Source organism: Triticum urartu, chromosome 7, assembly GCF_003073215.2.
Source record: "Triticum urartu cultivar G1812 chromosome 7, Tu2.1, whole genome shotgun sequence".
Classification (NCBI taxonomy): Eukaryota; Viridiplantae; Streptophyta; class Magnoliopsida; order Poales; family Poaceae; genus Triticum; species Triticum urartu.
The window spans coordinates 51,118,104-51,190,192 of NC_053028.1; the positions used below are offsets into that span (position 1 = coordinate 51,118,104).

Consider the following 72,089-nt stretch of genomic DNA (forward strand, 5'->3'; position numbering starts at 1 on the left):
TTTTAAATAGTTTAAATTTGAATTTTTAAAAATTTGTGTGAATCACTAGTTTATGAACCGGGACCAATGGTGGTGGGCCAGGAGCGAGGCCCATTGGTCCCGGTTCGTCCCACCAACCGGGACCAAAAGGTCCAGACGAACCGGGACCAATGGCCCACGTGGCCCGGCCGGCCCCCTGGGCTCACGAACCGGGACCAATGCCCACATTGGTCCCGGTTCTACACTGAACCGGGACTAATGGGCTGAGCCGGCCTGGACCATAGCCCTGTTTTCTACTAGTGATGCTCCAATATGATCGTGATGAGTAATGATAAATTGCACTGTATATACATAACCTTGGAGAGTTCATGTTTGATTTTGGTTTGGAACGGAAAACGATAAGATAGGAGGGGGGATCGGCTCACGGAAAGCTATCACAAATCACGTTTTTGTGTACTGGTTTCACAAAACACTATGTACCGTGTGAGGAGGAATAATCACCCGAAGGAGAACATGGGAATAACTGTCATCAGATTGAACCAGTATGTAAGATTTTTGTAAAACTGGTATGTATTTGAATATTTTGGCTAGATTGCGTAGTATTCAATATTCCGATAAACTAGATAAATCATGGCAAAAACACCAAATAGTATATGGAGAAACAAAACAGTCAGTCGTGATTCTGTAGTTCTTGTCTTTTTCTGGAGTCGCTATATTTAGGATTTCGCTACTAATCGAACATCTGAGTTTTTAGCATGGCAAAACAAACACTCGAGATGGCAAATTATGTTGCGCGAGGATGACAGTTTCATTTAACAAGCATGACAAATCCTTGGCAAGTTCAGTTCTTTGTCAGGGATTGCCATGCTTTAGTAAAGAAAGTTGTCATCCTGACGACAAAATGATTTGCCATAAAAAACATTCGAGTTGTCATGCTTAAAAATCTGACAACAGAAGCATTGATTGGATAGTAATGGATAAAATCTCTTCTGTTTGTATTTCTGTAGCATGAAATAAACAGGTGTGTCAATATGACACTCCAAGAATAGTATACCTGTAAGAACAGGAGGCTGCGCTGGACGATGGCACAACCGGCGTCGGTGTAACCACATGTTTATTCACACTAATGGTTTGCTGTTATGGTGAAGGTAAAGCGGGACAAATTAAAGCAGGTAATTCATGACCAACAGTGAGTTACAAACAGCAGATCTTACCTACTTCGGCCATGTTCCATTATCATCTTGCTTCCCACCTTCCGTAATCTCCCATGTCCATGTGAGTTAGTTACATCCAACTGGAATATTTCATCACCCAAATTCGTCTGGTTTTGGCTTCCATATGTTGCCAAGGGTTGAACTCATCTATAATAGGTTTGAACTTTCAGTTTCAATAATTTAAGTCAACTGATGTAAATGTCGGCAATGACATTAGTGTATATCATATCCATATCACGGATTACTAGACGTGCACATCTTATCCATACAATAATTTACAACAACATCGAGCCAGCATCTGGATATAGTTTAAATAAAATCAAAGGTCTCAGTTAGCACACGTACGAAGGCCTATGCTCCAATGTGATTGATAAATTGCACTATATATACATAATCTTGGAGAGTTCATGTTTGTTTTTGCTTTGAAACGGAAAACGATAAGATAGGAGGGGGGATCGGCTCACGGAAAGCTATCGCAAATCACATTTTTATGTACTGGTTTCACAAAAAACTGTGTACTGTGAGAGGAGGAATAATCACCAAATGGAGAACATGGGAATAACTGTCATCAGATTGAACTAGTATGTAAGATTTTTGTAATACTGGTACGTATCTGAATATTTTGGCTAGATTGCATAGTATTCCATATTTTGAACGTGATGCTTTATGATCCGATAAACTAGGTAAGGCATGGCAAAAACACCAAATAGTATATGGAGAAACAAAACAGTCAGTCATGTTTCTGTAGTTCTTGTCGTTTCCTGGAGTCGATATATTAAGGATTTCGCTACAAATCGAACGTCGGAGTTTTTAGCATGGCAAAACAAACACTCGAGATGGTAAATTATGTTGCGCGAGGATGACAGTTCCATTTAACAAGCATGAAAAATCCGTGTCAAGTTCAGTTTTTTGTCAGGGATTGCCATGCTTATTAAAGAAAATTGTCATCCTGATGACAAAATGATTTCCCATAAAAACATTTGATTTGTCATGTTTAAAAATCTGACAGCAGAAGCATTGATGTATATTATCAATTGATTGGATAGTAATGGATAAAATCTCTTCTGTTTGTATTTCGGTAGCATGAAATAAATAAGTGTGTCAATATGACACTCCAAGCATAGTATACCATTGTAAGAACAGGAGGTGGCGCTGGACGATTGCACAACCGGCGTCGGTGTAATGGCTCAGTGGAGGCGAGGATGGCGGTGCAGCCGTGCAGAACGTTGGGAGGCTGCGAAGGCGGAACCGCGGAAGACGAGGCAGTGGCGCAAAGCCTGCACCTATTCGACTGAGCTGGGCTGGCCGTATGAGACTTGAGTCATTTTTTTGGTTATATTTGAGTGGTTTGTAGAATGATAGAAATAGGTGGGCCGTCCCCGGCCGAAGCCAGCCAACGCCGCGTCCTGCGTGCTGGCCTTCATGGGCCATAGGCCCACTAACACTTGACAGCTTTTTGCAATAATTGTTTCTATTTTTCTTATTTACAGGTCATTTTCTTTTGTTTTATTTTTGTTGCAACACATGATTACATTTTGTATAAGTTACATGACTAATTGTTGCAGTAATCGGAAATGTGAACTAGAAATATGGACAATCTTTTAAAAAATGCATATGAGGTTTTCTATATTCTCGAACATTTTTGCGAAGCACATAAAAACTCGTCAATAAAAAAATGGAAGTCTAGCTTTTTTTAAGGGAATAATATGGGGTTAAAAGTTCCCCAGGCCACGAGTTCGTGTCCATTGATTGGATAAGATGTAAACATATAGGAAGTGTGCATGCTCTTGAGAGGTATGTGTCTGGTCTTATCATGAAACAAAAGGGGGGGGGGGGGGGGTAATATTTTAGCTATCTGGTAAATAGCAAAACCGCAAATTAAACAGTAACATCTGATTGAGTGTACCACAAGTCCACAATGACAGGAAACGGATGGGCTAGCTCATAAAAAATGATTCCGGATTCGTTAATGTCCACGTGTAAGACTTTAGTCTCGAAGATCACTTGTGCCCTTCCGATAGCCCAATCCAACTCAATTGAAGTTCAGAATGGAAACAAAATGCACACGAAAGGCTTGCATTCCTTCATCCATATATCACTCAAATATATAGCAGATTTGGGCACTCTAGCCAAAATGAATCCTATTTTGGCTATGACCTCCTCTATTACAATGTACTCTACATGAATCCAGCCGGCTTTTGTATCAAATTCTATATAATATTATGTCTAACTACTACTAACACGTATGTACTTCTGGAAATAAATTTTGCATAACTAGGACACATGAAGCGAGTGTTACATTCCAAAACTTACACCATCGAAGATGGTTATCATTCAAGAGAAGTGTGGTCAACTACTGTATCATACAAGATGACCCCCGGAAATTTAATTAAGAACATCTTTGGTTTGTATTTGCGGTTTGACAGGTGGTGGGCACATAAGTTTGGCAAATACATTCACGGCCAACAATAAGTTTATTCTTGTAACTCTTTCAACCACGTGTCCGTCAAACCAGTTTTATGGTCGGTGTTGACTGGTTTTGAAGAGTTGACTGCCTAGTCAGCCGTCACATTAAAAAAATTGACCAAAAAATGAAAATAAAAAAAATCACAAAAATGAGCACTGCCATGCTGATAATTCTGGAAAAGTTTTGAGAATGGTCCAGCATTATCATCATGGCAGTGCTCATGTTTGAGAAAATTTTCTTTTTTATGGAAACTTTCATTTTGTTCTCGGGTCAATTTTCGTGATGTCTAGGCACTGACTAGGCGGTCAACTCTTCAAAACAAGTCAAAACCGGCCATTAAACTGGTTTGAGGGAAATAGGGTTGAAAGTTGTCCCGTTTTGAGAGGTTAGGATTGTAATTTTGATGGTATTGAAGTTTAGGGTTCTAAACTATACTAGGCCAGGAGATCAGGGTTGAAATATGCACTTCTCTTTTTTTTTGCGTATTTGTTCGGTTGTCCTTGGATATTTACCCATTTTAGGTTCACCACATGCGAAGCATAGCTCCCTACAAGGTACTCCCTCCATCCTAAATGTAAGACGTTTTTTGATACTATGATAGGGTCAAAAAAACGTCTTACATTTTGGTACGGAGGGAGTATATACGTGGCGTCCAAACAAACCCACCAAGGGCTGATATGTATGGCCCGTTGCAACCGTGAAGCCTCACGTTGCTCCACAAGCGCCTAAATAGTGGCAGGGCTTGGGGGAAATTCATGATGGAGGAGGTATGCGTTGTTTTTCTCATCGGGTAGGGGTGATGGCCTCGTAGGCCCTTTCCAAGCTCCGCCGCTAGTCACGAGCCAAGGCACACACAACTGAGTTTTGTTCCTTTTTTCTTATAATTTTTCACTTCTTTTTTTTAAATTCTTGACAGTTTATTTTTATTTTTTGAAAGTTCATGAACCCAAACAAAGTTTTACATTAAAAAATGTCCATGAATTCGGAAATTATTCATGAACTGAAAAAATGTTCATTAATTCAAAGAATATTCATGAATTGGAAAAACTATGTTCACACATATGAAACAGTGGTCACAAATTTGATTTTTTGAGAAATTGCAAAAACAAATCATGAAATTTAATGAAATTGTGATTTTAGAAAATGTTCTCCATTTGAAGTGTACGTGAATTTGGAATATTCATGAATTATATAAACTATCAAATTTATAAAATATACACGAAGTTTTCGAAAGAAAAAGAAAAGAAAAAAATGAAAGAAAAAAACGCTGTAAAAGGAAAATAAAAAAAATAGAATAACTAGCTTCCAAAGACCAAACAAAAAACAAAAAACTGTTAGAAACTTATTCCGAAGAACCGTCAGGAAACCCCTAACGAACGCAACTGGGCCTGGAAACTTTGCCACGGGTGGTACATATCATTCGCGAAACCCACCATTTGTTAGGGTCTAAGGGATGAGGCTGTAGCCTTTCCTATTTGGTGTGGTGTGTTAAGCACCAAATAGGAAAGGCTACCCCCCCCCCCCCCCCCCCCCCCCCCCCCCCCCCCCCCCCCCCTTTTGGGGTGGTTTGTTAAAGCCCAAAAAGGAAAGGCCTCCCCCCCCCCCCCCACCCCACATTGCTAGTCCCAGGGGCTGTCGTCCCATTCCTCCCGCCCCGTTTTCTGGGATATGTTCCCACCTGGTTTCCTGGCTAGGTTTCGGTGGGTTTTTTTCACCTGCTATTCTTCCTTTTTTTCAGTTGTCAATTATTTTCTTTCTGTTTGCCTTTTCTTTTTTGTTTTTGTTTCTGTTTTCCTTATTTCCTTTTTTATGTTTCCTTTCATTTTTCATTTCTATTTTTAAATCAAATATTTTTCAAAATCGATGTTTTTCTTTTCATATTTATGATATTTTTCCAAATCGCTGAACTTTCTTTTTCAGATTTGATGAACTTTTTTTAAAAACAATGAACATTTTTAAAAATTCTTGATACTCGTTAAAAATCTGTGAACATTTGTAATTTATGAATTATTTATTCTTTGCATTTTTTTGCTCTTTTACCTTTTTTAAAGTCGTCGGTTGACTGGTCAAACGCAAACGAACAAGACTACTCAACTTTTCCCGAAGAACGCACGATCGAGCGCTCGCCTTCTTTTTGGACCCGCCAACGGAGAGCTCCTATTGGGCGCTTTAAGCGCCGCTCGGGCAAACCGGCGCCCGCTACAGTCTCTAGTGGGCCGGCCCACGAAAGGAATAGGCAGCAAACAGTCAAGCGAAAAAACCCAGCAAAAAACTGCTAGTACAGGGATTCGAACTCGCGCCGCAATATTGCAAGATGGGCAACACTAGGCGCCGGCGCACCGGCCCAACGTTCGGCCGGTCGCCTAGCAGCCGTCGAATTGGCACCATCTGAACCGTTTAGATCTTATCTTCTTCCCCGTCTAAACGATTCCCCACCTTCCCAGCGAAGCTTCCTTCCCACGCACATGGCAGATGCCGCCTGAAAAGTACCTCGTCTCCTGCAGCTTGTAACACCTCAGGTGCTCGCCTATCGTAGCAAACCACGGCGCACGACCCGTCACCGGCCGCTAGCAGCACCGCGGATCGCCGCGCCCACACCCAGGGTTGTCGTTGGAGGCCGTCGTTGTACTTGATCTGTCTCCGTAGGAAGAACTTGTCTTGTAGCCTTGCAGCTGCAGCTCCAAACTTTTTTGCAGCTCCACCTCCCATTACGAACCCCGTCGAAGCAATCATCAACGATGGTCATAAGCAAAAAACGACAGCAGATGCAACAAAACATCGTCGTGTGCCATCACAGGTCAGGGTCATCGTCATGAATGGTTGCAGCTTATGTCAACGCTGGTTGTAGCAAAACTCGACGACGGATGCAGCAAAAATGTCATCGTCACCGTTGCGGGTTAAGCCGAGACATGAATGATCGAAGCTTTTTCCATTGTCGGATGTAGCATTTTTCATTAACAGTTGTAGCTTTCGTCGTCATCCATAACTTCCGTCCTTTATTGTTGAAACTTTTTTCGTCGCCGGTTGAAGCTTTTCTAGTCGCCGGTTGAAGCTTTTATCGTCGTCGGTTTTAGCTTCCGTGTTTGGGCAGTGCCAGCACCCCAAAAATTTGTTTGCCTTCGATTGAAGCATTTTATCGCCCATGGTTGTAGCACCTTGTCGAAGGGTTGTAGCATCTGTTGGCGCCGGTTGCATTCTTCGTCCTTCCATGGTTGTAGCATTTTGTCGCCACCGGCCGCCATGGTTGTAACATTTGTCGTCCTGGATGTAACATCTGTCAAAAGGGTTGTAGCACCAAACTGTGCCGGTTGCAACCCTCGCCGTAGTTTTTAGCAAAAAAATGTCCGCCATGGTTGTAGCAATTTTCCATCGTGGTTGTAACTCCGACGTCGACCGGTTCCAGCAAATTTCCACCAGGGTTATGCCCCTACATCGGTCAGTTCTAGCGCGTGGTGACCACACCTCCAACCTCGGCCTGCCAGTTCACATCTCCGGCCATTCCTGGGCGCACCGCCTGGCTTGCTGGTCGCAGCATCGGTGCTCGCCTCACGGCCATGGAGTCCTCTACACGGAGCATGCGAAGAGCCCAAAAAAGCAGTACGGGTGGTTTGCGGCGCAGGAGGGAGGCGGGAAGAGGCTGATGGTCAGCGGCGAGGACGAGAACGCACGGCCGCGCGAGCTCACCGGGCGGTGGTGGTTCGTGAAGGAGAGAGAAGATAGTGAGAGAGAAGAAAATGAGATTGATTGGTGGAGAAAGAAGATACAGGAGAGAGAGAAAAAAATCTAGGAAATGACGCATTAGAGACACACGATACCCTTTCAATCGTACGCATGTGGCGCGACCGGCGCGACGTTTCGGGCGGTGCCCCGGCTGGAAACGTTTCCGTTGCAAGATTGATGTAGCTAACCACCACGCCTTCGTAATGCAAGTGGTTAGTAGCAACGCGTAGTCTCAAAAAAAAAGTAGCAACGCGTACTTTTTAAGACACACTGTAAGCGCACTATTTATCTATTACGTACTACACACTAGCACCTACATTTTTGAATTATTTTGGAAAATTTGATTTTTCTTTATTAAAAGAAGTACATCAATTTTTCAAACAAGTTCATGAATTTGGAAAAAGTTCATCAATTTTGAGAAAAAACTGATTGAATTTAAAAAAAAGTTCATCGAATTCAAAAAAAGTTCTTCAGTTTTGAAAAAAGTCCACCGAATTAGAAAACGAGTTCACCGAGTTTGAAAAAAAACAATAAATTTAAATTGAATTCGAAAAAAAATCATCGATTTTCTAGAAGTTCACCGAATTAGAAGAAAAGTTCACCATGTTTGAAAAAAGTTCAATAAATTAAAAAAGTTCATCAAAATTGAAAAAAAATCATCGATTTGAGAAAGTGCATCGAATTTGAAAAAAGTTCACCAAATTCGAAGAAAATCCTCAAACTGAAAAGTTCAACAATTTGGAAAAAGTTTGCGCATTTAAGAAAAGGAAGAAAGGAAAAAAGTAAAGTAAAAGAATAAGAAAAAGGAAATTGTCGGATTTCGGGTTCCGGCAAACCCTTGAGGTTCGAACACTGGGGTGCGCGCGGAGATCTCTCCCCTACCGATCCACGTCCAATCCACTCGTGCGAACTAAGATGAAAAATGATGAACAACACAAGAGACACGAGGTTTATACTGGTTCGGGCCACCGTTGTGGTGTAATACCCTACTCCAGTGTGTGGTGTGGTGGATTGCCTCTGGGGCTGATGATGGACAGTACAAGGGGAGAACAGCCTCGCGAGGGGTGTTCTTGAGCTGATGCGGTGTGTTCTACTTAGTCTTTACTGGGTTTTCTCTCCCTCTGCTAGGGTTCTACCAGATCTCTAGCCTCCCTTCTCGATGTCTCTAGGTTTTCTAGATGTCTCTACTCTGTGGTGGCTAGCTCTATTTATAGAGGCCCTGAGCCTCTCCCCGAATAATTGAGCGGGAAGGGCGTCAACAATTGGCCATTTTGAAGGAGAACATCTAGTACAAGTTATCCTGACTAAAGGTGGTCTTCGACTGCCAAAAGCACTGGTGATGACGCTGTCTTGGGCTCCACGGTGACCTTCGTCCGGCCGTCCGGCTGGTCTTGGTCTCGTTGCACTGAAATGGCAACCTTTGCCTGATACCTTGGCATGTGCTTGCCCCCTTTGCACCAAAGGGGAAACAAGGACCCTGCGTAGGCCGGCGCCCACCTGGCGCCCGCCTAGCCTTGATCGTCATGGCTTGTGTCATGGGATCCTCGCGAGGTACCCTTGCATTGATCTCTCCGCCTCCTCGCGAGTCTGCCTGATGAGGCTGCCTCTGAGGAAGCTTCCTGTCATCCGCCCAGCGAGGCTTGGCCCTTGCGAGGGTCTTGAGCTTGTGCTGATGAAGATGGGCCGCGCGGGGCTCCCACTTGAGTCACGCCGCAGGCCGCAGGCAGGCAAGTCTAGGGACTCCCGTTCCCAGAACGTCGACAGTAGCCCCCGGGCCCTAGGCACGCGCGGGCTTGGCTTAGCAGAGAAGCGAAGGGGTAAGCACGAAGCACCGCGGGCCCTAACAGCCTGCGGCCTTGGGCGCCGCATGGCGGTTGATTGGACGTGGGCGTCTGCACTTCCCATGACGCCTTGCTCTGCGCCCGGCTAAGCGGACCCGTAGTTGCACACAGTTGTTCCTCCTTTGGCTGCCCGCTCACCTTCTACCTTTCCTTCTTATCCGAGCTCCAACCTCCGCTGCCAATCCGGCTCGAGCTCTTCCCCTTCCCTAACGCCATGGCGCCAACGAAGAAGGGAAGGGGGAAGAAGCCCGCGCCCTCGTCCTGCGCACCTCCAGCAACGGCCCCCGCCGTTGATCGGTCAATTATACTCTACCCGGAAGCCTTGGACAATGTCCACTCCGCCCTTGCTTCCATCTTCAACGAGTGCGGCCGGACCACAGTTTGGCCCGCATCCCGCGCCTTTCTTGCCAGGACCGTCACGGAGGTCCGATTCTTCGCCGATGCCTTATGGGCGGGTCTGGTTCCCCCTTTTCTGCTTTCTTCAATGATGTGCTCTCCCATTATCAGATCCACATGATGCACCTCGGGCCGGAGTTCATTACCCTTTTGGCTGTCTTTGCTTTCGTGTGCGAGGCGATGATAGGCATCCCTCCTTCTGTTGCCCTGCTGCGCCACTTCTTTTCTCTGCGCCTGAGCGATCCCACTCAGTGCTCGGGGTGTGTAAGCTTCTTCGCCGTGCCTGAGACGGCTGCTTCAGGGATTGATTTCGGCCTTCCGCCTTCTCAGGCCAGGTTCAGAGAGCGGTGGATGTACGTGGACGTCGGAGGGCCCAGCCCCTTGCTCTCGCACCCGACCTTGCCTGCTGTTCCCAACCCAGGCTGGGGTCATGAACCGCTCACGAGCCCCCGGCTCGCTTTCGTCTGGCGCCGATTCGAAAGTTTGAGGGCGCACAATGTGACAGCGCCCAAGGTGGTGAGGGAGTTCCTTTCGTGTCGCGTTGCTCCTCTCCAGCGCCACTCTCGCCGGATGTGGAACTTTGCGGGGCGCGGAGACCGCATGCGGCTTCAGGAGGAGGATTTGGCGCCCGAAGTGCTGCGGACGGTGCTTCGGGTCTTGACTGGTGATCCTTCCCCAGGCAGCCTACGGAGCGGTGGCGTCCTTTTGTACCTTTGTTCCGACAAGGCTGATTTCGTGAAGCAGATGCCCAGCTTTGACGAGTGGGGGCTGCGCCCGGCTGGCCTCACGGGGCCAAGCGAGAACCCAGTTGTCGTGGTTGTTCCCCCCGCCGCCCACAGCGGTCCCTTCTCAGGCGACAAAGCGGGGAGAGAGCCGACGGGAGCTGAGGTGGCTGATGTCGAGGTGGTGACGCCGCGTGAAGCCTTGAAGGCGACGTCTCCCGAGGCCCGCCCTGGGGCAGCGGTTGATGCAGGGTTTTGGCCTTCGGCTCCTGAGGCCGGGGCTCCCGATCCCCCAGCCGTTCTTCGCGAGGTGACGCCCGACGGTACCCTCAAAGCTGACTCCTCCAACGCCGACAATCCTGAGGCTTCTTCTGCGCCCCAGGCCGACCCCCGCCCCAGGCGCTTGGGTCGGTTTCGTGTAGACTTCGAGGCCCTTCGCAAGAGGAAGGAGGCCTCAGGCGGCAGCGACCGCCCTTGCCGCTTGTTGAAGCGCAGGAAGTACTTTTCCATGGACGAGTAAGCCTTCTTTCCCTGCTCATTTGCTTTGTTATCCTTGTGGCTGATTGTGGCCTTTTAGGTCCCGCCTTGCTGAGTCCGTCGAGTCGACCCAGGAGCCAGCCCCCGCATCCTTGCCCCCTTTGCTGGCTCCGGGTCCGCCGAGCTCGGGTGGCGCCCTCGCCGCTGGACCGGTTGGTGGAGTGATCTGCTCCATAGGGCGCCTCAAGCTTGCTCGCCCGATGCCCTTTCTTCGCGAGTCTTCTTGGGGCGCGTCAGGCTTGCCCCGTGCCCCTTCTCTGGTCATAGAAGGCGAATGGCTGAGGTCTGTCCTTGGCTCCTCCTTCGTGGGTGGATCGACGCCGGGCCGGACTCTTAGGGCGGTCCATCCGGCGACGGCTGGGGCGGCAGCCCCTGCCCCATGCCTGGAGGGGGCTTACCGCCCCGGGGCCCTCTGCATGCTCCATCGGAAGAGGGTGATGTGGAAGATGTGCTCAGGCGTGCTCGGGAGCGTCGTGCCCTTCGTGAAGAGTTCCTCCAGGGGGCGGCGGACGCGGTGAATCGGGTCGGAGCAGAGCTTGCTGCCGAGGATGCGTGCCTCGAGGCTGAAGGCCCGCGCCTTGCTGAGGAGAGGCGCAAGCTGAAGGTTACCATTGCCCTCGCGTGTCATCAACATGACCTCGACAACGCGGAGGCCGAAGCGTCGCTAGCGGCTTCGCGGGAGGCCTGCTCCCGGTCCGTCGAGGAGGCTCGGGAGGCAGATCGACGACGCAAGGATGCGGAGGAGCGCGTATGGGAGCTCCAAGCCCGGAGCAACTCCCTGGAGCAGCAAATAGAGCTGCGCCACGCGGCCCTTGGGTCGATGCAGGAGGCCGCCGTCGACCGGGCGGAGCTCGAGAGGCGCGAGGAGGCACTGACGCTCGAGGCTGCCGAGCCCAGCCTTGACCTGGAGCGGTTGGAGACGAGGGAGCGCCTGGCGGCCCAGGCGGAGGACGATGTTGCGGCGCGCGAAGCCCGGGTCCAGGAAGAGGTCGACCTCCGTGTGGCGGGAGCTTGCTCGGTCCTCGAGCGCGAATACGAGGCGAGGTTGATGCTGATCGGGGCCGAGGCTGAGGGCAGGACAGCGGCCATCAAGGCCAAGTTGGTTGAAGAGACGCGGCGTGCGGATTCCTTCGCAGCCGCCCTTGGTGCGGCACAGGCGGAGCTGCTTCTTCTTCACCGGAGGGTCGATGACACCGAGGCCATCGCGCGGCAGAATGAGAACGAGATCCGCCAGCGGAGGGTTCTAGAGCACGAGCATGCTCCCATGCTTTAGACGCTTAGGGAGAGGGCCAACTCATCCTTAGGCGAGATTTGCGAGGCTGCCGCTAAGGAGCTGCACGAGGCCAGCTATGCAGGAAATCTTCGGTTCGACGCTTCTGGAGGATCGTTCCGAGAGAACCCACGGGCTCATTGAGGAGAGGAGCCTAGCCCTGCTCAGGCGTGTCTTGTCCCGTGTCTTCAGCCATTTGCAGGAGATGGACCCCACTTCGACTTTGACGCTGCCATCATGCCTGTGCCCATAGCTGTCCGGGGCGACCTGGCGCAGTGGGTGGAGAACAACGTGGACGCCCTCGTCAGGGCCTTCGCATCTGATGACGATGGTGTGGTCGTGGGCGCTGACGAAGGCGGCGTTATAGATGAGCCTGGCATTGACGGAAATGCAGGTGGTGGGGGTGACGGCGCCAGTGATGCCAGTGACGCTCCCGAGGATGCCCCAGAAGACGCGGTGAGTGATATGTCCAACTGACCGCATGTCCCCGCAGTTTATCCTGCATGAAGAAGACTCGGGCTTGGCCCTGAAGAATGTAAGAGCATTTTGGGAGGGGAGGCCCCTCATGTAAAGATTTGTAATCCGTACTCTGGTGAGCACAACGTTATGCGTGAGTTTAGTCGTTTGCCCGGTGATGGTTCGGTTGATTCGTTTACCTTCCGGCCCTGGCGTGCCCTGAGCGGGCCTGCGGGGGATGCTACGCCTCCGGCGTCCCTCGATTAACCCGCTGATCCTGTGACGAGGACCTACGGAGAGGGTGCGGAGACAGTAGTCCCGGCTGTAGGCGTGCCTGGCCCGGCCCGGCTCACGAGGGGCTCATGAGGGGGGCAGCTGGCGCTAGCTTGGGGCATAAATCTGAAACCGGAACGCGAGAGATTGCTCAAACAAGACTAAACACCCCCTCCCCGAATGCACGCAAGCTTCGAACTCAAATCCAACTTAAATCCAAACTGAAGAAACTTGCCGACAAGGAAGAAGCAAAAAGGCAAAAAGGCAGAAGAAAAGCAAAAAAGCCGCGTCCGGCACCTAGTCTAGTCTTCGACGTCTTCTCACCAGCGCGGAGCTAAGTGCTACCACTGGGCATGGGCGGGAGCCCCCAGGGCCTGAGGCCGGCGCTCCTGAGACTCCGGGGCGTGTACAGCCCCACTCATTATTATGTGAGAGTGTCACGAGGCTACGAGCTTCACAGACACTAGGCCTTCTTCACAGGTACTGGCCTTCCTTCATATCGCCAGACGAGGGCCCCGCCTTGCGCCTCACTCTGCCGCCATTGACGGCGACCGGAAACCAAGGACGACGCCAATGGGGTAGAGCGGTCGCCAGCGGTTCCCCCGACGACCACGGGTCCTCCACCGGGGGCAGGCCATGGGGCACCTCCCCGGTAGATGGCCTACCTCCTGAGAACATCTTGACCCGACCGCCGCGAGGGTGAGCTCGGATCTCGGCCCCTCGCGAGGGTCTTGAGCTTGTGCTGATGAAGATGGGCCGCGCTGGGCTCCCACTTGAGCCACGCCGCAAGCCGCAGGCAGGCAAATCTGGGGACCCCCGTAACATTTATGCCTGTAACAGGCCCCACAGGCGCCTAATAGGAACCAGCCCGCCAACAAGTGGCACCGAACAAGATAGTCGGCCGATCTTTTTGGGCCAGCCCACGAGTATCTTCTTTTTGGGCCTGCTCACTATCAAATTCCTCTGTTCCTATGTCGTTTGTAGTGAGCGAGTCCACACAATACATCTATAAAAAACCTAAATTCTAAAAAGTGCATACACACTAATTAGAAAAAACGAGCGGCCGGTCTTACACACGCATGCATGTAGTTTTGTGGTATAAATTTTATCTTTATTCGTGACGTGGCATATACTACTAGGATGGTCACATGGACAAGACACATCATTATTCCATGGATGCGTATGTCCATTTATTCGGGTTTTCAAATTTTTTAAAAACCATATCTTTTAAACCGTGCTTCGGAATTTAGATCCGTTTTCACTATTGGAATCCTCGCGACGAGATATTTGAAACTAGACCCACAAGGGTATGTTTTGACGAATTTTTTATGCCAACTTTGATGCTATATTGTGCAATTCTATTATTGTATTGTGCAACTTTATTACTAAATCGTGCAACTTTTTTCCAAAACTAATGTTTGGAGCTGCACCTTTGTATGAGGTTGCAACCTAGCAACCACGACAATTTTGATGTGCAACTAGTCTATTGCCTCGATGAAAGTCGATGTGCAACCTCCTCTTGTAATGTAGTCTAATTACACATACATTGATGTTTAGTTGGCTTGTAATGTAGTCTAGTTGCACATATTGATATTTAGTTGGCTTGTAATGTAGTCTAGTTGCACACATTGATGTTTAGTTGGCAGGACACTAGTTGCACACACATATGCTCAGTTGGCACGGCAATCTAGTCTAGTTGCACACACATTGATGTTTAGTTGGCAGGACTTTTTTGGCACACACATATGCTCAGTTGGTGCGGCAGTCTAATCTAGTTGCACACACATTGATGTTTAGTTGGCAGGAAGACTAGTTCGTCGAAACATCCCTATGCGGGATCTAATTTCGAAGAGCACGTCACGAGGATTCCAGCGGTGAAAACGGATCTTAATTCCGACATGCGGATTAAAAGTTATGCTTTTTTTAGTTTTTCAAACTAAGAATTAAATACACCAAAGAATAAAACACATGCAGCAAAGGAATGGTTGTGCAGACATTTAAGGACCAGGTGAAAAACTTTCTTAATTAGGATGGTTAATTAGGAAAGGGACACAAAATTTTCAGTTTAGACCGGCCGCTCACGTAGGCTAAGCCAGCAGCCGGCCGCTCGGTAGACTTGGCCATTAAAAAAACTAGTAGAGTGCCCTGCGTTGCCACGGGTTTTTGAAATAGTTTGCAAGAGTTACATGTTAACTTTTTAAGGCCTTGCCCCGCCGTAGATCCAGACCCCCGCCACTGATTCCAACCCGCCTAGGCTGCCGCCTGCCGCCGCGCTGCCCCATCGCGTTCGCCTCCGCTCTGGCCGCCTCTGCCCCGCTCCGACCCTGCCCGCCTCCTCTTCGGCCGCCTCCGCCTCCGGTCCATCCTCCGCCTGGGCCCGTTCCGTCCGCCTCCTCTCTGGTCGGTCCGCCACCCCGCTCCGTCCGCCTCCGCCCCGCGCCGCATGCTGCCGCCCCGCTCCGACCGGCTCCACCCAACGCCGCATGTCGCCGCCTCGCTCTCCGCTCGGCCGCCGCCCGCTCCCCGATGGCGCCGAAGAAGACGCCGAAGGGCAAGTCCGGTTTCTTCGGCATGAGGGCGAAGTCCTCCGGGAACTTCGGACTAGAGTTCTCCGACGCCGGGCAGCGTTGGTGGCTCGGCACGTATCCCACCGCCAATGAGGCCGCGCGTGCCAACGACGTGGCGGTGTGGCGTGCCGGACGGCCAAGACGGACCTAAACTTCCCGGAGGTCGGGTCCCAGGCGGTGGCGGAGTGGCTCGTGCCGCAGGGCATCCGGATGGAGGAGATGCCAACTAAGAGGGCCAAGAAAAGACCGGCGGTTGTTGTCGCTCCCGGCAGTAGAACACACGTGCGCTACTACGGGCTACAATCCATACAAATAAATCACACAAATGGTCATATCCAAGGTCAAATCGTATTTCTTTCTCATACGTCTCAGCATGTTAGGACATTAAGTGAGCTCCCCAAAATTTAACCGTCTAGATACTCCGGATGCCCCCAAATCCAACCCATATGTTATCCCAACATGCGGTCCCAACACGAAAACCCCATCCCACGACACACTTCCCTTTCCTGCCTTATCGCTCAGTTCCCGTCTTAGCAGGACATTTCTCGCTGGGGCCTTCTCCTTTAAAACCGGATAACGCTCACCTCATCTTCGCCATGGCGCCCTCTCTCTTTCACGCGATACTAATGGACCGCTCGCTCATGCAGTTTGCTGCAAAGAATCTCACAAGAAATGTTATACATATGTCACATTGGTTCACTATCCTATCTATGATGCCGTGACAGTAGTTTAGAAACTCTCCTAGCACTCGAAATACCGGCAAAAAAATCTCCAAATATATAGCAGCCGCAGGTACCATGAAATAGGACACTAAACAACATTTGCCACAAGCAATCAATTTATGCACCAAGCACACTGAGCAGAAGCAACAAGCTATCAAGATTTCTTCTACTCACAGAACTGACAAATGTGACTAACTCTGTAAGAAGCTCTGCCTTCAGAACCTAAAAATGGTAGAGTCCCATCACTACTTCAGCTGCTCTCTGATCTCAATAGAAAACATGAAGATCGTCTAAAAAATAGAGTACACTTCGGCTGCACTTAAACAAGCTTGCTAAAAAGAAACTTCTCAGGTGACGGAAGAAAATATAAGTAACTTCCACTTGACAGTCGCATCATTTGACATATAGATTTTCAGTTAGCATGGCAACTGAAGTGAGTCTATTGATTAAATTACATAGTTTATTGTTAAATGGTAAACACAGATTTAGAAGAGTTGCCAATGCCCATCTGTCAAATATGCTACTGTATACTTATGTGAGCTGCCAATGATCATCATCATCTGTCAAATATACTACTGTATACTTATGTGAGCTGCCAATGCTCATCTCAAGATAGGATTATATACCCAAAAGACCAGACCTTATATGGGCATTATTCTACAAAACAATTTCAAAAGGCTCACCATGTATCCACTGTATAAAAGAGATCTTTTTCCCTACATCGGCGAGTTAATACTTTGATCTCTACCAACTGGAAGCACATATAACTATATTTAAAAAAAGGGACATCTGCTATCTTCATGAGTAAATAAACAGTAAAAAAGTAGAGGACCAAACCGAAATATTTTCATGAATGTTACAGATCATTTTTGTTAATGTGTAAGTACATCAAGCATGTTCCAACAAGCAGGAAAATTGTAGAAACATATAGATGATGGGCACTTCCTAATTCCTAGCTATCATGGAATCACTGCATGATGCATTGCACTGAGCACCTTCTGTGTGATATGGATATGGGCAGAGGCAAAGATCAAGGAATTAAAATTCGAAAAGAATAAATAAGCTGTCAGTAAGCCAATAGAAATCGACACAGAAAAAATAAATAAGTTTACTTCAGTAAGCCGATAGGGATCGACACATTTGGAGACATAACTACCACAACAAAGATTCCATCATTGTAATAATAGCCTTAGTGCTGAATTAAACTCCTTAAAATATGTCTCGGGCATTTTCTTCAAGTACCTTGTAGGCAACAACAATGACAATGATTCTAGGGAATGAAATTCTCTCGCAACACAACCTGACTTGTATATACTGATTGTAAATTCACCTAGCTGTATGAAAATCAAAACCAATATAGGTTATCCAAAGAATTGATAAACAGACTTTAAGAGCAAAAGTGTTTTAACCTGAACTTCCAAGAAATCATCAAAGCAGAAGTGGCTTCCCTCCCATCAATAAACTTCCAGGTGAACAGGAGAAGCACGACCATGGAGAATCATACCTGAATACCTGAATGGAGAGTCATAACTGTCCTGGCAATAGCACATCTCTTTGTCCCTCCTATATTCTTCAATCACATCAGAATACTAAAATTGACCATACATCGTTTCCATGAGAACAAAAATGATCGATCAAACAATTGGTCTAATTCAAAAGTTTGTGTCCTTCATTCTCCAATGGTGGAGGCAGATGGTGTTGACGGCGAGATCAGCTGGGGAAGTCGCGGTGGCACCGCGTGCTCTTTGATGGCTGGAACAACAGCAGCACGAGCTGTTGTTGTTGGTGGTGGCGGTACTTCCTCTTTGATGACTGGAACTGTAGGGTAAGTTGTAGGAGTAGGAGTAGGAGACTTGGAAGTCCACCCTTGGTTTGATGATCCAGGAGAACGAGGCGACTCTTGTTGTCGAGCCGGCTTGCAGGGCTGAACCTTTGCACATACTGCATTATTCTGCTGATGATCTGAAACAGTAGGATATGATTAAGTAGCAGTTCGAAAAAGGAACAAATTACAGTTGCTCATGATTCATACCTGGCATTGGCAGAGGCTTTGACTGGTCGAATGGGAGCTCGGAGCCCTTGAGAACGTACTCTGTTCCTTGCGTGAGCAGCAGCAGATCATCCACAGACAGATCGTGCCACACGAATCCAGTCTTGTAGCTCCTGCATTGCATCGTTGCCTTATGAATAAACACAATATTTGTCGGATAACAGACAGGTCTCGAGATTGATGGGTATATGTATGTACGTACCTCTTGCAGGACCAGGAATACTTGGCCACCATGCCCTTCCCTCTCAGGGCGTCCAGCCGGCCAATCACATCTGAAAAAATTGCAATCATTCATGCTAAGTCATCATCCTACAATAAACTACTGATCAGGCACCAGTTGCAGCTTACTAACTAACCTCGCAGGTAGAGGCCTTGTGGGGAGGCGACGGTCACCTCCATGAAGTGTGGGTGCTCTAGGTGGTGGTTGCGGCAGAGGTAGTACACCACCGCCGCCCTCGTCCCTGGCTCATGCCTCTTGGTCGTCGGTGGCGGCTCCGGCTCCACCCTGACTGCCTTGGTGCGCATCCCGAACGGGCTGGCGCGCCGCCTCGCCCTCACCTCCATCGCTCTCCGTGGATCCTCCGACTATAAGGGTGTATGTGTGTGTATGTACAGTCTGATCAACCTACACTGCAGACATTATCAGAAATAGCAGTCAGTGACCAATCAGTCTGATCCTCCTCTGTCTCTCTTATCTATAGTAGAGTGCCCGTGCGTTGCCACGAACAATACATGTATATATATCAAGTTCACAGAGGCAATAGAACAAATTATCTATAGTTTCCTTGTGCTCTAGATTGTAGGTTCATCACAGGTGCAAGATAAGAGATCAAATTGCTTTGAAAAATATAAAGATAGCAAATGAAAAAATCAGCCACTGCCTACCGGACTCAGTTTGGCAGCATACAAACATATATACATACCATGAATGTACTATGACTTCAGAAGAATATACATTAATCTGCCATATTGTAGGGAAACAAATCTGGAGCACAAAGTAGAGAGATACACATGTAACACACGTGCATGATATAACATTACCTGAATGTAACAAAATATAATTGTATTTTCTAATGGAACAAAATAGAGCTGTGGGCATTAAAACTGTATCTGGGCATGGTACTCAAGATGCTTCTTTATTTTTTGTTCTTATTACATCATGTACACTTCAAAGAGAGGCGCCGACTCTACAACTTTTCAAGCATCAAACTATATAAGAGTAATTACCCGTGCATTTTGCCACTGTTTGTTAGAAATACATCACATCAGAGATGCAGAACCCATTTTCTCTTAGGTCAATAACAAACATTAAACCTTCGAGACGGGATTAGCAATTCCGTGGAACATTAACTTCTCCCACTGGTACAATACACTCTTCAATTTTGATGCTTATTTTAGCAGCATGGTAAATGCCATTTGCTGCTTCAATACACTATATATGCATGGTTATGCAAATCAAAATTGAAAGATGGACTGCTGCAGAAGTGTAGAAAACATGCATGGTGGTGCTGTAAGAGTGAATACTTATTTATGAGATAAATCGGCATGTGAGCTGATACTGTATAAATTAGGAAGACAAAATTGAACTATGCACCAATGAAAGACAAATTATGAAGTCCACATTTTTGCTGAGACATATAGCAGATTTATATTAGCATTCAACATCTATTCACAGAAGACAAAAAACGTCAGTCGATTTGCAAAGCACACATCTGCATGAATGATGATCAATTCTCAGGGTAAAACTAACTGTAACATGCCTCTCATTATTATTTTTGTTAGAGAACAAGTTACATTTGCTACGTACTAAAATTGTTGGGGTTCCAGACCTTGGGTTATCTGAAGTGTGGGTAACTTGTAGAGGTTAACAGCATGGACATCATTCCTATTTGAGGCACGGGCAAAAACATGTCAGAATGCAAGTATTCAGGTCATGTATCCCGTTGTTTCTGCTTCTGCAATGAATATGTTGAAAGGTGAGTTACCTGCTAGGGAGAGACTCAGCTCAGTGTCCGCAGCTGAAATCAGTGTATCCTCTTTCTGTCAACCTTCTGTATCTTTGAATTCTTCAAGCTCATGTCATGGTATTTGCTTCAAGGACAACAAACAAATCAGGTATGTGATCCAACAAGAGAAAGGCAATTTAACAAATCCATTCAGAAATTGAGAGGTTGATAGCATTTTACTTATGTGATGACTGCCTCGACCAAAATCCATATATCTTGGAATATGCAGGGCACCAATCAGAACCATATTAAAGCAGTAGACAGAGAGGTGTGCAAAGAAGAAATAAATGCAAGAACAGAAAAAGGGAAAAGGAAAAGGAAAGTGATGTGTATTGATGACACGACGAACATACGACCTCGACCCCTTATCACCTACAGTGCAACACGGAGGAATGAAGAAACAATTTGTAGTCCCAAGACTGGTGCTGGATTCTACATTGTTGAATCTTTAGATGCATTGGTAAGTGGATATATAATGAAACTGCAACAATACAAAGCTAAATAGATTCTTATAAAAGGATTAAATAATCAACTAAAGGCATGTCCAAAGATGAAAATTATTTGCATCAGACCCATCGGAATTAGCTTTTGCCATGTAGTTTATGAGCTAGAACTGAGCATTTAGTAATCGATAAAAGCATCAAGCATCATCAGCTATAAAACAAACTACATTTTCTAATAAGATGGTACAGGCATGAAATGCCGAAGAAGCAGTCATGAGAAATCTGGACCTTCCTCGAGTTGCCATTGTGTAAATAGGAGGCATTTTTGTCTATGTAACCCTGAGAGCACAGAACCAAGCATGAGAAATCTGAACCTTCCTTGAGTTTCCTTTGTGTAAATAGGAAAATTGAAATCCTTTGCCACACATCTGAACCTTTCAAGAAGCTGCTATCAGGGTTACACAAAGGCAACAAAAACTACTCTGAAAATTTCATTGATAGCTAGAGATCTTGGTCCTGACAAGCAAAATAGACAGTCATGTTTTTATTTGACAAAAGAATCTAGCATATTTACTTCAGTTTAATTAAACCTCCAACGGAGACTAACAAATGATGGAGGATGCAGCCATCATTGCAAAAGCTTCGCCAACATCAAAAGTTGGAGCACCCCGCTGAACGGATAGGGTTAATTATCCTTTTGCCCTCAGTGGTGTCCATGTGCTCAGTTTTGCCCCTAGATGCGAATTATGCTCAGTTTTGCCCCTAGTCCGTGCGCACCGACTCGTTCCGTGAACTCTGCCGTCTCCGTCAGGTCAACCTTTTGACTCGGCCCTTACAGGTGGGACCAGGCAACAGAAACGGCCAATTTTATTCAGACCGTTGCACGCGTGGCTTGTGGGACCCAGCAGAGAGCCGTTGAGCAGAGAGCCGTTGGCGGGTGTGCTATATAAGCGGGTGACAGCGGCAGTGACCACGGCGACAGAGAGCACGGCAGTGACCACGGCGAGAGAGAGAGAGCACGGCGACGGGAAGCTAGCCGTGGAGGGCGCGGCGGTGGGAAGCTAGCAGTGGAGGGCGCGGCGGTGTTAAGATCCCTTCGGCTCTGAGCTCCATGTCTTCCTCAAGCTCCCGCGCCACCTCGCGGATGCAGAGCCGGGCGCGTGTGGACATGCCTGTCTTCGTCTGTCCATGGTGCCGGGCGGGCGTTGATCGGAGGGTTTTTCAGATACCGAGGAACCAGAATCGTCCGTTCTACGTGTGCAGCGAGAATGGGGTAAGAATCGGGGCAATTGCACCATTTTTGTGGTCGGGATCTTTGAGCAATGGGTTGATCTGTTTGGTGTTCATGCAGGTGACATGCTTCTTTCTTTGGGTCGATGCTCTGGCCAAGACTCTGATGAATGAACTGCAAGAAGAGCATGAAGAATGGTTGCGCATGCTGCCACGAACGGCAGTGGCCGCACCACGAGCTCCGGAAGAAGGGATGGAGGGCGAAGCACGCACTGACAGAGAGCTAGCTGTTGAGCTTAGGATGTTGAAGAAGAAGGTTAGGAAGCTTGAAGATCAAGCACTACCAATACCCATTTGCAAATACTTTTGGGCATTTGTAGGTATGGTAATCGCACTGGTTGTAATGTTGAAAATGTATGGAAAGGCATGAATTATGGAGGAATTTGTAATCTTGAAATTGTTTGAGAAATCCACCTAGTTTAAATGTTGGTTAAAGTTGTTTAAAGGTTGTTTAAATGTTGAAACAAAAAGAGAAGAAGTGACCAACATTTAAATATGTTGGAAAAAAGAGAAGAAATTAGGAATTCAGAAACTTTTGATCAATGAAATGCAGCTCTCTGCTCTGCCTTTCTGTCCAAAAAAAAGGGTTGCTCTTGGGCCAAATTCAGAGCGTAGAGTCAAGTGCAGGCTAGACTAATGGGCCAACTGCATCCAATTAGGCCCATTCGGGGGTTCTCTTGCGTATTTTTCTGTTTTCTATTCTGATTTAATTTAGGCAGTAAATCATAATGCTGGAACTTTTCGTGGAAGCTAATTGAATTATTCCGGAGCCAAACAATTAAGGTTAGAAATTTTTTGGAGCTGTTAATTAATCCAATTCAAATACACCGTGATTTAAATCAAAGACCAAAATGTCATGGAAAATGTGCCTCAGCTCTGGTAGAGGTTTACGCCAGGTGCCAAAATAAATGAACAATTTTTAAGGCATTACATTGAGAAAAACATAATTTGTCTAAAAAATGAAGGGTGGAAAATGCACAAAAAATTGGTGCGGCTGGGGACTCGAACCCAGGACCACGTGGATTTGTGGTGTTTAGGGCTGCGCTGGTAACCACTAGGACAGATGGCAAGACTTTGACATGGATAGGGAAGGAAGGTATACATAGTGAGATTTTGAATTTTTTTTAAAAAAAATAGTGAGACCGTGAATGTTTGGACACGTGTGAGAGTGTTTTTCCATTGTTTTGCACTTAAATTTTGGAGGGTTGGAAGGTTGAAAATGTATGTTGCACTACCACATGATTTTGGTCAAAGTGGCACTTGGTCTAGGGATAGAGTGGCACTTGGTTTAGGATTTAAAGGGAATAAATTTGCATGTTAGTTCATGACTTTTTGTTTGAATGAAACAGAGGGCTTCTCACCCCCTCCGATTTTCATTAATGAAAACCACAAGTTCTCGAACTTCATGACTTGTTTAGGGAAGAAATGATATGTTTGGGCACGAACATTTTTTAACACACATAATAAACCCTAATAACTTAGATAAGATGGAACACACCGTACCATTGCAATAACTTAGATAAGTTCACAGTTCACAGACACATGACGAAACATGACACGACACGACACGACATAGAAAAGCAACAAAATAAAAAATGAAACATGACGAGCTTGACTCCGGGCTTGAACATCTTCATCTTGACCTTCTTCTTCCACCTTGGCCGCGAGCGCCCCTTGAACACCGTCTTCATCTTCACACCTCCTCCTCCTCGTCGTAGGGAAGGGAGTGCATCTGGCCTGGAGCGGGGAAGATGCGTTCGTAGTTGGTGTAGATGTTGTAGACGGTGAAGAAGATGGCCTCGCAGCCGCACCAAAAGACTTGGCCGAGGAGCTCGCGCGCGTTAAACGGGTTGGTGAAGGTGACCGTGAGCAGTAGGAGGATGCCGCCGCGGTCACGAACCTCGTTGAGGGTGAACATCCTCGGCGAGCCCCGTGGGAGGTGGGCATAGCCGGCTCTGAGGAAGGCGCGGGTGAGTTCGACGGAACCCCTCCACCTTGAAATAGCCCACACACGGAGCTTCCTCTCCACGAGCACGCCCGGTGGGTAGCGCAGTTCCGGCACGACAGGCGGACGGTTGAAGGTCGGCCCGTTGAACTGCATCTTCACTTGGTCTCGCTTGGGGAGGGCTCGGTCGCTTGGGTGTTTGAAGTTGGAGAGGATCGGATCTGGCTTGTGGGTGGGAGAGGAAGAGAGGCACCCCATTTATAGGCCTGTGCGTGGGAGAGGAAGAGAGAAAGGATGAGAACGGTGCGTATGTGAATCCAGACGCGTGTGTGTATCCGTTACGTTTTGCACACTTAAATTTTTGCACAAAACGATGCATGGGACACGTGCGTGCATCTGAATCACTGCATAGCTCTTTGACTGGGCGGTGCATGTGAATCGCTGCCCTGAACCACTGCACTGAACCACCTAGCTTGCCTCGCTAGCCTAGCGCGCCTCGCTCGCCTCGCTCGCATGCATGCACGTCGCCGCCTCCCGTGCATGCAAACCCACGTCGCCGCCTCCATGCATGCAAGGCCTGGAAAGGCTGAGACGGGCTATTTACTGCGGTCTCAGGCCCAGAGCACGAGACGGCCCAACGGTCCATCCAGCGCGGCCGGTATTTGTTAAAAAAACAATGGGTCTCCCAGCCAATCAGATTGCATCTCGCGGATCGCCCCCCTCCTCCCCGCAGATTCCTACTAGAAGGGTTAGATCGACGGCCCTTGATCGCCGCTAGGGTTAGATGAACGGTCCTTGTTCAGCGCTAGGGTTAGCGGGGTTTGGGAGGGGTTTGGAGCAGTCAAAGCTATGTTTGACCAGATTTCAAATGAGCATAATAAATTAAATAAAAATCAAAAAAATAAAAAACCTGCGCACATAGTCTTCTTATGTCATATACTAACGATTTAAGTTGATAAACAAGCTTTACATACATTTAAATGATATATTCATGTGTATTGTATGATATCTCGAGTATCTCAAACTCTCTTGTATGAAGTGAAGAGAAGTGTTTTGGGAAAATGAACATGAAAATTTCAAAAAACTAACCACAGCTTCATTTTGGAGTGACTAAGAAGGATCCAGGCTTAGTTTTTCATTTTGATGTTTTACACTTGTTTAAATCTTGGTCAAAGTTAAGTTTGACCAGAATTCAAATGAGCAAAACAAATTTAAAAAAAATCAAAAAATGGAAAAACCAGCGCACATAGTCTGTACATATAGAATATATGTGTAGGAATGTTATTTGGCTGATTTAGACAAGGTCGATTTTTTTTTGCTTAGAAATGAGGCCGTTTACCCTACCTTTGGACCCCTCTTTTTAGCACATTTTTCATGAAAATTTCAAAAAGCTCACCACAACTTCATTTTGGATTGACTAAGAAGTATCCAGGCTTAGTTTTTCATTTTGATGTTTTAGACTTGTTTAAATCTTGATCAAAGTTAGGTTTGACCAGAATTTAAATGAGCAAAACAAAATTCAAAAAAATCAAAAAAGGAAAAACCATGTGCTCATTCAAACATCATGTCAAACATACTTCTAACATAGGTCCAACATCATCCAACAGAAATACAACATGTCAAGTGATAAATGTTTCATAATACAACATCATCCCTTATTCATAATGTTTCATAATTATTCATAGATAGCGTTGGGGCTTCTGTCTGTTCCTTGAGCTTCTTGCCATCACTTTGCTCCTCGTGCACCTTGTGCTCATTGTTTCTTCTCTTCTTCTCTTGGTTGTCGGTACATTGTGCGTCTTCTTCAAACCTACCATAGAGCTGTGCAAAACATAAACGGTAATGAGATCATGTCAAGTGATAGATGTACAGTAGTATTTGACCCTTGCAAGATTTACATACCTAGCAGAACTCACAACAACAGAAGGTTGGTCACCATTTGGAGCCTCACTTGGATCATCATTTGGAGCCTCACTTGGATCACCATGATCACCATTTAGAGCCTCACATGGATCACCATTTGGAGCCTCACTTGAATCATTATTTGGAGGATATTTTGGATCATCATCAAAATCATGCGGTTGTTGACCATCATCATTTGGAACCTCGTCAAAATCCTCATCTGATGCAACCGGCTGTTGACCATCATTTTCATCATCTGTTGAGGCAACCGGCTGCTGACCAACATTTTCATCGAAGCCTTCATCGAAACTCTCTCCGAACGCTGGATCTACTGTGTTATCACAATACTTACCAAAATGACCAGACCCACCACACCTTGTGCACTTACGCTTCCTCGCTCCAAGTCCAGCTCCTTCGCTGCGAGGTCTGATTCGACTCTTCCTTGGTCTACCTGCTGCTCTCTTCAGAATTGGAGCGCAAAGCTTGAATCCAGGGTCCACCATGTCCCATTGTTGTTTTCCCTCCATAGCAGGCAACGCATAAGCATATGTGGCTTTGAACCTTGCAACAGAGTAGTAATCATGCACATACTGTTGTATGTTCCCTGCTGGACCTGGGAGAGAAGTGATGAAAAACAAGGCATGAATGCATGGCAACCCAGTTATCTGCCATTGCCTACAACTGCAAGTTCTAGCTTCTAAATCCACTGGATATCTCCATTCCTCTTCTCTTTATCCAAATATGATATCTCTGCTGTGGTACCCGAGCAAAGAGTCATGTTCATTTCCAAGCCTGTTGTCTTCTGTTTCAGTTCATTCATCACGGCAGGGATGATAATGTGGCCCATGAATTTTGCCTCGGCTATTCCTGCACGATAATGAAATTTCTGCATGTATTCTATCCTTATCCTGTCAAGCAAATCCACCACATAATGACCCTTTAGTTTCCGGATCGTTGAGTTGAAAGACTCTGCTAGATTATTGTGCACATAGTCAACTTTGCTCACTTCACTGAATTGGCTTCTGGCCCATAACTTGGAGTGGTGTGTTTCCAAGTATTCTTTCACTTTGGGATCATGTATAACTGCCTCAAGTGGTAGTTGTGCTTCTTCACACTGCATGTCAAAGATGCTGGCCATAAATTGTCGGTATACACCTTTCCTTTGAATTTCTTCATGAAATTTGCAGCAAGGTGACGCATGCATTTGTTGGGTTTCGTAGTAATTTCAAAAACTTTCCTACGCACACGCAAGATCATGGTGATGCATAGCAACGAGAGGGGAGAGTGTGATCTACGTCCCCTTGTAGATCAACAGCGAAAGCGTTGACACAACGTAGAGGAAGTAGTCGTACGTCTTCCCGGTCCAACCGATCCAAGCACCGTTACTCCGGCACCTCCGAGTTCTTGGCACACGTTCAGCTCGATGACGCTCCCCGGGCTCCGATCCAGCAAACCTTCGGGGAGGAGTTCCGTCAGCACGACGGCGTGGTGACGATCTTGATGTTCAACCGTTGCAGGGCTTCGCCTAAGCACCGCTACAATATGACCGAGGTGTAATATCGTGGAAGGGGGCACCGCACACGGGTAAGGAACGATCACGAAGATCAACTTGTGTGTCTAGAGGTGCCCCCTGCCCCTGTATATAAAGGATCCAAGGGTGGGAGTGGCCGGCCCTATGGAGGCACGTAGGAGGAGTCCTACTCCTACCGGGAGTAGGACTCCCCTCTCGTTCCTTGTCCAACTAGGAGAGGTGGAGGGAGAATAGGAAAGGGGGGGCGCCGCCCCTCCCTCCTTGTCCAATTCGGACTAGGGGGAGAGGGGGCGCGCGGCCTGCCCTGGCAGCCCCTTCCTCTTCTCCACATTAGGCCCATAAGGCCCATTAACCCCCCGGGGGGTTCCGGTAACCCCCCGGTGCTCCGGTTTTATCCGATACATCTCCGGAACCCTTCCGGTGTCCGAATATAGTCATCCAATATATAAATCTTTATGTCTTGACCATTTCGAGACTCCTCGTCATGTCCGTGATCACATCCGGGACTCCGAACTAACTTCGGTACATCAAAATGCATAAACTCATAATAACTGTCATCGTAACGTTAAGCGTGCGGACCCTACGGTTCGAGAACAATGTAGACATGACTGAGACATATCTCCGGTCAATAACCAATAGCGGGACCTGGATGCCCATATTGGCTCCTACATATTCTACGAAGATCTTTATCGGTCAGACCGCATAACAACATACGTTGTTCCCTTTGTCATCGGTATGTTACTTGCCCGAGATTCGATCGTCGGTATCCAATACCTAGTTCAATCTCGTTACCGGCAAGTCTCTTTAGTCGTTCTGTAATACATTATCTCGCAACTAACTCATTAGTTACAATGCTTGCAAGGCTTATGTGATGTGCATTACCGAGAGGGCCCAGAGATACCTCTCCGACAATCGGAGTGACAAATCATATTCTCGAAATACGCCAACCCAACATCTACCTTTGGAGACACCTGTAGTGCTCCTTTATAATCACCCAGTTACGTTGTGACGTTTGGTAGCACAAAAAGTGTTCTCCGGCAACGGAGTTGCCATAATCTCATAGTCATAGGAACATGTATAAGTCATGAAGAAAGCAATAGCAACATACTAAACGATCGGGTGCTAAGCTAATGGAATGGGTCATGTCAATCAGATCATTCAACTAATGATGTGATCCCGTCAATCAAATAACAACTCTTTGTCCATGGTTAGGAAACATAACCATCTTTGATTAACGAGCTAGTCAAGTAGAGGCATACTAGTGACACTCTGTTTGTCTATGTATTCACACATGTATTATGTTTCCGGTTAATACAATTCTAGCATGAATAATAAACATTTATCATGATATAAGGAAATAAATAATAACTTTATTATTGCCTCTAGGGCATATTTCCTTCAGTCTCCCACTTGCACTAGAGTCAATAATCTAGATCACATCACCATGTGATTAACATCGATAGTTCACATCATCATGTGATTAACACCCATAGTTCACATCGCCATGTGACCAACACCCAAAGGGTTTACTAGATTCAGTAATCTAGTTCACATCGCTATGTGATTAACACCCAAAGAGTACTAAGGTGTGATCATGTTTTGCTTGTGAGAGAATCTTAGTCAACGGGTCTTTCACATTCAGATCCGTTATGTATTTTGCAATTTTCTATGTCTACAATGCTCTACACGGAGCTACTCTAGCTAATTGCTCCCACTTTAAATATGTATCTAGATCGACACTTAGAGTCATCCAGATCAGTGTCAAAACTTGCATCGACGTAACCCTTTACGGCGAACCTTTTTGTCACCTCCATAATCGAGAAACATATCCTTATTTCACTAAGGACAATTCTGACCACTGTCCAGTGATCTACTCCTAGATCACTATTGTACTCCCTTGCCAAATCAGTGCAGGGTATACAATAGATCTGGTACACAGCATGACATACTTTATAGAACCTATGGCCAAGGCATAGGGAATGACTTTCATTCTCTTTCTATCTTCTGCCGTGGTCGGGCTTTGAGTCTTACTCAACTTCACACCTTGTAATACAGGCAAGAACTCTTTCTTTGACTGCTCCATTTTGAACTACTTCAAAATCTTATCAAGGTGTGTACTCATTGAAAAAACTTATCAAGCGTCTTGATCTATCTCTATAGATCTTGATACTCAATATGTAAGCAGCTTCACCGAAGTCTTTCTTTGAAAAAAACTCCTTTCAAACACTCCTTTATGCTTTACAGAATAATTCTACATTATTTCCGATCAACAATATGTCATTCACATATACTTATCAGAAATGTTGTAGTGCTCCCACTCACTTTCTTGTAAATATAGACTTCATCGCAAATCTGTATAAAACTATATGCTTTGATCAACTCATCAAAGCGTATATTCCAACTCCGAGATGCCTGCACCAGTCCACAGATGGATCGCTGGAGCTTGCACATTTTGTTAGCACCTTTCGGATTGACAAAACATTCTGGTTGCATCATATACAACTCTTCTTTAATAAATCTATTAAGGAATGCAGTTTTGTTTATCCATTTGCCAGATTTCATAAAATGCAGCAATTACTAACATGATTCGGACAGACTCAAGCATAGATACGAGTGAGAAACTCTCATCGTAGTCAACACCTTGAACTTGTCGAAAACCTTTTGCGACAATTCTAGCTTTGTAGATAGTAACACTACTATCAGCGTCCGTCTTCCTCTTGAAGATCCATTTATTCTCAATTGCTTGCCGATCAACGGGCATATCCATTAAAGTCCATACTTTGTTCTCATACATGGATCATATCTCAGATTTCATGGTCTCAAACCATTTCGCGGAATCTGGGCTCATCATCGCTTCCTCATAGTTCGCAAGTTCGTCATGGTCTAGTAACATGGCTTCCAGAAGAGGATTACCGTACCACTCTGGTGCGGATCTCACTCTGGTTAACCTACGAGATTCGGTAGTAACTTGATCTGAAGTTACATGATCATTATCATTAGCTTCCTCACTAATTGGTGTAGTAGTCACAAGAACAGAATTCTGTGATGAACTAATTTCCAATAAGGGAGAAGGTACAATTACCTTATCAAGTGTTCTACTTTCCTCCCACTCACTTCTTTCGAGAGAAACTCCTTCTCTAGAAAGTTTCCGAATTTTAGCAACAAAAGTCTTGCCTTCGGATCTGTGATAGAAGGTGTACCCAATAGTTTCCTTTGGATATCCTATGAAGACGCACTTCTCCGATTTAGGTTTGAGCTTATCAAATTGAAACTTTTTCACATAAGCATTGCAACCTCAAACTTTAAGAAACGACAGCTTAGGTTTCTTGCTAAACCATAGTTCATACGGTGTCATCTCAAACGGATTTAGATGGTGCCCTATTTAATGTGAATGTAGCTGTCTCTAATGCATAACCCCAAAACGATAGCGGCAAATCTGTAAGAGACATCATAGATCGCACCATATCAAATAAAGTACGATTACGACATTCGGACACACCATTACATTGTGGTGTTCCAGGTGGCGTGAGTAGTGAAACTATTTCATATTGTTTTAACTGAAGACCAAACTCGTAACTCAAATACTCTTCTCTACGATCAGATCGCAGAAACTTTATTTTCTTGTTACGATGATTTTTCACTTCACTCTGAAATTCTTTGAACTTTTCAAATGTTTCAGACTTATGTTTTATCAAGTAGATGTACTCATATCTGCTCAAATTATCTGTGAAGAACAGAAAATAATGATACCTGTCGCGAGCCTCAATATTCATCGGACCACATACATCAGTATGTATGATTTCCAACAAATCTGTTGCTCGCTCCATTGTTCCGAAGAACGGAGTCTTAGTCATCTTGCCCATGAGGCATGGTTCGTAAGTATCAACTGATTCATAATCAAGTGATTTCAAAAGCCCATCAGCATGGAGTTTCTTCATGCGCTTTACACTAATATGACCTAAACGGCAGTGCCACAAATAAGTTGCACTATCATTATTAACTTTGCATCTTTTGGTTTCAATATTATGAATATGTGTATCACTACGATCGAGATCCAATGAACCATTTTCATTGGGTGTGTAACCATATGAGGTTTTATTCATGTAAACAGAACAACAATTTATTCTTTTACTTAAATGAATAACCGTATTACAATAAACATGATCAAATCATATTCATGCTCAACGCAAACACCAAATAACACTTATTTAGGTTCAACACTAATCCCGAAAGTATAGGGAGTGCGCGATGATGATCATATCAATCTTGGAACCACTTCCAACACACATCGTCACTTCACCCTTTAACTAGTCTCTGTTCACTCTGCAACTCCCGTTTCGAGTTACTTAGCAACTGAACTAGTATCAAATACTGAGGGGTTGCTATAAACACTAGTTAAAGTACACATCAATAACATGCATATCAAATATACTTATGTTCACTTTGCCATCCTTCTTATCCGCCAATCACTTGGGGTAGTTTCGCTTCCAGTGACCAGTCCCTTTGCAGTAGAAGCACTTAGTCTCAGGCTTAGGACCAGACTTGGGCTTCTTCACTTGAGCAGCAACTTGCTTGCTGTTCTTCTTGAAGTTCCCCTTCTTCCCTCTGCCCTTTTCTTGAAACTAGTGGTCTTGTCTACCATCAACACTTGGTGTTTTTCTCGATTTCTACCTTCGTCAATTTCCGCATTACGAAGAGCTTGGGAATCGTTTCCATTATCCCTTGCATATCATAGTTCATCATGAAGTTCTACTAACTTGGTGATGGTGACTAGAGAATTCTGTCAATCACTATCTTATCTGGAAGATTAACTCCCACTTGATTCAAGCGATTGTAGTACCCAGACAATCTGAGGACATGCTCACTAGTTGAGCGATTCTCCTCCATCTTTTGGCTATAGAACTTGTTGGAGACTTCATATCTCTCAACTCGGGTATTTGCTTGAAATATCAACTTCAACTCCTGGAACATCTCATATGGTCCATGGCGTTCAAAACGTCTTTGAAGTCCCGATTCTAAGCCATTAAGCATGATGCACTAAACTATCAAGTAGTCATCATATTTAGCTAGCCAAACGTTCATAACGTCTGCATCTGCTCCTGCAATAGGTCTGTCACCTAGCGGTGCATCAAGGACATAATTCTTCTGTGCAGCAATGAGGATAAACCTCAGATCACGGATCCAATCCGCATCATTGCTACTAACATTTTTCAACACAATTTTCTCTAGGAACATATCAAAATAAACACAGGGAAGCAACAACGCGAGCTATTGATCTACAACATAATTTGCAAAATACTACCAGGACTAAGTTCATGATAAATTTAAGTTCAATTTAATCATATTACTTAAGAACTCCCACTTAGATAGACATCCCTCTAATCCTCTAAGTGATCACATGATCCAAATCAACTAAACCATGTCCGATCATCACGTGAGATGGAGTAGTTTCATTGGTGAACATCACTATGTTGATCATATCTACTATATGATTCACGCTCGACCTTTCGGTCTCCGTGTTCCGAGGCCATATCTGTGTATTCTTGGCTCGTCAAGTATAACCTGAGTATTCTGCGTGTGCAACTGTTTTGCACCCGTTGTATTTGAACGTAGAGCCTATCACACCCGATCATCATGTGGTGTCTCAACACGAAGAACTTTCGCAACGGTGCATACTCAGGGAGAACACTTCTTGATAATTTAGTGAGAGATCATCTTATAATGCTACCGTCAATCAAAGCAAGATAAGATGCATAAAAGATAAACATCACATGCAATCAATATAAGTGATATGATATGGCCATCATCATCTTGTGCCTGTGATCTCCATCTCCGAAGCACCGTCATGATCACCATCATCACCGGCGCGACACCTTGATCTCCATCGTAGCATCGTTGTCGTCTCGCCAATCTTACGCTTCCACGACTATCGCTACCACTTAGTGATAAAGTAAAGCATTACATCGCGATTGCATTGCATACAATAAAGCGACAACCATATGGCTCCTGCCAGTTGTCGATAACTCGGTTACAAAACATGATCATCTCATACAATAATATTTAGCATCATGTCTTGACCATATCACATCACAACATGCCCTGCAAAAACAAGTTAGACGACCTCTACTTTGTTGTTGCAAGTTTTACGTGGCTGCTACGGGCTTAAGCAAGAACCAATCTCACCTACGCATCAAAACCACAATGATAGTTTGTCAAGTTGATGCCGTTTTAACCTTCGCAAGGACCGGGCGTAGCCACACTCGGTTCAACTAAAGTTGGAGAAACAGTCACCCGCAAGCCACCTTTGTGCAAAGCACGTCGGGAGAACCGGTCTCGCGTAAGCGTACGCGTAATGTCGGTCCGGGCCGCTTCATCCAACAATACCGCCGAACCAAAGTATGACATGCTGGTTGGCAGTATGACTTATATCGCCCACAACTCACTTGTGTTCTACTCGTGCATATAACATCAAACCATAAAACCTAGGCTCGGATGCCACTGTTGGGTTTCGTAGTAATTTCAAAAAAATTCCTACGCACACGCAAGATCATGGTGATGCATAGCAACGAGAGGGGAGAGTGTGATCTACGTACCCTTGTAGATCAACAGCGAAAGCGTTGACACAACGTAGAGGAAGTAGTCGTACGTCTTCCTGGTCCAACCGATCCAAGCACCGTTACTCCGGCACCTCCGAGTTCTTGGCACACGTTCAGCTCGATGACGCTCCCCGGGCTCCGATCCAGCAAAGCTTCGGGGAGGAGTTCCGTCAGCACGACGGCGTGGTGACGATCTTGATGTTCAACCGTTGCAGGGCTTCGCCTAAGCACCGCTAGAATATGACCGAGGTGTAATATCGTGGAAGGGGGCACCGCACACAGCTAAGGAACGATCACGAAGATCAACTTGTGTGTCTAGAGGTGCCCCCCTGCCCCCGTATATAAAGGATCCAAGGGGGGGTGCGGCCGGCCCTATGGAGGCGCGCAGGAGGAGTCCTACTCCTACCGGGAGTAGGACTCCCCTCCCGTTCCTTGTCCAACTAGGAGAGGTGGAGGGAGAATAGGAAAGGGGGGGGCGCCGCCCCTCCCTCCTTGTCCAATTCGGACTAGGGGGAGAGGGGGCGCGCGGCCTGCCCTGGCAGCCCCTTCCTCTTCTCCACATTAGGCCCATAAGGCCCATTAACCCCCCGAGGGGTTCCGGTAACCCCCCGGTGCTCCGGTTTTATCCGATACATCTCCGGAACCCTTCCGATGTCCGAATATAGTCGTCCAATATATCAATCTTTATGTCTTGACCATTTCGAGACTCCTCGTTATGTCCGTGATCACATCCGGGACTCCGAACTAACTTCGGTACATCAAAATGCATAAACTCATAATAACTGTAATCGTAACGTTAAGCGTGCAGACCCTACGGTTCGAGAACAATGTAGACATGACTGAGACATATCTCCGGTCAATAACCAATAGCAGGACCTGGATGCCCATATTGGCTCCTACATATTCTACGAAAATCTTTATCGGTCAGACCGCATAACAACATACGTTGTTCCCTTTGTCATCGGTACGTTACTTGCCCGAGATTCGATCGTCGGTATCCAATACCTAGTTCAATCTCGTTACCGGCAAGTCTCTTTACTCGTTCTGTAATACATTATCTCGCAACTAACTCATTAGTTACAATGCTTGCAAGGCTTATGTGATGTGCATTACCGAGAGGGCCCAGAGATACCTCTCCGACAATCGGAGTGACAAATCATATTCTCGAAATACGCCAACCCAACATCTACCTTTGGAGACACCTGTAGTGCTCCTTTATAATCACCCAGTTACGTTGTGACGTTTGGTAGCACACAAAGTGTTCCTCCGGCAAACGGGAGTTGCATAATCTCATAGTCATAGGAACATGTATAAGTCATGAAGAAAGCAATAGCAACAACTAAACGATCGGGTGCTAAGCTAATGGAATGGGTCATGTCAATCAGATCATTCAACTAATGATGTGATCCCGTCAATCAAATAACAACTCTTTGTCCATAGTTAGGAAACATAACCATCTTTGATTAACGAGCTAGTCAAGTAGAGGCATACTAGTGACACTCTGTTTGTCTATGTATTCACACATGTATTATGTTTCCGGTTAATATAATTCTAGCATGAATAATAAACATTTATCATGATATAAGGAAATAAATAATAACTTTATTATTGCCTCTAGGGCATATTTCCTTCAGCATTCCCTATGCTCTACTCCAGGGAACACATTATCCACGGCCACTTCTAAACCTTTACAGGCATCTGTATGAATGACCAACCCATTGGGATGTGCAATAGCCCGGCGGAGATTATGCAAAAACCAAGTCCAGCTCTCCTCAGACTCTGTCTCCAGCACGCCATAGGCAACTGGAAATACAAAACTATGTGCATCAACTGCACAAGCTGCTACTAACTGTCCTTTAAACCTCCCTGTGAGAAAAGTGGCATCAATAGCCAAATAAGGCTTGCAGCCTGCCAAAAAACCCCGGCGACAAGCCTCAAAGCAGACAAAAACCCTCCTAAAGCATTCCTTGGTCTTTGTCACTCCCCTGAATGTGTACTCCACGGTGTGGTGATCAATATCTACAATACTACCTGGGCTTGTCCTCTCCACTTCACCTTTGAATGAATACAACAATTGAAAACTTTCCTGCCAGTTACCATAAATAGAATCCATAGCATGTTGTTTACCATTGAACAACCTCATGTATGGTAAATCTATCTTGAACTTATCTTTGATGTTCTTCTGCAATTCCTTTGGACCCACTTGCTGGTTTTCTTTCACCCACTTCTTTACTTCTTCTGCCACCCATCTTGACTTGGCTCTACTGATTATATCCTTCCTAAGGGTTGATTCCTGGCATGTGTGCTTAAAAGGGTTCACTTTGACCTGAACATTAGTGCTATTCCGCATTTTAGATGCAAGCAGCCTCCATGGACAACCTTCAGTCGGACAGTGCACTCTGTAACGTACTTGATCACTCTTGTCAACTTTGAAAGTACGTTCTACCTTGATGCAGTATGTCACAAGTGCATTTCTACACTCATTCATGGATGCAAAAACTGTACCTTCTTCCATATGAGGGTTCAAAGGGTCCCATTCAACAGCTGCAAGGTCTTCGTCCTCACCCATCGCGTCATCATCCACACGGACTGCATTGTGAGCCTCATCTTGATTTTCAGTCCGAGGTGCCCATCGTAAATTCCGAATAACATCATAATATAGCTTCTCTTCATCAACCCCAGAATTGTAGCCATCAGGCTCCACTTCAAGGGGGACCCTACTGCTGTTGCCCACACTTGTCGAGCCACCACATCGCCGTGCACCAACTGAACTGTTCTGGCTAGAGATGCCATTACGACGACTTGGTTCTCCCCGAGATGTTGCACCCGCCATCCTAGGTCCAAATGCCTGCTCAAGCACATCAACTTGCAGCCTCACATGAAAATTATCTTTCTCTTTATGCCTAACAAACATGGTAGCTAGCTCTTCATCATTACTAACTGTCACCCAATTCTTTTCCCCATCATAGCATTTGTATACCACTTCATCAAGCAAACCCCAAGGATATTGGCTACAAATTACCTCCCCAAATTGTCTGAAACTCCAATTACTAGCCATTGGCAACCGATAATCAAAACCTCCTTGGTATTTCTTCTTATCCTTTGCATCGAACATGTACCGGTCCCTTCTAATGTGCACCATGAAAGCAAACCGCAACTCCATCCTAACCGGCGAAAAACAGAGACGCAATCAGCACACTAATTGGGCAAACCTACTCGAATCGAGTGTTTAAATGCACAACTAAGCTCAATCTAAACAAGAGGTGAGACTTATCCCTTGGGAACCCAGTCATGGACGCGGCGGATCTCCGGCCCGATGCCTGCCTCGCCAAATACTCCGGGGTCGCCGCTGCTCACCATTTCTCCCTAGGGTTCTTCCTCCTAGTTTAAAGAGCTCCAGCAGCCCCCCATCTTTGAGCGCTCCGGCCGGGTGCACGGAAGGAGGCCGCGCCGTGGATCGAGCAGGTGGCGGGCTCCCCACCCATGGCGTCGCAGGAAGGTGGTGGGCGTCACAGGTAGCCGTGGAGCATAGGCACAGGGAGGTAGCGGCAGAGCAGGCCGTGCAGCTGGTGGCGGGGCAGGTGCTGGCCGCGGCGCAGGTGGCGGCGGAGGTGGCGGCGGCGGCGCAGGACAGCCGACCGGGCGGATGGGTTGCCAATGATTTGGGGATTTAGTTGCACGGGCCTACATGTCAGCTCCGGACCCACGTCCACGCGGTCCCACGTGTAAGCTCCGGACCCACAACCACTAACGCCGGCGGACGGAATGGACTCAAATATGGCCGTTTGGCCTCGTCATAGTTGCTGTGCTCGGACTAGGGGCAAAACTGAGGACAATTCGCATCTGAGGGCAAAACTGAGCACATGGACACCACTGAGGGCAAAAGGATAATTAACCCGAACGGATAAGGTACTCTTATACTACATGCTCACACTGCCAAACACTCCATAAGAATAATAAACAATAACATTCAGATTTATTTCAAATGGTAGAATATTCATCAAATCAAACAAATCAATATTGCTTGACGTGATCTCACTCCTGCGCAGTGCTTGCTATGTGTTCATCATCTACTTACGCCTCATTGGTGTTTTGCTTCGTGGCTGAGGACTTCGACAATCAAGAGTCGTTTCTTTTGTACTCCCTCTGTTCCTAAATAGAAGTCTTTATATAGATTTCAATATGGACTACTTACGAACCAAAATGAGTGAATCTACTTACGCCTCATTTTTCACCACGAATGTTATTTCGTGATGAAAAATTTGCAAGATGCTAAAACTTTTGATCTAGTTTCATGTCTCAAAATTTCATATTTTTTCGATTTTGTTTTTCATTTTCTTTTAAATTTACTATTCATGAATGGTGTAGGTGCATCTGGGAGTAGAAAATCCACTCTGTTATATTTTTATATTGCATGGTTTGTTTCATGTCTTGTAAGCTGATCCTACAGCACCATGCACCTTGTATCGTGTTTCTTTTGCCTTTTCTATTTTTCAGGGTGTCATTAATTTAATGTCGGATCTATGCCTTCTTTCTAAAAAAATCAAGATGTTCATGTAAGCAATGTAGGAGCGATAACCCACCACTCTTTGCTTCTCTTCTTTTCTCTTGTCCTGTTGCGCGTTGAAAATATTCTCTGACTTCTTCGGAGTGCCATCCGTCCATTCCCAAATTTATGCGCAGACTCATGGCGAAGTTCCACACGGCTTGTTCAGATTTGACTATGCCATGACTTCTCAATTTTCTGACAAGGATTAGTGCAGATCTAAATAGGAAAGGTAACAAAAAATAATCATCAGAGTCATGTTGCACCAAAATCAAACAATTTCTCTATATCTCCGCCACTCAGTCAAAATGTGTGTGCACTAAATTAGAGAGCACATGAGAAACTGTTTGAGCAGCATAAATGGATGATTACTGCGGTTGTGAGCTCTAATTAAGCTAGGTATTCTGGCATACAGTAATCAAAACGAATGGCACAACCGAACTAACGATGAGTAATATGATGTACATAGATTACAGGTGCCCGAATCTAACCTAGAGATAGAAGCTTGGTGATGCCTTCGGCAAGTTCAACGACCTCGCCGGCCCGCAGCACAGGGTCAACCATGTCGTGACAACAAAGGACCCTGAGGGCTGAGGCAATCGTCCACGACGTGATCTTCCTCATCTGGATTGTCGAAGTCTTCTCACCCCCAGACCCCGGTCGAGTTGCCGTCGATCGGGAGTTCCGAGGATTGAATGGTTGTGCAGATCAAATCGGCGGCCATCATGACCTGCGGCACTCAGCAAGGAGATATGCGGGGCGGCACCATGGGAGCCACACGAGCGACATGGCGAGGTTGGGGCGCTCCTTGGCCGCGGGAGGCGAGCAGGGAGAGACAGAAGAGCGGTGGCATGGTAGCGTGCTTCAATGACGGCGAGTCCCCGACAGCGGCAGAGTGCCCCTCCGATAGCGACGCAGCGCGGTCGATGGTGGGAAGGCGTGACCAGATCGACCTCTCGCGCAGCCGGCCGCCACCGCTCGCAGACAGAGAGAGATGTGAGAGGGATGGGACTTCCATGGGAGAGAAGAGAGAGGATGCGTTGACCTGTGGAGCTCGCCGTCGGATGCGTCATGTGTGCCGCCGCCGCAAGGGAGAGAGGTCATGGAGGAGACCGCACGGGCGCGAGCGCCGTTGCGATGCGTGAGTTGTGGGAAAAGACCGGAGCGATGCAGGGCGTGGCGGCGCGGGATCCGGCAGGTGGTCGGACGGGTGTGGCTGGAGGGGGGGGGGGAGGGGGGGGGGGGGGGGGGGGGGGGGGGGGGGGGGGGGGGGGGGGGGGGGGGGGGGGGGGGGGGGAAGGGAAGGAGGAGGCCGAGCCGAGCGGTGGCGGCGCAACCTCTACGAACCCTAGGCGTGAAAGGGGATCGAGCACATACGAGAGGGAGGAGAGGAGCGTCTCGTGGGTGCGGGCTGAACGATAAAAAAATCGGTGGGAGACAGAGAGGCGAGACGGAAAATAACTCGACGAAAAATAACCAACCAAATTAAACCGGACGAAGGTGGAGGTGGGGAATCGGTGGGATGCTGGAGGTGGGATTAAGGACGAAAAAACCCGGATGAAAATGGTGAGACGAAAATAAAATCCGGAACGCGAACTACCAACTGAGACATTAAGAGTAGACATGTTTGTGATGTATATGGCTCGCATGGTATGCCTAAGTATTGGGCCAGTCTAATTAGCACGGCTAGAGTGAGCGCCTAACAATACATCGCACCTTTTTATAAACCATACAATACACTTCCTTTAGAAAAGCAGTGCACGTTCTCTAGAAAAGGGAAGAAGCAAGCAACACACTTTGCTAAAAAAATATTTATAACCATAGACATCTATAGAAAAATGTTTGTGATGTATATGAAATTTGTATAATGTGTATGAACAAAGTAGACATCATAAGTTATATTTAGAAAAAAATGTTAATAGTGTATTTGAAAAATGTTAAACATGTATAAAAAAAGTTCTTATGTAATAAAAATCTAGACATAAAAAATATATGATTGAAATAATATTAATCATGTATTTAGAAAAATATACAATGTGAAAAGTGTTCATGTAATTCCAAAAAAGTTATATACAACTAAAATGTAAGTGGAATTTAAAAAACTGGTTGTGACATTTTAAAAATTTGTATTAAAAATATTTATGTGGTCTAAAAAATGTTTCATGCGATTGACAGAATGTTCAATGTATACTTGAAACATGTGGAATATGTATTCTTTTTGTAGACATGTATTTTAAAAAATGTACCTCATTTATTTCGAAAATGGTCAACGTGTATAAAAAAGGTTGCACATGTACACAAAATGTGAGCAATATGTATTGAAATAGTATAGATTTGTTAAAAAAGGAAAAACCCAAAAAAGGAAGAAAATCGGTGAAGATATACAGAAAAATAAAAAACCAAAATAAAACAGTGAAGAAACACAGAAGAAACAGAAAAATAAAGAAAATATGTGAAAGAAACATGGAGCAAATAACCAAACAAAACCGATGCAAACAACAGACAGAGACATCAAGGAAAGACAAAACCAACATATTTTTTTAAAACAAAATAAAAATGTAAATAAAATATGGAAAAAATAAGTGCACAACGGGGCCAATCCAACTATTGAACAACAAGAAAAAAAGTCACCAGCGGCAACTGAGCCACGAACAACAGCGACTCGGGAGCTATAAAACGCTTAGTGCGAGTGCTCCTTCGCTGGGCTATTGAACGGGACCAGTCTCGCATGAAGCTTTGTCTCCGCGCTGTAGCTACTTGGCCAGCTCATTTACCTTTTCTTTTTTCGTTTGCTGGGTTTCTTTCAAGTACGCTGTGTTTCGGTCTTGGTTTTTTTTCTATGTGGGGTTTTGCCCCGGTTTTCACTGTTGGCGTATGGTTTTCTTGGTTTTTCGTTTTTTTTCTCCACCATATTTCTTGTTTTCTTTTCCTTTTTATTTTCTTGTTGGTTTTATTTTTTTCTTCCACTTTTTTTCTCGTGGTATTTCATTTCTTCCTTCCGTGATTTTTCCTTTTATTTTCTATTTTCCTTCTTTTCAATGGATTTATATTTCTTTCTTAGTTTTCATCACTTTTTTCGTTTCCCTTTAGTTTTACTTTGTTTTTCTTGGTTTCTCTTCGTTTTCTCATGGATTTTCATGGCATTCTTCGGGGGTTTTTTTCATTTTTTCTTCATTTTCTGAGCTGTTTCTTTCATCCAGTTTTTAGTATTCACCGCTGTTTTTGCTTTTCTTTTTCTTCAACACATTTCTACATAGGAACATTTTTTATACATGTTTAACATCTTCAAAATACATGATTAACATTTAGGAATTATGTTTGATGACTACGTTTTTCATACACATTGTACATTTTCGGTATATGCAAGGAAAGTTTTTAATGAATGTTTTGCCTTTTGAAATATATGATTAACATTTTTATTTGGCATTATTTTTTTGTGCTAAAATTGTTTAATACACGTTCTAAAATTCCAATAAAACATTTTTGCACACGTTTAACATTTTTATATAGATGATCATTTTTTATCAAATATTTGCATTTGATATATACTTTTTCACACACATTGTATATTTTAGTATATATCAGAAACATTTTACTATACAAAGTTAATGTTTTGGAAATATAAAATAAAATTTATTTGATACTCGATCAACATATTGAAAAGTAGTTTTTATTTTCAATTTTCTTATTGCACCTTCTACATTTTTTGTATGCGTTAGGAACATTTTTTATACATGTTTAACATTTTATATGGATGATTAACAATTTTTAAAATGTTCATTACAATTTTGTAAATACATGAACAAAAAAAATATATTCATTGCATTTTTTTGTATACATCTTTCGTATACATGATAAACATTTTTCTATACATATTTAACACTTTACAAAATTCTAGATTAACATTTTTCAAATGCTTTGTGTGTGTGTGTGTGTGTGTGTGTGTGTGTGTGTGTGTGTGTGTGTGTTTATTTAGTATATTTGGAAGCATAAACAAAAGAAAGAAAGAAAAAGATGAACAAATAAAAGGAAAAGAAGGAGGATGTTGCCTACCGCAAGCTAGGCCGGCCCAGTGTCGTGCTCCCTTAGGTGAGGTTGTCTTGCGGCTCACATGAATCGAGACATAGGCATGCAATAATGCCAACCTTACGAGCTGGATTCTTACGGAATTGACTACGTGAGGAGATACAACGAGTTGGTGCTTGTTTTTTTTCTTTGCGTGAATTGCGGCGCCCATTGCTCTCTCATTCTGCCACACCACTATGTATCTATGCTTCCAGTAAAACATGCCTGCAAGTGTAGCATTTCTCCATAGGCGTGCCCCAGTAGCGACCCCGCGAGCGAGGGAACGAACACGCTAAACTGAATGCTGGGCCAGCCCATTCACGGGCCCCCTTGAGGTGATACATATTATATCTCAATACAGGCAACAGATAGCCCTGGCCGGGTTGGTTAGAAAAGTTCTCATGGCCGTGCTGTTGCCTTCGGCGCCCAGGGCTAACTCTGCATGCTTTGTGTATATGTACCTACATGTTTGACGTGTTTGGTTGCTCGCATACCCCCAATCAGACCCGCGCGGGAAGAAAATGACCCATTTGATTGTCTGTGTTCACTGTTCGGCCTGGATACCACAAAATGTAAAGCACCTTGGGTCAAGCCCGTTGAAAACCCACGAATCAACAGTTTTCAACAGCCGGGCCTGCGGGATGCATGTGGGCGGAGGTGGCTGAATGCTAGGAGCCATCTCTCTCTCTCTCTCTCTCCCACTCTCACGCCGGTGTTGGCGATCAGCGGAACGGAGAACAACAAAGCGAGCACCGCGCGTCCATCACCGGCATCACCAACATCTCCGACAACACTTCAGCAATGGCGGTAAGCCCTATTTTCACCTACTCACTAACAATTTTTGGATTCGATCTACGTTTTAGATTCGTTTTGAGCTTTCGATTCGCGCGGGGAATAGGGGTAAATAGAGATAGGATTGAGGAGCACATCTTCACGAGTAGCAAATAGCGATGGATTTTAGTGTTTTGATTGGGATTGAGTATAAGAGGAAGGGGGAATCGTAGTAAATATTACATGGTAGTGCTAAATCCTAGCCATGGGGACCCTAGAGGCGCTTGGAGTGGCGGGGGCTTGGGCCTTGTAGTTATCCTCCAGCTCGACCGTAGCATGCACCATCTCCTCATTCTCACTGTTGTCCATAAAGATTGGCATAGTACGGTGGCTTGGCTCTGACGCCTTGACAACTACCTCCACCTCTTCTTCTTCTTCTTCTTCTTCTTCTTCTTCTTCTTCTTCTTCTTCTTCTTCTTCTTCTTCTTCTTCTTCTTCTTCTTCTTCTTCTTCTTCTTCTTCTTCTTCTTTTTCCTCTGGATCCAGAACGATGACGGCCGGCGACATCGTGGTGGCCGGCTGGCCTTGACGAGCCTTATAGCCCATGTATTTGGCCCATGTTGCTCCTTGACTAGCGTCGCCAGACTCGGCCCGATCCATGGTCCGGCGTAGTATGCCCACTGACATAGCGACTTTCACTGGGTTAGGAATTAATGTCTTCAATTCCTCCGTTGCCGACTTCTTTACCATAGTGTCTAACCCCTTATGCATGTCGTCGATGCTGGTGAAATTAGAGCACACTTCCATGGTGTTCTCGAACTTGGTGCGATCATCGACGAGCACCCAAGGAAGAAAGCCCTGCAACCAATGCCCCAAGGGAAGGGGTTGGGCATGGAGTTCATGGCAATGGAGATGTTGAAGAGGGGTGATAGTCAAAGACAGAGAGGGTTAATTGAGTGTGGTCGTGGGTAAGTATTAGAGCATTTGGGTGGGTAAATATAGGGACTTTGGACGGTAGGGTTGAATGCTGATCAACCTTTGAACTTTGTGCTACTCATAATGCAGATCGACATGGAGAACACGAAGGGCAAGGAGGTGGTGGCGCCCCATGAAAAGGGAGGTGATGCTTGCATTACAGAAGGGTAAGGTGGTGGTGCCGTCGTTAAACGTTGATGTGGTGCTAGAGGAGCCCCCAGCGGCAAGAGGAGGAACTATGGCCACTACCATGAGGAGGCAGGCCAACTCACTTCTGCAAGTTGATCCTTAACCCGAAGCTGGAGTGCCTGCCTATGCCTCTAGACTTCACGAAACACTTCTAGGACGTGTCTTGGGAGTTCAAGATGAAGACAAACACCGGCTGCGCATGGAGGGTGATGGTCCATTGATGAACGATAGGGTCACCCTCTTTTAGGCTTGGGCCCCCTTCGCCGATGTCCACCAGATCAAGATCGGCTACATGGTCACCGTCAAGTTGCTGACTCCCGACACACTGAAGGTCATCATCTTCAATGACAACGGCATTAAAGTGGTGACGAAGTGCTAGAAGCACGACGACACCTTCGTCCTTAACGTCTAGAGAGCTCTCCATTGCCTGATTGCGCGCGTGTTGGTTTGGTTTAGGACTATGTCGTACTGGTTTGGTTCAAGACTGCTGATTTAAGTGTCGTACTATGTTTAACTTGTTCCTATGTGCTATCTATTTTATGTGTCTCTGGTTTGTTCTGCTTGCTAGTATGTTGGCAATCTCACCACCTCCACAAAGAGGTTACCAGACAACATGTGTTGCATGTAACCAACCAGTCTCACTTGTGTTTCCGCCTAAGCAAGCGGGCAACCAAACACTCAACCTTTCATTTTGCCACAGTCAGGCAAGAGGGTATGCAGGCAACCAAACAACATACAAATGTTGATTTTTAGCCTGTTTTATCCTCAACTAGAACCAACTGAGACACACATGCAATATAGGCAAAATTGATGCGGGCAACCAAACACGTCAGTCGTTGTATTCATGTACATAAATCCAAATTTTGAAAAAGTCACGTAAACATTTTTTACTCATGGACAATTAGACAAAATTTTGGAGACGTCAAATATACATGTTGTTCTCATGTACAAAAAGACAAAATTTGGACAAGTGTACATCTTGTCCACACGCGCGATAGCAAAAACGTGCATCTTATCCATGCCTTTCTTTTTGACTTATCCAGTATCCAGTCCTTTCAGTGTGGATAACCTTTACATTCTAGTAAATTCCAGCCAGCATATGTACGATGATTTATGCCTTTTTCTTCTTCAGTGTGCAACGATGATGATGATATATACTGCATACTTTTTTGGAATGATAAATAAGTTATACAGTACTTTCTAGCTCTTGGGAAGTTCGTGTTCGATCTTATCATGAAACAAGAGGTAAGTAATACTTAGCTATCCGGTGAATAGGAGAAGAAATTTAGTAGTGGCGTGCTTGATTGAGTGTAGGACAACGACAGGAAACGGGCGGGCTAGCACATCAAGAGCGATTCACGTCATGTCATCATGCACGCGACAATCGTGACCCCGAATCTCGCACGATTCATCATAATAATCCGAAAAGTAATGGATTTTCTTTGTTTTTTCTTTTTTTTCTCTGTATATAAACATCTTAAAACAAGATCATCGCTCAGATGAGACCCCTGTTCATCGATCATCTCCTCAACGCAATTACAATGGCATGTCTGATGCATATTCAGAGGAAAAGACAGAAGAGGAAGTCAAAATCAAAAAGGAAAACAGAGAGCTGGTCTGTTCAAAAGCTCAATCAAAAGAAAAGAGGTAGCATCGATCCTTTCTTGAAGAACAGCTACGCACAACTAGGACGCGCCAGGAAAAAAACTAGGACGCGCGGAATTTACAAGAGGAAGAAACGCAGGAGGTTAATTACACGGTGGAGCAGAGCCATAGCGACGCAAGGATCGGTGGAGGACCGATCAGGCGATGACGGTGGCGGAGTCGAGGCGGTCGAGGCGGCTCCAGACCTCCCCGAAGGCGGCGGGCGTGCGGCGGCCGCAGGCGACGACGAGGAGGATCCGCTGCAGCTCCCGCACGAGGTGCACGAGCCGCCGCGCCGGCGCCAGCAGCAGCGTGAAGGGCAGCAGCCAGACGCCCAGCTCCAATACGAACATCTTCGATCTCCTCCTCCTCCTCTTTCCCCTTCGCCTCCTCCTCTGCTTCTCCTTGGCACGATCAACGGGAGCAGCTGCGGCTAACCAATCCTCCGGTGGTTCCCAACCAACAGCCAATAATTCGCTTTGATTCGCCGCGATTGATGGATGGCCCGTTGCGCCGGAGCGGTAGCTTATAGGATACTAGCAGTGTTAACCAACTCCGTAGCCTGGCTAATGCGCCGATAGATTGATTGGCATGTCGCTGGCCGTGGCTAGTTGGCCACACGCCAGGTCTCCACGTCCCACGCAGCACGCATCGTTGAACGGATTTGTATATGCAACCACCGCTCTCAGTCGATCGGCCCGGTGGCAGGCCAGCAGCTGTGATGCGAGCATGGCGCGACGTGGTACCGTGGAATTAATCTCTCAAATCTGGAGGATACACATGGCCCGGACGTAGCTGCAGTACTGGGATATACTCCATGATGTAACATGTTCTGGGTCGATCGGGTGTCCGATTTATGTCTCCCCGACGTTTCCTGTCGTACGTAGGCTCCACCCAGAGGCCCGGCTGGGTCGCCTGCCACCTAGCTTGGATGTGACCCACTGGCTGCCGACCACTCAACCAAACTGACAGGTTCGCATGAATATGGATATAAGTGAACAGTCAAAAAAGTTTGGTAAGTATTCCCGCCTGTCACGCGGGTGACCCGGGTTCGATCCCCGGCAACGGCGCTATTTTTTTTTCTCGTTTTCGCGGCGGTCAAAAATATCTAAAATCTACGTGTCTACTGTATCACGGGCGACGCCGGCAGGTGGACGTCTGGACGAGTATCTTGTATTCCTGTGCATGTCGCTGTCACGTAGTAGCACGTAGCAGCCACGCAATAATTCAGGCGGCTCGCATGTCGGCACCAACTTACTACGTAACGACGACAATCGATCGAGGTGTCTGAAACCCCAATTGCCACGGCCCATGGCCATGTTGTCGTGGTGACTCGTGAGGGACCCGGCCACAGCGAACTACCCAAACGGACGACTCAGAGAACAGGACGAGAACGAAGGAGCAGCGGCAGTTCGGATAATCAGTCGGCCTGCGAAAGAACAGCCCGCCCGAGACGCTTCGGCGTCAGATAGGGCCCGATAGTATTGTTGGTAGTATCACTCTTTCTTTCTTTTCTTTTTTAACATAAAATAATGGTGCCACTCATGGCGTGGTTGATGTTGACCTGGGAAGGCGGGAGCACATCATCATGTCCCGTAATCATCCTTTCATTACGGTTATGCAATGTTTAGGCCCCGCGTATGACGGGTTTGCTTATCTTCCGACGACCGAGACCAGGGGTGCATGGTATCCTGGTTGCTTGGAAATCTTCATTGGCGCGTATTTCGAACCACGTATTTGACACAAATTTTATCACTGGCTACCACTAGTAGAAAAATGGTCAAACGTGAAGCACATTAGTACCGGTTTGTATTTGAGCCGGCATTAATGTATACATTAGTGCCGGTTCCAACGGATAGCCGGGCCGCTTTCATTAGTACCGGTTCGTGGCGAACCTTTAGCACCGGTTCGTGCCACGAACCGGTACTAATGAGAGTGGTGGCAGGATGTTGTCAGAGTGGGGCCCCTCCAGCACCTTTAGTACCGGTTCGTGCCACGAACCGGTACTAAAGGTCGTCCTATATAAACCCTTCGTTCACCAGCACTCTGTTCTTCCCCCTTTCCCCTCTCCGGCCCTCTCCTCTGTTCTTCCCTTCTTCCTCTCGAGTTCATCACAAAATTTGCCCAAAATTTGTCAAGATTTGAAGGCCCTCATCCATTCAAATGATCACAAAGGTTAGCAACTTTGTCCTTTCATCTCTCATTGCTAGATTAGCTCTTGCATTGGTTTATATAGTGATTAATTTGTGAGTTTAGTAATTTGGGAGGATATATATATATATATATATATATATATGTGCTAGTATTTGATTTATATGCAATTTGAGGTCAAAAATAACACTTAGTTTGCATATGTAGGTGTGGTTTACTTAGTGCCTTCTAAATCTCCATCGTAGCCACCGTCGATCGCCCGCACCGTCCCGTCGCCGGCACCACCTTGTGGTGAGCCTCTTGTTCATGAAATTTTATATAAAAATTGATATTTGTGTGATTTGGATATATAGTTACTCGTATAATTATCTTACCCGTACGTTGTTTGTTATACATATAGTGCCATGGTTTTTGATATCCGTCCCCGTCGGCCCTAGTCCTTGTTATGATTCGGATGTGGTATGTATATTCTCTTTTAAAACTAGTTGCATTTCGTGTTTATGACAAATTATGCCCATCAAGTTGACATAGAAATTTTTTCTAGGAGGTATGTGAACCGGAAATTCCAACCGACCCTATTGCCGAGAGGTTAAATTTAGTTGAAAGAGAAAACGAGTACTTGAAAGAAAAATTGAAAAGAATTGAGGGGGAGAAGATGGAATTGGAGTTGCATGTTGCCGATGTCGTCGATGATCACAAGATCAAGATGGAGAAAATGCGCTTGAAGAATAGAAAGATTAGAAAATATGCCATTGATAGTGAGGCTTGGTATCATTATGCTGTTGGATCCATTGTTACCTTAGTTTCGATCTTGATCTTATTTGTTGTTGCATTTAAATGCTTTAGCTAGAGAGTTATTTGTTTGTTGCATTTAAGTGTTGTATGAACTTTATGTATGAACTTGTATTAATTTGGTATATTCGGTGTTGTGTAATGAAGATGAGCCGGCAATGGATGTACGATGACCGATGCTCTCCCCAGTTTGTTGAGGGCGTGCGTACTTTTCTGCTTGCGGCTGAGGCAAACAAGCGGGCGGATGGTTTTATGCCTTGTCCATGTGCTCGCTGTAAGAATGGTCACAATTACTCTACGTCAAGAACCATTCACATCCACCTGTTTAAGTCCGGTTTCATGCCCCATTATAATGTTTGGACCAAGCACGGAGAAAGAGGGGTTATGATGGAAGACAATGAAGAAGAAGAGGACGATGACAGCTATCCTGGCCATGGATTCCCTGAATACGATGATACAATAATGGGGGAAGAAGCTGAGCCGGTAATGCGGGAAGAAGATGAGCCGGCAATGCGGGAAGAAGCTGAAGAAGAGGCATCAGATGAGCCCGTTGATGATCTAGGTCAGGCCATTGCCGATGCAAAGAGAAACTGCGTAAATGATTTGGAGAAGAAGAAGTTGCAGCGCATGTTAGAGGATCACAAAAAATTGTTGTACCCGAATTGCGTAGGTGACAAGAAAAAGCTGGGCACCACACTAGAATTGCTGCAGTGGAAGGCAGAGAATGGTGTATCTGACAAGGGATTTGGAAAGTTGCTGGTAATGATAAAGGATATGCTTCCAAAGGACAACGTATTGCCCGAGAGTATGTACGAAGCAAAGAAGGTTGTCTGCCCTCTAGGGTTAGAGGTGCAGAAGATACATGCATGCCCTAATGATTGCATCCTCTACCGCGGTGAGTACGAGGATTTGAATGCTTGCCCGATATGTGGTGCATTGCGCTATAAGATCTGCCGCGATGACCCTGGTGATGTCGAGGGCCGGCGCCCCAGGAAAAAGATTCCTGCCAAGGTGATGTGGTATGCTCCTATAATACCACGGTTGAAACGTTTGTTCCAAAACAAAGAGCATGCCAAGGCGATGCGATGGCACAGAGAAGACCGTAAGAAAGACGGAAAGTTGAGAGTACCCGCTGACGGGTCGCAGTGGAGAAAAATTGAAAGAAAGTACGGGAAGGAGTTTGCAGATGACGCAAGGAGCGTATGGTTTGGTCTAAGCGCAGATGGCATTAATCCTTTTGGGGAGCAGAGCAGCAACCATAGCACCTGGCCTGTGACTCTATGTTTGTATAACCTTCCTCCTTGGTTGTGCATGAAGCAGAAGTGCATTATGATGCCAGTGCTCATCCAAGGCCCTAAGCAACCCGGCAATGCCATTGATGTGTACCTAAGGCCATTAGTTAAAGAACTCTTACAACTGTGGAATGGAACAGGTGTACGTGCGTGGGATGAGCACATGGGGGAAGAATTTGACCTAAAGGCGTTGCTGTTCGTGACCATCAATGATTGGCCTGCTCTCAGTAACCTTTCAGGACAGACAAACAAGGGATACCGCGCATGCACGCACTGTTTGGACGATACCGACAGTATATATTTGGCTAATAAGAATGTGTACCTGGGACATCGTCGATTTCTTCCGAGCAGGCATCCCGTAAGAAAGAAAGGCAAGCATTTCAAAGGTGAGGCGGATCACCGGACGAAGCCTCGCCACCGTACTGGTGCTGATGTACATGAAATGGTCAAGGATTTGAAGGTGGTCTTTGGAAAGGGTCCTAGTGGACAACCTGTTCCGAATGACGCTGACGGACGCGGACCCATATGGAAGAAGAAATCTATATTTTGGGACCTGCCCTATTGGAAAGACCTCGAGGTCCGCTCCGCAATCGACGTGATGCACGTGACGAAGAATCTTTGTGTGACCCTGCTTGGCTTCTTGGGCGTGTATGGGAAGACAAAAGATACACCTGAGGCACGGGAGGACCAGCAACGTATGCACGGAAAAGACGGCATACATCAGGGTCATGCAAGCTACGCTCTTACCAAAGAAGAGAAGGAAATCTTCTTTGAATGCCTGCTCAGTATTAAGGTACCGTCTGGCTTCTCGTCGAATATAAAGGGAATAATAAACATGGCAGAGAAAAAGTTCCAGAATCTAAAGTCTCATGACTGCCACGTGATTATGACGCAACTGCTTCTGGTTGCATTGAGGGGGCTTCTACCGGAAAACGTTCGATTAGCCATTGTGAAGCTATGTGCATTTCTCAATGCAATCTCTCAAAAGGTAATCGATCCAGAAATCATACCAAGGTTACAGAATGATTTGGTGCAATGTCTTGTCAGTTTCGAGTTGGTGTTCCCACCATCCTTCTTCAACATCATGACGCACGTCCTAGTTCACCTATGCGAAGAGATTAACGTTTTGGGTCCTGTATTTCTACACAATATGTTCCCCTTTGAGAGGTTCATGGGAGTCTTAAAGAAATATGTTCATAACCGTGCTAGGCCAGAAGGAAGCATCTCCAAGGGCCGTCAAAATGAGGAGGTCATTGAGTTTTGTATTGACTTTATTCCTGACCTTAAGCCGATTGGTGTTCCTGAATCGCGGCATAAGGGCAGACTGGATGGAAAAGGCACGCTAGGAGGGGAACAAATAATATGTATGGACGGACATTCTCTCACTGAAGCACACTACACAGTTTTACAGAATTCCGCCTTGGTGGCTCCGTATATGGATGAACACAAGAATTTGCTACGCTCCAAACACCCGGAGCGGTCTGATGACTGGATTACACGTGAACAAACCAGGAGTTTCGCCAGCTGGTTGCAAGCACGTACCATGCATGACACCTCTATTGAAGATGACCTGTACTTGCTGTCCCAGTTACCATCTTCGAATATAATGACTTTCAAAGGGTACGAGATAAATGGTAATACATTTTACACGATCGCCCAAGATAAGAAGAGCACCAACCAAAACAGTGGTGTCCGCTTTGATGCAGAAACCAAGACGGGAAAGGAAACATATTATGGTTATATACAGGACATATGGGAACTTGACTATCGATGTGGTTTGAAGGTCCCTTTGTTTCGGTGCAAATGGGTCAATATGACACGAGGCGGGGTAACGGAAGACCCGCAGTACGGAATGACAACAGTGGATCTCAACAATCTTGCGTATGCAGACGAACCATTCGTCTTAGCCAATGATGTGGCACAGGTTTTCTATGTGAAGGACATGTCTACCAAGCCAAGAAAAAGAAAAGATAAGGAAGCGAATGCATCGTACGATGAGTCAAAGCGGCACATAGTTCTTTCTGGGAAGAGAAACATCGTGGGAGTGGATGACAAGACAGACAAGTCAGAAGATTATGAAAAGTTTGATGAAATTGCTCCATTCACAGTGAATATTGACCCAAGCATCCCGTTAAATGATGAAGATTTTCCATGGCTACGATGCAAAGGGACACACACGAAGAAAAAGTTTCACACCCAAAGATCTGGGATGTGATCGGCTTAACTATCATCACTTTCTTCTGTGTTTCACACCCAGGAGGGAATCTCTGTAATAGTTAGGGTAGCTAGTTATGTGTTTTGGCATTTGAAACGTGAAGAAATTTTATGTGCAAGCAAATTCTTTCATATATTTACTGATTTTTTCAGCTAAATGACCCTGAAATTGAAAAGCATTTCAAATGAACTCAGAAAAGGATGAAAGTTGGCATGGTATCATAATTTCACCCACATAGCATGTGCAAAAAAGTAGAGAGGGTTACCGCAAAAACTGGATGCACTTCGTGTACAAAATGGACAATCTGTTTCGAAGTATCAGGGTTTCGGACGAAAACTCATCCGTTACAAAGGCATTTCATTTTTTAAATAACTTAAGCATTACCAAATTGAATATAATGATAAAACACACTAATATTAAACATAAGAAAAAAGAATCACTGGAAAATGTATTTTTAAAGTTAAGTTATTCACAAACTAGTGATTCACACAAATTTCAAATAATTCAAAATTCAAACTATTCAAATTTAAAAACTACCGGCACTAACTGAAAGTTTCTAAAAACTATCAAAAATATTCACAAAGAAACTCTAAATACAGCAAAAAACAACTAAAAATAAATAAAACAAAATAAATAAAGCAGAAAAGAAAAAACTAAATGAAAAAAGCCCACCTACCGGGCCACAGCGGCCTGCATACGACTAGAAACCCAACCTGTTGTTGGGCCAGGATGCAGGCCCGCAAGCCCAATAGGCCCCACAGGGCAGAGTAGCAGAGGTAGGCCCAGAAGGCCTGCTTTAGAGAGGAGCTCGAGACAGCAACGACGACGGGGCTTATAAGCAGGCGTGAGCGCCCTTCGGCTAGCGAGGTGGGACTAAACTTCTGCGCCCCTCGCCTGGCAGCGCACACCCTTTAGTGCCGGGTCATGGCACCAACCGGTACTAAAGGGGGGGCCTTTATTACCGGTTGGAGCCACCACCCGGTACTAAAGGGGGTCGCTTCCCGCCGCTTGGGCTAGCCAAAACAGACCTTTAGTACCGGTTGGTGGCTCCAACCAGTACTAAAGGTGCCTTCTATATATACAACACTTCGAAAAATTTCATTCTCCCCCTCTGTTTCTTCCCGATCGATCGACGCCGCCCCCGTCCTACGCCGCCCCCGTCGCGTGCCGTTGCCATCGCCGCCCCCATCCTCGTCGCCGCCCTCATCCCTGTCGCCGCCCCTGTCCCCGTCGCCGCCCCCGTCGCGGTTGCCACCCTCGTCTCCGTCGCCGCCCCGGGCCCGTCCCCGTCCACGTCGCGCCGTTCCCGCGTCGCCGCCCCATCACGCCCCGGGCCGTCGCCTCGCCGTCGCCGTCGCCCCGCTGTGAGCTCTCCCCCTCTAACCCCTCTCCGATCCCTCGCCCCCGGTGGCCGCCGCCCCTCCCCGAGCCCATACACACACACAAGCATGAACACACACACGCACATTTCCTTAATTAAGTTAATTAGTATATACGTATTTTGTATGTTTAATTAGTTTAGGTTTTTCAGATTATTATTTTTTCACTAGTATATATGTATGAATGCATGTTAGATGGATATAATTAGTGTTTAATTAGTATGGAATTTTTTTATATAATGTTGTTTTTCTGTTTTTAATGGATGTATAGAAGTTGTTTTTTCTGTTTTTAGTGTTAGATGCTTAATTAGTATGAAATAGCATATAGAATTTTGACATATGCAATGATAGCATAATTAGTGTTACATTTGCATATAGTATTTGTTGTCGACGATGCCCGGCCCGCATCCTCGCCGTCGACCCGTTCGCGACGACGTCCTGCTTCAGAGGACCCATGTCCGTGACTGGGCTCCGCCGGGCTTGCACTGGGAGGTGCTACCTTCAGGGGCGCGACGCTTGGTGAGGAACCCGGCCCCGGGTCCCGTCGTCGACCCTCATATCCTTTGGTGGCATTCGCGTGGGCCACTTTCGGTGCGGAGGGAGCCGGCCCCGCCGGAGGTGGTACGTCGCCGTGTCAGGGAGGAGGACGAGCATGTCCATCGCTACATGACTGCTATGGACGTCAGGTTCTCCAATACCTGGCAGGTTCTTTGGGGAGATCACCCGAGCTATGATCCAGTGATGGTTCCTTCACTTTGGTTGTCCACCGCCTAGATTACTCTCTAGTATTCGATCTTTATTAGCTAGCTAGCTAGCTAGTGATGTATTCGATATATAATATTCGAGATGATTTATTCGAGATTATATATATTATTTGAAACGATGTATTCGAGATTATATCTATTATTCGAGACGACGTATTCGAGATTAAATCTATTATTCGAGACGATGTATTCGAGATTATATCTATTATTCGAGACGATGTAGTCGAGATTATATCTATTATTCGAGATTATACTAAATTGTTTTATATTTCTTTTGGCATAATTAAATAAAAGCTATGGCGGACAATACCGACAGAGAGAGAGAACAGACCATGTTCGATATCATACGCGGGCCAGATGATGATCAGAATGAAGAAGATTTTGACGGCTCCGAATTTCTAAACAACACCAGAGAGGGTGATATGATATTCGATCGCGACGACCGAGAAGATGAAGTCATGAACTACGACGAAGAACATGTTGATCTTGAAACAACAAACACCGGCGAGGTATATATATTTATATAAGCAGGAATCTGGTGATCATCGCATGTTTTAAATGAGTTGAAGATATATTAACGAATCGATCTTTCTTCTTTCAGCCATCCGGATCGACCAAATCTTCAGGAAAAAGGACGAAACGAGGCCCGAACAAAAAGTTGAAGGAGGGCGTAAAGTACAATATCGAGGCATTCAAACCTAATGCCGAACCATTAGCGCCTAAGAAGATTGCGGACAAGTTCGTTCGTCAGTGTGGAGTTCTTGTGAAGGACCAACTCCCGATCTCCCTTCAAGAATGGAGAAAGCCAGCAAATCCACGTCCAGATGTTACTTTTGTCGACGAGAATCAAAAAAATCTTCTTTGGGATACTCTCATGGAACATTTCACCCTACCAGATAATTTCATAGAAGCAGATGTGCGGAAAGTCAAGGACGCTGCTTTTAGGAAGATGGCGGTTGCATTCAAGAACCACAAGAGAATGACGTGGGAGAAGTACGTCAAGGGAGGAAGGAAGACTCCAGTATTCGAGGGGATACTAGAGAATCAAAGTGCTCATTGGGACGATTTCGTGAAATTCAAGGATTCAAAATTAGCTAAGGAACGGTCGAGAATAAACAAGAAGAATGCCGAAAAAAGGATAAGTTCCATAAGCTGGGGCCAGGTGGCTACGCGGTGGAAATGCCTAAGTGGGATAAGTCTGAGAAAAAGATGGAGGATGCAGGTGTCACTCCGGTTACTAAGAGCTGCCCCCCCAGGTGCAGGACTTGGTTCTATGCGCATGGGGGGGGAGTTGGACCCGAAGACAGGCAATGTTTCGACGAAGGCATGTCTGAACGGAGCCGACGATGTGCTACTTGTTGCAATAGAAGAGGCTCGATCGGGGGTGTTCCAGCCCAACAGAGAGAACGACGAGCTTACGCGTGCCTTGGGAAATCCTGAACACCCGGGAAGAACACGAGGCAAGGGCACTCTTCCGTGGTATGAGGGGTTTTCGGACTGGAACGCCGACTACAGAACCCGTGCGAGAAAGAAGATTGCGGAGGAGAAGAAGAGGAAGATGGAGGAGGAGCAGAGGAAGCGGGACTATGAACGCCTTCAAGGCCTAGAAGCAAGTCAAGCGGAATTGGCAGCTAAATTCCAGCGGCAGCAGGAGCAGATCGACTCACTTAGCCAGCAAAGGGGATCTCAGCATCTGCAGCAGCTAGCGGATGATCCAGCATTGGATACCACCGCCCCATCCATGCCGAGAAGCAGCGTGGGTTCCACCCCGGGCGACGCAGTAGTGCTGGATAGATACCCCGTGGATGACATCACAGAGAACACTAACTGCGAGCTACACTTCAAAATGAAGAACATATCCATGAAGGTGGCGGACGCCGCTGCTTTTTCAAATTCCCGCAAGGCAACCTTCCATTGCAACCCGATTCCAGCGGGCTATGCTCATGTCTTGGTTGATGAGGTGGTGGACCCATATTCGGAGCTACAGCTTGACATTCCTGGAGGTGACGACGAGCACACATTGGGAGAGGCCATACATCGTGTCATCCTATGGAGAAAGGATTGCATCATCTTTTGAAGGCCACCGACACCGCGTCACCCGACTCCTCGTCGAAGTCCGCCACCGAGTCAGCAGACTCCCGCTCCTCCAAGTCCACCAACGCGTGAGGCCACTCCTCCTCCTCCAAGTCCGGCAAAGTGTTAGGCCACTCCTCCTCCAAGTCCGACACAGCGTCAGACGTCCACTCCTCCTCCAAGTCCGGCACAACCTCATGCCACTTCAAGTCCGGCACAGCTTCAGGCCACTCCTCCTTGTCCAACTCAGCCCCGTCAGTCGTCTCCTCCGCCTCAGCAATCGCAGAAGAGACACCCCGCAGCTATGGTGCGTAGCGGTACGAGTCGAGGTCATAGTACAGGAAGTACAGGCGGAGGCAAGCGATATAAATATGGTCCAAACCTCACTACTCCTCTTCCTGTGAGGGATTATGACAGGACCGAGGAGCAAACCAATGCCATAGTGCAGGCAGAAGTCGACGCCTATTTTGGACCGAAACCGCCACCGCCGCCAAGGGAGAAAGTGCCTGTGGAAGTAGTTGACCACTTCATTCGTATGGCTCAACCACCAGCTCCTAAGCCTGTTGACTCAGACTATGAGCGCCACATCAGGAAGTTACATCGACGACGTCTACAGAAGGAGGCGAGCTTGAGCTCGAGCAAACAACAAGCAGCTATCAAAAAATGTGGGAAAACCGTTGCCCAGCTGGGAAAACAGGCGGCGCAATCGATCCTCCCGCTTGTTGTGCCGCCAACAACACGTGACAGTACGCGCGCCCAATATTATTGTGGCCAAACAGTTTACGTTCCCGAGGTGGGCGATGTGGTAATAATCCAGGAGCATATAATGCAGGCTGAAGAACTCAAGATCACTATTGGACAACTCCTCGAGATCGAGGACATGCCTGGGATTACAGAGGAGGAAATAAAACGGAAATATGTCCGGGGCCAACCTTTGGTCGAGCCAGAAGATGTCAACAAGCTCCCAACGAGAATGTATGAATTGCATCAATGGTACATGGACATTACCAAGAGATCCAATCGAGAGTCCCTCATGGTGAATGTCAAGAAGGATGATTACTACCATGAGAAAGCTGTGGCCGTTGAGTATCCTGAACTGTTTCAGTTATACAATCAAGACGCACTCGACAAATCTATCGTCAGTTGCTATTGTCTGTAAGTGATTTCTTTCTGTAATTTAAGTCTCAAGCTAGCTGTAGTGATCCTTTTGATCAATCATTACCTGTAATTATCCTCACTATATTCTTTTCTGTGGTATTATGCAGGATGAAGATGTATGAAATGAGAAAAGGTGGACGCTATGGCATTGGATTCATTGACCCAAACACCGTCAATGAATACACATGGAAAATGAACAAGCATCAAGAAAAAGAGGTAGAGGACAGCATGCTAGAGTTCTTGAAGCACCTCAAATACAATGAAGATATACTACTTCCTTACAACTTCCAGTGAGTCACACTTTCTTGTACTACAAATTCTCTGTTTTTGCCTACTAGCTAGCTACATGTTTTTGCTTACATATGCCCGCTTAATTAAGACATGCAAACGTGTGTGCATGCAGATTTCACTGGATCTTGTGTATCATTAAAGTTGACGCCGGAACAGTTGAAATACTGGACTCGCTACTCAAAGCAAATAGTGACTATAACATCTTGTTTGGGATAGTCAACAGGTAATTTCAATCATTATTAACTATATATCTCGGCCTATTTAGTTCGTCATTAATTTCATGATATGAACTATTTAATAACCCCTTTATTCATTTTCTTTGTCGGCGGGCAGGGCTTGGGCAAGGTTCATCAGCGTCACGGAAGGCGAATGGAAACCAAAGCTGAAATGGTTTCGATCCAAGGTAAGTAATTAAGTAGTACTAGCTAGCTAGCTAGCTGCCATCTCTTTAATTATCATGCTTGATTAATTATTATCTGATCAAATTAAATTCCATTCTCGTAATAAAGGCCCTGAAGCAGGCGCAGGGGACTGATCTGTGTGCATTCTGCGTTTGCGAGAACATTCGCATGATGGCGTCCGAAAGGAGCAGATCTCAAAGACAGGAATGGGTACGCTTGTCAGAACACTATTCACAATTTTTACACCATTATCGATATCTAGTCACACAACTAATACACATGCATATTGATCTCCTTCTTAACAGTTCAAAGAGGTGCGGGACAAGCTCCTACCAACGGAGCGCGTAGAAGCACTTCAAGAGGAAATAGCGGGATTTTTGCTCGACCAGGTCATAAATCCAAAGGGAGAATACTATTACCCGCTACCGCCCCCATGAACCACTTCCAATTGTCATCGTGCTCCGAAGGCACCAATTAGGCTAATGCCACTGGCTCCGAAGGCAACATGCATATGTAGGAGAAATTGTATATAGCTATACATGTGTGTATGTGTAAATTAATATGGTCGTTTGTGAGACATTGATGATATATATATATGATTGGTTCTACAAGAAATTCTATTTATATATATATATATATGCATAACGTGTACAATGTGTAGTACCGTAAAATACCAGCAAAAGAAAAAGAATTAAAATGGAAAACACAGAATTAAATGAAAAAGAAATCATAAAACCAAAAACCCCACAACCATTTAGTACCGGTTGGTGTTACCAACCGGTACTAAAGGGCTCCCGGCCCCCGGAGCTGGCTCGTGCCACGTGGATCCCCTTTAGCACTGCTTCGTGTTGAACCGGTACTAGGGGGGGGGGCTTTAGTGCTGAAACTTTAGTGCCGGTTCCTAAACCGGCACTAAAGGGCCTTACGAACCGGTGCTATTGCCCGGTTTTGCACTAGTGTACGTGACACCCATCGATGGTGCGCCCTGGTGGCTAACCACCGTCTATGGACCGCAAGAAGATGAGGAGAAAATCGCCTTCCTGGAAGAACTAACTGCTAGAAGGCATCTTGGCCCAGGGCCATGGCTTGTCATTGGCGACTTCAACATGATTATGCAAGCCTCGGACAAAAGCAATACGTACCTTGATAGGAGAATGATGCACAGGTTTTCGCCAATTCGTTGATGGCACTCATTTGAAAGAATTGTTCTTGCACGGCAGGAAGTTCACTTGGAGTAACGAACGCGAGGCCCCAACCCTCACCAAAATCGACAAAGCGCTGGTCTCGGTTGATTGGGAGATGGAGCACCTGGATTGCCTTCTGCAGGCCTTGTCGACGTCCTCATCGGACCACTGCCCGCTGCACTTGGCCCCGCACGAGCATTTGCACCCACACCGGAGGTTTAGGTTTGAGTTGTTCTGGACGAAGCTCGAGGGATTTGAGGATGCGGTGAGAGAAGCCTGGCAATGCGACCCGGAGATCACCGACCCTTTTAAGAGGATTGATCTCCTTCTCAGGAACACAACGAGATTTCTTACGGCTTGGGGTCAGAAGAAAAGGGGCAATGTTAAGCTGCTTATAGCTATTGCCAATTGGGTTATTTTCCAGCTGGATGTCGCTCAGGAAAGAAGAAGGCTCTCAGAGGGAGAGAGGTGGTTGAGGAGAACACTCAAGCTGACCACCTTGGGTCTAGCTTCGCTCGAGAGGAAAATTGCACAGCAGATGTCTAGAATTAGATGGCTCCAGGATTGTGATGCTAGCTCCAAACTGTTCTACCTCGTGGCCAACGGCAGGAAAGTTAAGAACTTCATCCCTGCTATCTCACACGAGGGAAACCTAATCACAGATCAAATTGGCAAGGAACGCATCTTCTATGATACATACAAGGAGTTGCTGGGTACGACCACAACTCGTAAGCACACTCTGGACCTAGACTTTCTAGGCATCACACCCTCAAACTTGGAGGATCAGACCATGATATTTACAGAGGAGGAGGTGTGGGCAATTATCAAGGAGATGCCCTCGGACCGTGCTCCGGGTTTGGGCGGATTTATTGGAATATTCTTCCAGAAAGCATGGAGCATCATCAAGGATGATATTGTTGGGGAACGTAGTAATTTCAAAAAAATTCCTACGCACACGCAAGATCATGGTGATGCATAGCAACGAGAAGGGAGAGTGTGATCTACGTACCCTTGTAGATCGACAACGGAAGCGTTAACTTGGTTGATGTAGTCGTACGTCTTCACGGCCCGACCGATCAAGCACCGAAACTATGGCACCTCCGAGTTCTAGCACACGTTCAGCTCGATGACGATCCCCGGACTCCGATCCAGCAAAGTGTCAGGGAAGAGTTTCGTCAGCACGACGGCGTGGTGACGATCTTGATGTACTAATGTCGCAGGGCTTTGCCTAAGCACCGCTACAATATTATCGAGGACTATGGTGGAAGAGGGCACCGCACACGGCTAAGAATATGATCACGTGGATCAACTTGTGTCTCTAGGGGGTTCCCCTGCCTCCGTATATAAAGGCTCAAAGGGGGGAGTGCGGCCGGCCAGGAGAGGTGCGCCAGGAGGAGTCCTACTCCCTCTGGGAGTAGGACTCCCCCCTTTTCCTAGTTGGAATAGGATTCGCGGAGGGGGGGGAAAGAGGAAGGGGGGCCGGCCCCCTCTCCTTGTCCTATTCGGACCAAGGGAGGGGAGGAGCGCGCGGCCCATCTCAGGCTACCTCTCTTCTCTTCCACTAAGGCCCACTAAGGCCCATATATCTCCCGGGGGGTTCCGGTAACCTCCCGGTACTCCGGTAAAATCCCGATTTCACCCGGAACACTTCCGATATCCAAACATAGGCTTCCAATATATCAATATTTATGTCTCGGCCATTTCGAGACTCCTCGTCATGTCCGTGATCACATCCGGGACTCCGAACAACCTTCGGTACATCAAAACGTATAAACTCATAATATAACTGTCATCAAAACCTTAAGCGTGCGGACCCTACGGGTTCGAGAACAATGTAGACATGACCGAGACACGTCTCTGGTCAATAACCAATAGCGGGACCTGGATGCCCATATTGGTTCCTACATATTCTATGAAGATCTTTTATCGGTCAGACCGCATAACAACATATGTTGTTCCCTTTGTCATCGGTATGTTACTTGCCCGAGATTCGATCGTCGGTATCCAATACCTAGTTCAATCTCGTTACCGACAAGTCTCTTTACTCGTTCCGTAATACATCATCCCGTGATCAACTCCTTGGTCACATTGTGCACATTATGATGATGTCCTACCGAGAGGGCCCAGAGATACCTCTCCGACGATCGGAGTGACAAATCCTAATCTCGAAATACGTCAACCCAACATGTACCTTTGGAGACACCTGTAGAGCACCTTTATAATCACCCAGATACGTTGTGATGTTTGGTAGCACACAAAGTGTTCCTCCGGCACACGGGAGTTACATAATCTCATAGTCATAGGAACATGTATAAGTCATGAAGAAAGCAATAGAAACATACTAAATGATCAGGTGCTAAGCTAATGGAATGGGTCATGTCAATCAGATCATTCAACTAATGATGTGATTGTTGGAAATATGCCCTAGAGGCAATAATAAAAGCATTATTATTATATTTCCTTGTTCATGATAATTGTCTTTATTCATGCTATAATTGTGTTATCCGGAAATCGTAATACATGTGTGAATAATAGACACCAACATGTCCCTAGTGAGCCTCTAGTTGACTAGCTCGTTGATCAACATATAGTCATGGTTTCCTGACTATGGACATTGGATGTCATTGATAACGAGATCACATCATTAGGAGAATGATGTGATGGACAAGACCCAATCCTAAACATAGCACAAGATCGTATAGTTCGTTTGCTAGAGTTTTTCCAATGTCAAGTATCCTTTCCTTAGACCATGAGATCGTGTAACTCCCGGATACCGTAGGAGTGCTTTGGGTGTACCAAACGTCACAATGTAACTGGGTGACTATAAAGGTAGACTACGGGTATCTCCGAAAGTGTCTGTTGGGTTGACACGGATCAAGACTGGGATTTGTCACTCCGTATGATGGAGAGGTATCACTGGGCCCACTCGGTAATGCATCATCATTATGAGCTCAAAGTGACCAAGTGTCTGGTCATGGGATCATGCATTACGGTACGAGTAAAGTGACTTGCCGGTAATGAGATTGAACAAGGTATTGGGATACCGACGATCGAATCTCGGGCAAGTAACATACCGATTGACAAAGGGAATTGTATACGGGGTTACTTGAATCCTCGACATCGTGGTTCATCCGATGAGATCATTGAGGAGCATGTGGGAGCCAACATGGGTATCCAGATCCCGCTGTTGGTTATTGACCGGAGAGCAATCTCGGTCATGTCTACATGTCTCCCGAACCCGTAGGGTCTACACACTTAAGGTTCGGTGACGCTAGGGTTGTAGGGATATGTATATGCAGTAACCCGAATGTTGTTCGGAGTCCCGGATGAGATCCCGGATGTCACGAGGATTTCCTGAATGGTCCGGAGGTAAATAATTATATATAGGAAGTGCTATTTCGGCCATCGGGACAAGTTTCGGGGTCACCGGTATTGTACCGGGACCACCGGAAGGGTCCCGGGGGTCCACCGGGTGGGGCCACCTGCCCCGGGGGCCACATGGGCTGTAGGGGGTGCGCCTTGGCCTACATGGGCCAAGGGCACCAGCCCCAAGAGGCCCATGTGCCTAGGGTTCAAGAAGGGAAGAGTCCCAAAGGGGGAAGGCACCCCCTAGGTGCCTTGGGGGGGAGGGATTCCTCCCTTGGCCGCCGCCCCCCTAGGAGATTGGATCTCCTAGGGCCGGCGCCCCCCCCCTTGGCTCCCTATATATAGTGAGGGAAGGAGGGCCTCTCAAACCACGCCTTTGGTGCCTCCCTCTCCCTCTCCAACACCTCCTCCTCCTCCATAGAGCTTAGCGAAGCCCTGCCGGAGTACTGCAGCTCCACCACCACCACGCCATCGTGCTACTGCTGGAGCCATCTTCCTCAACCTCTCCTCTCCCCTTGCTGGATCAAGGAGACGTTACGCTGACCGTACGTGTGTTGAACGCGGAGGTGCCGTCCGTTCGGCGCTAGGATCTCCGGTGATTTGGATCACGTCGTGTACGACTTCCTCATCCCCGTTCTTTGAACGCTTCCGCTCGCGATCTACAAAGGTATGTAGATGCATCCGATTACTCGTTGCTAGATGAACTCATAGATGGATCTTGGTGAAACCGTAGGAAAAATTTTGTTTTCTGCAGCGTTCCCCAACAGTGGCATCATGAGCTAGGTCTATGCGTAGTTCTTCTTGCGCGAGTAGAACACAATTTGTTGTGGGCGTAGATGTTGTCAACTTTCTTGCCGCTACTAGTCTTATCTTGCTTCAACGACATTGTGGGATGAAGCGGCCCGGACCAACCTACACGTACGCTTACGTGAGACCGGTTCCACCGACTGACATGCACTAGTTGCATAAGGTGGCTGGCGGGTGTCTGTCTCTCCCACTTTAGTTGGAGTGGATTCGATGAAAAGGGTCCTTATGAAGGGTAAATAGAAGTTGACAAATCACGTTGTGGCTTTCACGTAGGTAAAGAAAATGTTCTTGCTAGAATCCTATTTCAGGCACGTAAAACTTGCAACAACAATTAGAGGACGTCTAACTTGTTTTTGCAGCAAGTGCTTTGTGATATGATATGGCCAAAGTTGTGATGAATGATGAATGACATATATATATGTGATGTATGAGATGTTCATGCTATTGTAATAGGAATCACGACTTGCATGTCGATGAGTATGACAACCGGCAGGAGCCATAGGAGTTGTCCTTATTTTTTGTATGACCTGCGTGTCATTGAGAAACGCCATGTAAATTACTTTACTTTATTGCTAAACGCGTTAGCCATAGTAGTAGAAGTAATAGTTGGAGAGCAACTTCATGGAGACACGATGATGGAGATCATGATGATGGAGGTCATGGTGTCATGCCGGTGACAAGGTGATCATGGAGCCCCAAGATGGAGATCAAAGGAGCTATGTGATATTGGCCATATCATGTCACTATTATTATTTGATTGCATGTGATGTTTATCATGTTTTGCATCTTGTTTACTTAGAACGACGGTAGTAAATAAGATGATCCCTCATAATAATTTCAAGAAAGTGTTCCCCCTAACTGTGCACCGTTGCGACAGTTCGTTGTTTCGAAGCACCACGTGATGATCGGGTGTGATAGATTCTAACGTTCACATACAACGGGTGTAAGATAGATTTACACATGCAAACACTTAGGTTGACTTGACGAGCCTAGCATGTGTACAGACATGGCCTCGGAACACAGAAGACCGAAAGGTCGAGCATGAGTCGTATAGAAGATACGATCAACATGAAGATGTTCACCGACGTTGACTAATCTGTCTCACGTGATGATCGGACACGGCCTAGTTAACTCGGATCATGTTATACTTAGATGACAGGAGGGATGTCTATCTAAGTGGGAGTTCATTGAATAATTTGATTAGATGAACTTAATTATCATGAACTTAGTCTAAAATATTTACAATATGTCTTGTAGATCAAATGGCCAACGTAGTCCTCAACTTCAACGCGTTCCTAGAGAAAACCAAGCTGAAAGACGATGGCAGCAACTATACGGACTGGGTCCGGAACCTGAGGATCATCCTCATAGCTGCCAAGAAAGATTATGTCCTACAAGCACCGCTGGGTGACGCACCTGTTCTCCCTGCAGAACAAGACGTTATGAACGCTTGGCAGGCACGTACCAATGACTACTCCCTCGTTCAGTGCGGCATGCTTTACAGCTTAGAGCCGGGGCTCCAAAAGTGTTTTGAGAGACATGGAGCATATGAGATGTTCGAAGAGCTGAAAATGGTTTTTCAAGCTCATGCCCGGGTCGAGAGATATGAAGTCTCCGACAAATTCTTCAGCTGTAAGATGGAGGAAAATAGTTCTGTCAGTGAGCACATACTCACTATGTCTGGGTTACATAACCGCTTGACTCAGCTGGGAGTTAATCTCCCGGATGACGCGGTCATTGACAGAATCCTTCAGTCGCTTCCACCGAGCTACAAGAGCTTTGTGATGAACTTCAATATGCAGGGGATGGAAAAGACCATTCCTGAAGTATTTTCTATGCTGAAATCAGCAGAGGTAGAAGTCAAGAAGGAACATCAAGTGTTGATGGTCAATAAAACCACTAAGTTCAAGAAGGGCAAGGGTAAAAAGAACTTCAAGAAGGACGGCAAGGGAGTTGCCGCGCCCGGCAAGCAAGCTGCCGGGAAGAAGCCAAAGAATGGACCCAAGCCCGAGACTGAGTGCTTTTATTGCAAGGAAAGTGGTCACTGGAAGCGGAACTACCCCAAATACTTAGCGGACAAGAAGGCCGGCAAAACGAAAGGTATATGTGATATACATGTAATTGATGTGTACCTTACCAGTACTCGTAGTAGCTCCTGGGTATTTGATACCGGTGCAGTTGCTCACATTTGTAACTCAAAGCAGGAGCTTCGGAATAAGCGGAGACTGGCGAAGGACGAGGTGACGATGCGCGTCGGGAATGGTTCCAAGGTCGATGTGATCGCCGTCGGCACGCTACCTCTACATTTACCTTCGGGATTAGTTTTAAACCTTAATAATTGTTATTTAGTGCCAGCTTTGAGCATGAACATTGTATCGGGATCTCGTTTAATTCGAGATGGCTACTCATTTAAATCCGAGAATAATGGTTGTTCTATTTATATGAGAGATATGTTTTATGGTCATGCTCCGATGGTGAATGGTTTATTCTTAATGAATCTCAAGCGTAATGCTACACATATTCATAGTGTGAGTACCAAAAGATGTAAGGTTGATAATGATAGTCCCACATACTTGTGGCACTGCCGCCTTGGTCACATAGGTGTCAAACGCATGAAGAAGCTCCATGCAGATGGACTTTTAGAGTCTCTTGATTACGAATCATTTGACACGTGCGAACCATGCCTCATGGGTAAAATGATCAAGACTCCGTTCTCAGGGACAATGGAGCGAGCAACCAACTTATTGGAAATCATACATACTGATGTGTGCGGTCCAATGAGTGTTGAGGCTCGCGGTGGCTATCGTTATGTTCTCACCCTCACTGATGACTTGAGTAGATATGGGTATATCTACTTAATGAAACACAAGTCTGAAACCTTTGAAAAGTTCAAGGAATTTCAGAGTGAGGTTGAGAATCAACGTGACAGGAAAATTAAGTTTCTACGATCAGATCGTGGAGGAGAATACTTGAGTCACGAATTTGGCACACACTTAAGAAAATGTGGAATAGTTTCACAACTCACGCCGCCTGGAACACCTCAGCGTAATGGTGTGTCCGAACTTCGTAATCGCACTCTATTAGATATGGTGCGATCTATGATGTCTCTTACCGATATACCGCTATCTTTTTGGGGCTATGCTTTAGAGACTGCCGCATTCACTTTAAATAGGGCTCCGTCGAAATCCGTTGAGACGACACTGTTTGAATTATGGTTTGGGAAGAAACCTAAGCTGTAATTTCTAAAAGTTTGGGGATGCGATGCATATGTCAAGAAACTTCAACCTGAAAAGCTCGAACCCAAGTCGGAAAAATGCGTCTTCATAGGATACCCTAAAGAAACTGTTGGGTATACCTTCTACCTCAGATCCGAAGGCAAGATCTTTGTTGCCAAGAATGGATCCTTTCTAGAGAAGAAGTTTCTCTCGAAAGAAGTAAGTGGGAGGAAAGTAGAACTTGATGAAGTATTACCTCTTGAACCGGAAAAAGGCGCAACTCAAGAAAATGTTCCTGAGGTGCCTGCACCGACTAGAGAGGAAGTTATTGATGATGATCAAGATACTTCTGATCAAGCTCCTACTGAAATTCGAAGGTCCACAAGGACACGTTCCGCACCAGAGTGGTACGGCAACCCTGTCTTGGAAATCATGTTGTTAGACAACGGTGAACCTTCGAACTATGAAGAAGCAATGGCAGGCCCGGATTCCGACAAATGGCTAGAAGCCATGAAATCCGAGATAGGATCCATGTATGAAAACGAAGTATGGACTTTGACTGACTTGCCCGTTGAGCGGCGAGCCATAGAAAATAAATGGATCTTTAAGAAGAAGACAGACGCGGATGGTAATGTGACCATCTATAAAGCTCGGCTTGTCGCTAAGGGTTATCGACAAGTTCAAGGGGTTGACTACGATGAGACTTTCTCACCGGTAGCGAAGCTAAAGTCCGTCCGAATCATGTTAGCAATTGCCGCATTCTACGATTATGAGATATGGCAAATGGACGTCAAAACGGCATTCCTTAATGGTTTCCTTAAGGAAGAATTGTATATGATGCAGCCGGAAGGTTTTGTCGATCCTAAGAATGCTGACAAGGTGTGCAAGCTCCAACGCTCGATTTATGGGCTGGTGCAAGCATCTCGGAGTTGGAACATTCGCTTTGATGAGATGATCAAAGCATTTGGGTTTACACAGACTTATGGAGAAGCCTGCGTTTACAAGAAAGTGAGTGGAAGCACTGTAGCATTTCTCATATTATATGTAGATGACATACTTTTGATGGGAAATGATATAGAACTCTTGGACAGCATTAAGGCCTACTTGAATAAGTGTTTTTCAATGAAGGACCTTGGAGAAGCTGCTTATATATTAGGCATCAAAATCTATAGAGATAGATCGAGACGCCTCATAGGTCTTTCACAAAGCACATACCTTGATAAGATATTGAAGAAGTTCAATATGGATCAGTCTAAGAAGGGGTTCTTGCCTGTGTTACAAGGTGTGAAATTGAGCTCTGCTCAATGTCCAACCTCGGCAGAAGATATAGAAGAGATGAGTGTCATCCCCTATGCCTCAGCCATAGGTTCTATTATGTATGCCATGCTGTGTACCAGACCTGATGTAAAACCTTGCCGTAAGTTTGGTAGGAAGGTACCAAAGTAATCCCGGCAAGGAACACTGGACAGCGGTCAAGAATATCCTGAAGTACCTGAAAAGGACTAAGGAAATGTTTCTCGTTTATGGAGGTGACGAAGAGCTCGTCGTAAAGGGTTACGTCGACGCTAGCTTCGACATAGATCTGGATGACTCTAAGTCACAAACCGGATACGTGTATATTTTGAATGGTGGGGCAGTAAGCTGGTGCAGTTGCAAGCAGAGCGTCGTGGCGGGATCTACATGTGAAGCGGAGTACATGGCAGCCTCGGAGGCAGCACATGAAGCAATTTGGGTGAAGGAGTTCATCACCGACCTAGGAGTCATACCCAATGCGTCGGGGCCAATCAAACTCTTCTGTGACAACACTGGAGCTATTGCACTTGCCAAGGAGCCCAGGTTTCACAAGAAGACAAGGCACATCAAGCGTCGCTTCAACTCCATTCGTGAAAATGTTCAAGATGGAGACATAGATATTTGTAAAGTACATACGGACCTGAATGTAGCAGATCCGTTGACTAAACCTCTCCCTAGAGCAAACCATGATCAACACCAGAATTCCATGGGTGTTCGATTCATCACAATGTAACTAGATTATTGACTCTAGTGCAAGTGGGAGACTATTGGAAATATGCCCTAGAGGCAATAATAAAAGCATTATTATTATATTTCCTTGTTCATGATAATTGTCTTTATTCATGCTATAATTGTGTTATCCGGAAATCGTAATAAATGTGTGAATAATAGACACCAACATGTCCCTAGTGAGCCTCTAGTTGACTAGCTCGTTGATCAACAGATAGTCATGGTTTCCTGACTATGGACATTGGATGTCATTGATAACGAGATCACATCATTAGGAGAATGATGTGATGGACAAGACCCAATCCTAAACATAGCACAAGATCGTATAGTTCGTTTGCTAGAGTTTTTCCAATGTCAAGTATCCTTTCCTTAGACCATGAGATCGTGTAACTCCCGGATACCGTAGGAGTGCTTTGGGTGTACCAAACGTCACAACGTAACTGGGTGACTATAAAGGTAGACTACGGGTATCTCCGAAAGTGTTTGTTGGGTTGACACGGATCAAGACTGGGATTTGTCACTCCGTATGACGTAGAGGTATCACTGGGCCCACTCGGTAATGCATCATCATTATGAGCTCAAAGTGACCAAGTGTCTGGTCACGGGATCATGCATTACGGTATGAGTAAAGTGACTTGCCGGTAACGAGATTGAATGAGGTATTGGGATACCGACGATCGAATCTCGGGCAAGTAACATACCGATTGACAAAGGGAATTGTATACGGGGTTACTTGAATCCTCGACATCATGGTTCATCTGATGAGATCATCGAGGAGCATGTGGGAGCCAACATGGGTATCCAGATCCCGCTGTTGGTTATTGACCGGAGAGCAATCTCGGTCATGTCTACATGTCTCCCGAACCCGTAGGGTCTACACACTTAAGGTTCGGTGATGCTAGGGTTGTAGGGATATGTATATGCAGTAACCCAAATGTTGTTCGGAGTCCCGGATGAGATCCCTGACGTCACGGGGAGTTCCGGAATGGTCCGGAGGTAAAGAATTATATATAGGAAGTGCTATTTCGGCCATCGGGACAAGTTTCGGGGTCACCGGTATTGTACCGGGACCACCGGAAGGGTCCCGGGGGTCCACCGGGTGGGGCCACCTGCCCCGGGGGCCACATGGGCTGTAGGGGGTGCGCCTTGGCCTACATGGGCCAAGGGCACCAGCCCCAAGAGGCCCATGCGCCTAGGGTTCAAGAAGGGAAGAGTCCCAAAGGGGGAAGGCACCCCCTAGGTGCCTTGGGGGGGAGGGATTCCTCCCTTGGCCGCCGCCCCCCTAGGAGATTGGATCTCCTAGGGCCGGCGCCCCCCCTTGGCCCCCTATATATAGTGAGGGAAGGAGGGCCTCTCAAACGACGCCTTTGGTGCCTCCCTCTCCCTCTCCAACACCTCCTCCTCCTCCATAGAGCTTAGCGAAGCCCTGCCGGAGTACTGCAGCTCCACCACCACCACGCCGTCGTGCTGCTGCTGGAGCCATCTTCCTCAACCTCTCCTCTCCCCTTGCTGGATCAAGAAGGAGGAGACGTTACGCTGACAGTATGTGTGTTGAACGCGGAGGTGCCGTCCGTTCGGCGCTAGGATCTCCGGTGATTTGGTTCACGTCGTGTACGACTACCTCATCCCCGTTCTTTGAACGCTTCCGCTCGCGATCTACAAAGGTATGTAGATGCATCCAATTACTCGTTGCTAGATGAACTCATAGATGGATCTTGGTGAAACCGTAGGAAAAATTTTGTTTTCTGCAACGTTCCCCAACAGTGATCCCGTTAATCAAATGACAACTCTTTGTCCATGGTTAGGAAACATAACCATCTTTGATTAACAAGCTAGTCAAGTAGAGGCATAATAGTGACACTCTGTTTGTCTATGTATTCACACATGTATTATGTTTCCGGTTAATACAATTCTAGCATGAATAATAAACTTTTATCATGATATAAGGAAATAAATAATAACTTTATTATTGCCTCTAGGGCATATTTCCTTCAGTCTCCCACTTGCACTAGAGTCAATAATCTAGATTACACAGTAATGATTCTAACACCCATGGAGCCTTGGTGCTGATCATGTTTTGCTCGTGGAAGAGGCTTAGTCAACGGGTCTGCTACATTCAGATCCGTATGTATCTTGCAAATCTCTATGTCTCCCACCTGGACCAGATCCCGGATGGAATTGAAGCGTCTTTTGATGTGCTTGGTTCTTTTGTGAAATCTGGATTCCTTCGCCAAGGCAATTGCACCAGTATTGTCACAAAAGATTTTCATTGGACCCGATGCACTAGGTATGACACCTAGATCGGATATGAACTCCTTCATCCAGACTCCTTCGTTTGCTGCTTCCGAAGCAGCTATGTACTCTGCTTCACATGTAGATCCCGCCACGACGCTTTGTTTAGAACTGCACCAACTGACAGCTCCACCGTTTAATGTAAACACGTATTCGGTTTGCGATTTAGAATCGTCCGGATCAGTGTCAAAGCTTGCATCAACGTAACCGTTTACGATGAGCTCTTTGTCACCTCCATATACGAGAAACATATCCTTAGTCCTTTTCAGGTACTTCAGGATGTTCTTGACCGCTGTCCAGTGATCCACTCCTGGATTACTTTGGTACCTCCCTGCTAGACTTATAGCAAGGCACACATCAGGTCTGGTACACAGCATTGCATACATGATAGAGCCTATGGCTGAAGCATAGGGAACATCTTTCATCTTCTCTCTATCTTCTGCAGTGGTCGGGCATTCAGTCTTACTCAACTTCACACCTTGTAACACAGGCAAGAACCCTTTCTTTGCTTGATCCATTTTGAACTTCTTCAAAATCTTGTCAAGGTATGTGCTTTGTGAAAGTCCAATT

General features: G+C 46.1%; 1 long non-coding RNA gene across 1 annotated transcript; it reads right to left on the minus strand.

The window, feature by feature from the left end:
• Window positions 1-20,552: 20,552 nt before the first annotated feature.
• LOC125522070 lies at window positions 20,553-38,979 on the minus strand. Its single transcript, XR_007289628.1, has 3 exons — window positions 38,965-38,979; window positions 37,824-38,692; window positions 20,553-21,334 (listed from the first exon to the last, which is right to left on the minus strand). It is a non-coding gene; the product is annotated as an uncharacterized LOC125522070 (long non-coding RNA).
• Window positions 38,980-72,089: the final 33,110 nt, after the last annotated feature.